At 50.2% G+C, this 70,856-nt stretch overlaps 2 protein-coding genes across 2 annotated transcripts in view; both read right to left on the bottom strand.

Moving 5' to 3' along the window:
* Nucleotides 1-8,784, bottom strand: part of LOC113909436 (chymosin-like) — an 11,420-nt gene extending 2,636 nt beyond the window's left edge. The window contains exons 1-5 of the mRNA XM_027570569.1: nt 8,723-8,784; nt 6,130-6,280; nt 5,148-5,265; nt 3,686-3,804; nt 1,352-1,551 (exon numbers count right to left, since the gene is read on the bottom strand). Of these exons, the coding sequence (XP_027426370.1) occupies nt 1,352-1,551; nt 3,686-3,804; nt 5,148-5,265; nt 6,130-6,280; nt 8,723-8,784 (650 nt within the window). The remainder of the gene's footprint in view (nt 1-1,351; nt 1,552-3,685; nt 3,805-5,147; nt 5,266-6,129; nt 6,281-8,722) is intronic.
* Nucleotides 8,785-29,235: 20,451 nt separating this feature from the next.
* PROK1 (prokineticin 1) lies at nt 29,236-70,042 on the bottom strand. The gene is made up of 4 exons (XM_027581473.1): nt 69,992-70,042; nt 69,572-69,707; nt 31,032-31,157; nt 29,236-29,479 (listed from the first exon to the last, which is right to left on the bottom strand). The coding sequence occupies exons 2-4, from the start codon at nt 69,632-69,634 to the stop codon at nt 29,360-29,362; spliced, it is 309 nt and encodes a 102-aa protein (XP_027437274.1). The 5' UTR covers nt 69,635-69,707; nt 69,992-70,042; the 3' UTR covers nt 29,236-29,359.
* Nucleotides 70,043-70,856: the final 814 nt, after the last annotated feature.

The following is a 70,856-nucleotide window of genomic DNA, read 5'->3' as shown; positions in this document are numbered from 1 at the left end:
CTCTCCAGGCCTCCCTGCTCTTCAGGGCTTTTCCCTGATAACAGCATCCTCTCTCTGAGCTCTGCAGCCCCCAGGCTGAGGCAGCACCTGCAGCCGGGGGGGTGGCGGGAAGTAACCATCACACAGTTCCCATGAGCACCAGGCTCGGATGGGGCCAACCACAGCTGTCACCCTGTGCCCACCCCCCTGTCCCCAGCCCTTTGGCTTCAAGTAGGAGAGAAGGTCTTCAACCATGTCCCACAGACTTTGGATTAAAACTGCCCCCCTCCACCCCTCTCTTCCTGCTGGGGCTTTCCTCGCGGCCAACAAGCATGGGCGCACTAGTGTCACCTGCTCCACTCCGAGGCTTTTAGTTCCTAGACCGCAGCAAGCTCTGTCTCACCCCCCGGGCTCTAGCACATGCTGTCCCCACTGCCTGAAGCATGCTGGCCTCTGTCTCACCTGGCGAGCTCCCCCTCGTGCCTCAGAGAAGCTTCCCCTGCCCAGCCTGCACACGCACTTCCAACCGACTGGGTTTTCCTCAGTGCTAAGGTTTCCCTGCACCCAGATCTGCCTGCAGTGAGTGCCCTTCTCACAACTGTAAGTGTAATTGTGTGATTGCGTGTTGTCTGCTCTGCCTCCTAGAAAGTTAACTCTCAGTTTGTCTTGTTTGCTGATGTATCCCCTTCTTCTGGCATAACCTGCACATAGTAACAGCCCATAAATATTGATGGAGTGAATGAATGCATGAACGCCCCAGTGTACCCCTTGCCGGGGTGCCCTTGACCTCAGTGGCCCAGCACCTTCTTTCTCCTGAGTGTGGTGCCTTTCTCCCCATCCTGCCACCTGCCTTTCTGTCCAGCTGAGCTGCACCAACACGGGGGCAGGAGGACAGAGGAGGGAGCACTGGACTGGGAGTCAGGAGCCCTGGGCTCCATGTGTGACTTAGCCACCAGTTCCCAGGGCGACTGTCCTGCCAGGCCTCAGTTTCCTGCATAGTGAAAGAAGGCTGGACTCCTTTGGAGCCTACTCTGGAAAGTCTGTGAATCTCAGTGGCATCAACAGATGATTATGGAGGCCTGGCCACTTTGGAAAAAAGATGTTAAACGCCCCTAGGCTGAGATGGGTCAGGCTTCATGTTTTAAATGCCAGAAAGCAATGTCAGATGTTGGTCCCGTGGATTTGGGCTGCATCAGAGGCTACACTAGGGGCTTTTGGAAAAGAGGTTAAGTAAGCCTAGAAACAAGGAGAGGGTTTGCTTGGATTCTGGCCACCACCCTGGGGTTGCAGGCTCCCAAAGGGGTAGACATTCCTCAGCCAACAGACCTTGCCAGGCCATGACAGTCTGGCTCTGGCTGGGGACAGCTCCTACCTGGACAAATAAACAGAGAACAGGTCTTGGGCCACCAGGTGCTTCTGCATCATGTTGTCGAACACTGGCACTGAGTACTCGGAGGCCAGAGAGGGGTAGGCCAGCCCCAGGATCCCATCGAACTCAGAGTAGGTAAAGACGTTGCCAGGCTCCTGGGTGCTCAGGCCCACAGTCTGCTGGGAGTCCACGATATTGGAGACCTTCAAGAGAAGCCAAGTGTCCTCCACCAGGGGCCAGAGGCGGGAAGATCCCAGGGCAGGCCGGTATTGGGATCAGCCTTGTAGGCCACCCCCCACCCTCCCTCCTCCAGGCAATGTAGTTATGTGAGCTTAAGAGTGAAAAGCCCTCATTCCCCAGCTCTGTGCTGTGTTGTGAGGAAATGATCCTGGAGGGGCCAGGGACGGAGGAAGCGAGGACCCGGTGAAGGGTGCAGACAGCAGTGCTCACAGTGCAGAAGCTGGGGGGTGAGCCCAAAGAAGGGGGTGGGGTGAGAGAGGCTCCAAGGCCCCCTGCCAGCCTGCAGCCCTATCATCGGCTACACCTGGGGCATCTGCCAGGGAACACCTGGGGCAGCACAATGGACAGAAAGAACATGCACCCACTTTGCATCTAATAGACCTAGCTGGGCATCCTTGCTCTGTTGCGTGCTGACGGTGTGACCTTGAACAAGCACCTCTCTGAGCCAACACCTGCATCTCAAGGCAACGCTTGGGCCCATATAATACGAATGCTGAACCTGTATCGAGCATTTAGGAAATGTTTGGCCATTGGACATTAATGGCACTATGCTAAGGGAGCGCTACCTCCAAATCTCCTGTTAATCTGCCCACTTCCTGGAAGGCTGCTGTGCCCACCAGCCCTTTCTGAGCTCACAGGGGCCTCCAGCTTCCAAGCTGTCCCCTTATAGCCTAACCATTGTCCACACATGCAGCCAAAGTGATCTTTGAAAATGGACGTCCAGTCATGTCACCCCTTGCAACGACCCTCCAGAAGCCCCCAGTGGCACTCGGGAGGAAGCCTTTGTCCAAGAGTCCCCTCATGTGCTGACCCTGTTTTTCACACCTCATCTCATGCCTCTGAGCCCTTGACCCACACTTCTTCGCCCACGCCAATCTTCTTTCTCCTCCTCCAATGCCCCAACTTGTCCTCATTTGCACATGACCGTGCTGAGGAGGCCCTGACCCCTGTGGCTCTCTCTCCCACCCTCTGCCCAAGGTGGGCAGGTGAAGGCCACCCAGCGCACCACGGCTGAGGCCGGCAGCCTCGGACCAGGTCCTTCGTGAAGATGTGGGTTTTCCCCCCCTGAACTCAGAACCGCAGAAAAGAAAGCAAATGACTCCAGGCCTCAGAGGAAGTAGGACCCCCGGGCAAGGGATTCGCCTTCCCGGGCCCCCTGTCTGCTGGGACCACCTCAGCCGGTGGCTCTGGGGCCTCCGCTGTCTGGCGCCGACCCCTGGGGAGGCCTGAGCTGGGTGGGCACCTGCCCTGCCAGTGGACGAGGCTGAGGCAAGGGCCATCAGCAGAGAGGAGCCGTGTCCCTTCGGGCTCAAAGCAAACGAGCCTTCAGCCACATCCAGGAAGAATTCCAGGAAGACGGAGGTGATAAGCCCCAGGGGATGCCGCTTGATTTTTAGTCTTGGACAGTGGGTGAGGAAGGAAAGCAGGAGGCTGATGTGTACTGAGCACTTCCTATGTGTCCACCACGGTGTTGAGTACTTTAGAAGCCAAAAAGCGGCAAAAGGCAGGGGAACCCTTGTCCAGAGGGCACAGATGCTCCCTGACTGAAAGGAGATGCTGCTCCATGGCGCCTGGGCAGAGGACTCGCCTTCCCGGGTGAAGGAGTGAGCGTAAGCCCAGGGCACCACTCAGAGAGTCGGGGCGTGGGTCTGACACTCAGCTCCCAGCCACCAGCTGTGTGATTCCCGCAGGGGACCAACCCCTGGGCACTTCAGTTTCCTCGTCTGCACAATGGGTTAAAGTACCTTCCTAAGAACTCAGTTCACAATGAGATCCCACAGATGACACTGGGGAGCTCGGTGCTGGCACAGGCTCGGGATTTGGAACCAACTATGGCCAGGACAGATGAAAAAGGATGGGGAAGGTGGACACGGGGCACGGAGAAGCCTCTCAGGGGGGACTCTGGGGTCTGGCATGGGAAGGAGAAGAGGGAAGGATGAGCCACAGTCCCTGTTGCCTAAGATCCCTCCTAGAATCCCTACCCACCAGGCCCCCCAGGGGCAGGACGCAGAGGGCCTCTCCGCCCCGGTTGGAGGCACGGCCCGCCAGAGCCTGGGTGTCTGCGTGGCAGCCCCACTGGCCTCAAGCCCCACTCACTGTGACGGTGTCAACGCCCAGGAAGCCCTGCATGCTGCCCGTGCCGTACTGGATGGACAGAGCCTTGTTCAGGTTCTGGAAGGTGGAGGACTTGGCCGGGTCAAAGCGGTGATGGTTTTCTGAAACACAGACCCAGGGTTGGTGAGGCCTGTAGAATCTTCTTGTCTCTGACAGTGCCCACCAGGGCTGAGACCCTCACTGGGTCTTGTGAGAATGTGGTCTACATACTAACCATTCTCACTGCAGAAAATAAGCAGCCCACTCTCTCTTGATCCCCCACAGTCTGGTAAAGAAAAATTATCTTGTGCTGCTCCACCCGCCTCTCGGAACCCCAGTGCTACCTGTGTAGCTTCCAAACAAAATAAGAAAGAAAAAAGCCATCCCTGTGGTTTCCATTGACTTGTCACTTTTACCAGCTTTGTAACCTTAGGCAAGACTCTTTTCTTCTCTGAACTTTGCTTCCTTCTCTGGTAAAGGGGGATAATAAGAGCACCAATCTCCCAGGATTGTTGGAGAAATAAATTATTAACATGTATTAAATTAAATTATTAACATGTATTAAACGTTTACTCATCACTAGTTATAGAACCTGTCACTTTATTCCCCCAGCACCCACTGGCATATCATAGCCCCATTTTATAGAAAGGAGAACTGAAGACCCCGGAGGGTCAGCAGCTTGTCTTGCTTCCTGATAAAGACTAAATAAATAAGTAAATATCAGCGCTCCTGGGTGGCTCAGTAGGTTAAGCATCTGCCTTTGGCTTAGATCACGATCCCAAGGTCCTGGGATCGAGCCCTGCATTGGGCTCCCTGCTCAGCGGGGAGTCTGTTTCTCTCTCTCTGCCTGCCGCTCCCCCAGCTTGTGCTCTCCACTCTCTCTCTCGTGCTCTCTCTCAAATAAATAAATAAAATATTTTTAAATAAATAAATAGCCTAAGCTTCCCTAATTTCCAACTGGTGCTTTATACATCAGACCCATGATTTGCACACCTTCTCAATCTGTGAGCAGTTGGAAGGGCTGAGCAAGGAGATGGGGCACAACCGGGAGGCTGGGAATGTCGAAGCAAGCTCTCCTGTACCCACGTTCTCCCCAGCACGCTGCAACTCAAGAGCGGTGGCCAGAATCTAAGCAAACCCCCTCCTTGTTTCCAAGCTGACCCAACCTCTTGTCCAAAAGCCCCCAGTGTAGCCTCTGATGCAGCCCGAATCCACGAGACCAACATCTGACATTGCTTTCTGACGTTTAAAACATGAAGCCCGACCCCATCTCTGCCTAGCGGCATTTAACATCTTTTTTTCCAAAGTGGCCAGGCCTCCATGGTCATCTGTTGATGTCACTGAGATTCACAGACTTTCAGAGTAGGCTCCAAAGGAGTCCAGCTTTCTCCTTTCACTACGCAGGGCTGACAGTGGCCCTGGGGTCTGAGCCTGGAGGGGCGGGCTGGAAAGGGGGGTCACTCACGGCAAGCATAACTCTTGCAGTAGACAGAGGGCACCCAGAGGTCCGAGGAGCCGGTGTCAAACACCACGGTGAATTCCTGGGGCGGGGTCCCGATGTAGATCTTCCCAAAGTACTGACACTGGGGACAGATAGCAGGGGGTCAGGGGTGGGGAGCGCAGCATAGGGATAAGGGTCGATGCTTGGCATGGAGAAAAGGGGAAGAGGGGGAAATGAGGATCACTGGGGAGGGTTCTCCATCTCCAGCGGCCACACTGGGCTCCCCCCTCACCCCCCACCCAGCTGTGCTGGCCTGCCCCTCCCACAAGCCCTACAACCACCGCTGGAATCAGCCCCAGAAGCAGACATGAGACCAAAACATCAGCACTTCCCGGTAGGAAGACTGGGCCCTGCCTGCCAGGGGCAGGGACATAGAGATGGGACACCAGTGAGGTACGGACCCCAGATCCCAACCGAAGCTGTCCCTGCCACCCCTCCTGGCCAGCCTCCCCATGTGTCAGAACTTAGGTCGGGGCAGGGGTGAGCATGACCTAGATAAGGCAATGAGAGCACAGGAAAGACAAGCCTGGCTCTTTATTGCCAAGAGTGACAGATGAGGGAGAGACAGGCTCCAGGAAGGAAGAGGGCACCAGGGGCGGCTATAGATGGCACCAGAGCCCCATCCCTGCTGAGTCCAGACTAAGACATAGGTCCTCTGGGCTGGGAGAAACAGGCATGGGGATGCACCTGGGAGCAAATTACGTGCCCCCGAGGGATGTTGTCTGCAGGTTGCCTGAGCTCAGACCCTTCTGGCAGTGACCTTCAGAGCCTCACCTTTGCCGGGTCTGCTGGCCCCGTGCAGAGCTGACTGAGGGGCGGGGGGGTGGCCTCCACAGCCCGTGGGGCTCCATGATTCCTAGAAGGGGGGAAATAGGCAGGGGCCGGGAGGGGGCATCCATCACACACTGTGAGAGAAGCATTATTGGAAGGGGGCAGAGCCACTTACGTCCAGGTAGTTGGTCAAGGGCTCGCTGGCCACCTTCTCCAAGTTGGAATACTTCTTGCTGATGGAATACGGGTGTGTCTTCAGAAAGTCCTCCAGGAGCCCACGCTCCTTCAGGGCCTTTCTCAGCGACTTGCCTTTGTGCAGAGGGACCCTGAGGAGACAGGGAAGAATTCATGATGCCAGTGGGCATCTCCTCAGGGCTGCCCGGCCTCGGAGAATTGCCCAGAGACTCTGGGCTCTGTAATCTCCACCCTCACATTTTTTTAATCATAACTCAAAGGTAAAATTAGATTTCTACATCAGTTCACAATTCAGTGCTTACCCTTACTAAACACGATCCGCTCTGATGTTCCCTATTCCTTTCTCTTTTCTTAATGCTGGCGGAGACTCAACGGATGTATTTTATAGCCTGCTAATAAGTTTCGCAACTCCGAGGTTTGAGAGACACAGTATCATTCGTTCAGTCTCCAAATTCTTGCTGCCTGCCTGCCAGGGGCCAAACATCGTATGGAGCCCAGGACTACAGCCTTTGCCGTCTGGGAGCAGGCTGTCTGGAGAGGAAATGATGTCCGCCACACTCTGCTAAATGCTGTAAAAATGCTCCCTCCCTTGCGACCCCTGTGATTGGCTCTCTGGGTAGCCTAAAGTGTGTGGAAATTCTTCAGAGAGTTTCAGTACAGATTGTGGTCCTCAGGGAGCTTCTGATAGAGTTTAGGAGTTGGATGATGGAAGCAAATCAACAGAAGAGCATCGAGAGGGAGAGAACAGCAGAAGGGTTCTAGACCCTACTCTGCAGGCTGTGGCCCCTGGAGTAGGCTCCCCCTGCCCCAAGGCCCTCTGAGCTTCAGCTCTGTCTCTGCAAAATGGGCGACCTCCTTCCTTTCCAGCCTCTCTCCAGCCCTGCCTTTGACCAAACCGAGTAGCTTCACCTCTCTGGTTCCTAGTTTCCCCTCCTGTAGGTTGAAGGAATACAGGCTGATGATCCTGGTGTCCCTCCAGTTCTAAGGGCCATGCGGTCCTCCTCTGCGGGGCTGATTTAAGGACAAGCGGAGACCGCGGCTATGAAAGTGCTTTGAGAGTAATAAAATGGCAGGAGTTTTAAGACCCTCAGAGAAAAGTGGGTTTTCTCGTGTTGTTCACATGCCAAACAGATCCCATATGGAACAGCCCTGTATGTGAATTATGGTCTCTCCTCTGGTGCCTCCCTCCCCCAGCCTTCAAGTGTGGCTTCAGGCAGGGCCCAACAGAAATAAAAGGTCCTCAAGATGTTTCTCAGCCTTTGTCTCTGATGCTAGAAAAGGAAGGAGGCTCCCAGGCCCAATTCTTCAGCTACCCTTTCCTGTGTCCCCCATGTCCAGGTCCCCAAAGCGTTCTGCTTGCTGGCCTCCTGCTCCCACTCAGCTCAGCACCCACTCACGGAATGCCTGGTGACCCCCACAGCAGCAGCTTCTTCTCCCCTGAGCTGCTGTGTCCAGTATGAGGCCCCAGAGATCCTCCCTCAGAGGGGCGCCGACAGCCCACTGCCCCACGCCGAGAACCGGGAGGCTCCAACCGCATGGAAACCTCCATTCCCCCAGTGCTGCCCCCAGTCCCTGCACTGAGATCACCCGATGCCTGGTTAGAAAGAACTTCACTTTCAAGACACAAGGAGCTCTGACTGGGCCCTTTTCAGGGATCCAGCTTCCCAGGGACGGATTCAGGTTACCCCAGGCTCATGGCTTGATGGAGCTCGAGCCTGGGAACCGGAGATAGTGTGATTTTGTGGCAAGAGCATAAGTCCACTTGGGACCAAGTCCTAGCCCCTCCATTATGAACCATGTGGCCTTGGGTAGCTCAGGGACCCTCCCCGAACAACAGCTTCCTCATCTGTAAAATGCAAATAATAATACCTACCTAATCCAGGAGGTTTCATGGCACCTAGCAGCAAGCAGCTCAAGAAATATCAGTTATGGGGCACCTGGCTGGCTCAGTCGGTAGAGCATGTGACTCTTGATCTTGGGGTCATGAGTTCAAGCCCCATGTTGGGTATAGAGATGACTTTTTTTAAAAATCATTTCAAACAAAAGTATCAAAAAAAGAAATATCAGTTATTAATTTTGGAGGAAAACTTGGGAATCTCACCCATAGAGGGAACTTTACTTTGTTTAAGAAATGCATACATAGCTCTTATCATGTGCCAGGCACTATTCAAAGCATTTTACAAATACCAACTCGTATATTCCTCATGACAATCCTGCAAGATGGATGCTGTCTCTTACCCTGCTTTTGCAACGGAAGAGGAAATAAGGCACAGGAAGTCAGGTTAGTGATGGAGCTGGGGATCGAACCACAGGCAGTTTGACTCCAGAAGCCAGGCCCTTAATTTCCCAGGCTGCCCATCTGACCCTGTGTTGCTGCTCACCACCCCTGCAGTGGTGGGGGCATACTTTGAGGGAAAGGTTCCAAATGAGAAGGCAAGACTATCCTGGGAACCCGAAGCAGGGCCTCTGACGATTCCATGGGGGCAAGGGGGGAAGACCCACAGGAGAGACCCACCCAGAGCAGGTGCCTGTGACACCCTACGCCCCCCCAACCCCGGGCGCCTGACACCCACCTGGAGATCCCACCGCCCTGGGAGAGGGCAAAGACTGCAAGTAGCACCACGAGACACCTCATCCTGGACTGCGGGCTGGCCACTGCTGGAGCCAGTCCCCCTTCCCACAGCCTTTATAGAGAGTGCTGGGTCCCCTCTGGCTGCAAGCCCGGGCTGCAGAGATGACCCCCTGACTTCGGGCTGCTCCACAAACACATTAAGATAGTACCCTGAGTACCCAACACCCACTGCGATAAGAGCCCCACACTCCACCACTTCGGGACTTCAAAGCCAAAGGGTACACATGCTTGATCTTTAGGCTTGGAAATATTACAGAGGCCTCCCCAACTGATTTCCCCTTCCAAACAGGACTTCTTGAGCTAACACAGATGGGGCCACCGCCAGAAACCCTTCTCGTGTTCCCCCTGGTGGTCTGTAAAGAGGTTTCTTGGCAGCAGACCCCTCTCCTGCCCTAGCTGCCTCTCCTCCCTGGGCCTGACTTCATAGGGAGCCTGCAGCCTGCCCCGTCCAGGAATCTCCAGCTCAGTGCTCCCGGGCCCACGTTCCAGGGAACACTCCGTCTACTCCAGAGGCAGAGAGTGCTCCTTCAATCCATCACCCCGGTCTAAGAGAGACAGCAGGCCCAAGACTCCTGTACCGTCTGGGCTATGTCCCCTGGTTCTATGTTATTCAGAAGGTGGGGGGTAGATGTCAGATCCCATGAGCCCCTGGGGGGGCTGTCGAGGGTGAACAGGGAAAGTGGATGTGTGTCACACACACAGAGAGGAAGGAGGATATGGCGCCATGGTCAGATTTCGGCAACAGGTGAGGCCAAGAGGCGGCACCCTAGTCCCACACAGAGGCCTAGGCCGAGCTTCTCAGAAGGATACATGCAGGGCTTTGTGATGAGTAGACGGCCCCCGAGAGAGAATTAGGGCAAAAAGGGAAACAAAGGCTCAGCCACAGAAGGGGTAGAGAAAACCACATCCCAGGGTGAGGCGAGGCTATAAACTGGAAAGTCAGGATCAAATCAGGATTCAGCAGGGCCTTTGGGGCCACAGGTGTGTGGGAGAGTGTGTCCCTGCGGGACAGATGTCTGGGGAGCAAGGGACAGAGAGGGCAGGCTGGGTAGCCAAAGAGGCGGGCATGCGGTAGGCCCCGGACACAGGGGCACGCGAAGAGGGACAGACCCAGAAGTTTCCTGTATTTGATGAGGCCCACCAACAGGGGAACTGAGAGTTTTATGGCAGGAGCTAGGAAGACAGCCAGATGGGATCCTTCCCATGGCAATGCCCCACCCAGCCAACCTCGTCCCTCCTCAGAAGGCCTGTGTGTTCCGGTCCCAGCGGCCCTGCATCTGAGTGGGCTTTCCTACCCCACACCTGTAGATGTAGATGCACACAGTAGATGCTCACTAACCATTTGGTTAAGCAAATAAGTGAATGAACGGTCTTGCCAGCACTCTGAAAGCACAGCAGGGCCCCGTCTTTATGGCGAGCTACAGATGACTAGACAGAGACTCAGAGAGGTTGATGGACTTGCCCCTGAGGAAGAAGACCTTGAACTGTCACAAGAGCCCTGGTCTGACACACTACACACAGCCCCCTGGGGCCCGGCATGCTATGAGAATCTCATGAGTTTGCAATATCAAGTCTGGGGCGGTTCTGCTTGGGACAGGCATGCTTGTGTGCAGCACCTGGGGCCGGGCCCCTCCGGGGTCAACACCACCACGTCAGAGCACTGGAGCACTCTGCTCCGCATCCCCACGGGCCCAGCCTGACCCAGCAGCAAACACTCCTGAACAATGAGCCTGGCAAGTCAGGCTCAGCCATCCCTCCCGCTGGAAGGTGACCCTCGAAGCCAAAAACTAAAGATCCCTTAGCACTGGTTGCTCTGGGTTTACTCAGGGGATTGGGATCCTTCTAACAGCATTCAAGTGCGCGCTATCAGGAATGCTGTCCAGGCTGCTCAGAGCATCAGAACTGCTTATCCACGGGGGCAAGGCATGAACTGCCAAAAGCTTTTAGAAAAACCGTGATAAGATTTCATCACCGGCTACCCAGCACCAGGTGGGGACGACTCCCCTTGGTCTAGGTTCTTTGTGCCTGGGGACTGACCCACAAAAGTGGCTAAACCAAATCAGGGCCTGGGGATGACCTGTTCTGGGTTACCCACGCCCACCATGATCTCCACTCAGACATAAGCAGCCTCAAAGCTGGTTCGATGCAGGATCTTCAATGTGCTCACGAGGGCCACAGAGATATGGAGCTGGTGTCATTTCCACGCCTGGAGAGCCCACAGCTGGGTGGGGACAGATAAGACCCCATATGTGTGACCCTGCTGTGATAAGCAGTATGGGGGGATCCAAAGGGACAAACATCTTCCACGGCAAGGAGCCAGCTGACAGGGGAGCGTGGCTTCTGGAAAGGGCATGACTGTCTTGGGTTTCAATCCTGGGTCTGTCTGCCACGTGGTGGTGTGGCCTTGAGCAAGTCCCTTTACCTCTTGGTGCCTCAGTTTCCTTTTCTGACACTGAGAAGCTCATGGGAGGATCAAAGAGAGGACAGTCCAGTGCTGCCGTGTGTTAGGGCTTCTACAAATCTGAGTCATAAATGACTGCCATTGTGTGACTTTGAATGTTTCAAGGCACCACCCCCCGAAGCCTCAAAATGTGGGATTCACAAGCTCCTGGAGCTGGTCTGAAGCTCAGGTATGTACAGACCATCGGTTCTTTTCCTGTTCTAGAAATCAACTGAATTTCTGTGTCGTCCCTGCAGGTTGGGGGCAAATTAATCTTAGCCATTTTTACATAGTGCCCCACAGATATGCTTTGGCACCCATGACTCTCCAGCCTGCTGAGTTTGGGGCAAGGGGGGGCAGTGCTCAGTAGTCTTTCTTCGCCCCTGTCTGGGCCCCTGTTGCCTCCATGCCTCGCCTGGGCCAACCCAGCCTTCTGGAAGCTGCCTTGGTCACACTCCCCAAGATGGACCACACATTCCCTCCTCTCTGGTCTTGCCACCCCGCTGGACCACCACCAGGAAGCAGACTCCAGGTCCCTACCACTCAGGACCTGCCTGTCTCCCTACCCCCCACCTCTTCCTTCTACACCCTCCGAGGAACCCTGAGTTCCCCTCTGGCTTAGGCTTCAGGCCACAACATCCTGAGCTGGAGGTCCTGCAATTCACCTCTGGTTTCTGCCCTGCCCACATCTTCCCACAGCATTGGCTTTTCCTTTCCTGAGGAAAAGAGAAAGGAGAAAATGAGAGGATTTTTTAAAAATCATAAATCAGTATCTCCAAATATTGCCCAGCCATACTACCATAAACAGGTATCGTGCGCTTACCTAGTGCCAGACCCTGTGCATCAGCCCTTTAAAATACCTCCAAGATACAGACAAGTGAGCCGGAGTTTGGAAAGCTCGACGGATCTTCCAAGTCACTCAGCTAACAGCAAATGGATTTGGAATGCAAACTTGGGTCTGTTTGGTCCTGGACGGCACATGCTCTCAGTTGGACCACGTGACTCTCACAGCACCAAAGTTCTGCACGTCAGCAAAGAGGGCCACACTGGGTCCACACTTGACGAGTCTCAGGCTGAAGATGAAGAGGTCCTGGGGTCTTTAATGCAGGACCCAGGAAGAGCATAGTCTCAACTGGGAGAGACCTTGAGAGGGAAGAGACCTGGAAAATGCATCAGAAGGCTGCCCTGCACACCACCCTTCTCCCTTCCTGCCCCCTAGTGATCTCTGTGAGTGATATACTGGCCTGTCTACCATCCACGGTCAGCAGAACTTTGTGGGGAGAATAGCTCCCAGCCTCCAAAAATGTACTTCTACTTGTTCTACAGTAAGCACCCTAGCCCTGGAAAAATCTGTCCAATGCATCATGGAATTGCCAGGTCCTCTTGGGAGAAAGGTAGGGTGGGGGTCCCACCCTGCACACGGGAAAGCATGTTATTAGTTATGGGAAACTGCAATGGGGAAGCCCATCCAGCTTCCTGAAAGGGACGGGAAGAAGTAGGAAGGAGTCAAGGCTGTCCCCACATGCGGATGCAGGACTCTGGGCACTCAGCCAGATCCGGTCTCTAGATCATTGTGTCACGCATCTTCAGACCATGTTTTGCTTTATAAATATAGTTCTAAGGAATCACTAGATAGTTGGGGGAGAAGGCTTGGTCAAAATTTTAAGTAATAGTGTTGTATTGATGTCAATTTCCCAGCTTTGATATTTGTACTGATTCTTATTTTAGAAAATGTCCTTGATTTGGGGGACACACCAAAGTAAAGGAATATTGTGTCTGTAAGTTCTAACAGAGTTTCTCACAGATCAGAAAATTTACAGGGAGAGAAAAGAGAAAAAAGCAAACGTGGTAAGGTGTCAACATTTGTGATGTCTGGGGAAGGTATACAGGAATTCTTTGTCCTGTTTCTGTACATTGGAAATTATTGATAAATAAAAGGATTTTAAAAATTGAAATAACTCAAACACCTCTCCAAAGAAATTCCATATTTACCAGTTTGACCCATGGCATCCAGCACTTCTAGAAGGAGGAGGTTGGAAACCAAACCACATCAGAGCAGCCCAGGACCCTGCTCCAGAGAAAGCCCTCCAGCTGAGGCTGCAGGGAAGGGGGCGCACAGCTGGCCCTAAATCCCATTCTGGACAGTTTTTCAGGTGGGGAGGTGAAAAGAGGAAGAAAATAGAATGAGGGAGGGGAAGAATGGGATGGAAAAGTTCTCTGGTGGAAATCAGGCCTCTCCCAATGGTGCCTGCACCTCTCCATGGTGCCTACGCCTCATGACCGAGCAAGGCAGTGCTCAAATGGGACGCTGAAGGTGGACCTGGGGAACTCGAGGCCATTGCAGAACAATGAAAGAGAATCACAGTGTCACGCATCTTGAGATCATGAAAGCTTTATAAATACAGTTTTAAGGAATCATTAAATAGTTGGAGAAGAGGACCTGGTCCAAAATTTCAGCTTCAAAAATTTTGTGACACTGGACTCGGCAATGATTGCTTGTATATGACACCAAAAGCATAAACAAAAAAAGAAAGAAAATAGATATATTAGACTACACCATAACGAAAGACTTGTGCTTCAAAGGACACTCCCGGCAGAGTGATAATGCAACTCACAGGATGGAAGAAAATATTTGCAAATCAAGTATCTGATAAGGAGTTAATAGCCAGAATATATCAAGAGTTCCTACAACTGAACAACAGACAAAAAACAAGTAACTCGATTACAAAAGGGGCAAAGGACTTAAAGAGACATTTCTTCCAAGAAGATGTACCAATGGCCAACAAGCACATGAAAAGATGCTCAACATCGCTCATCACTAGGGAAATGCAGATCAAACCACGACGAGATATCAGCTCACACTCATTAGGATGGCTGCTATCAAAACAAACAAACAAACAAAAAAACAGAAAATAACAAATGTTGGCAACAATGTGGAGAAATTGCAACTGTTGTATATTATGGCTGAGAATGTAAAGCCTTGCAGTCATGATGGAAAACAGTGTGGCAGTTCCTCAAAAAAATTAAACAGAATTACCATATGATCCAGCAATTCTACTTCTGGATGTATACCCAGAAGCACAGAAATTAAAATCTCAAAAAAGATACTCGTACACCCATGTTGATGGCAGCATTATATACTAGCCAAAAGGTGGAAGCAACCCAAGCCTCCATCCACAGCTGGATGACTGGATAAACAAACTGTGGTGTACACATACAACAGAATATTATTCAGCCTTAAAAAGGAAAGAAATTCTGACACATGCTACAATATGGATGAACCTTAAGAATTATACCAGGTGAGGGGCGCCTACGTGCCTCAGTCGGTTGAGCGTCCAACTCTTGATTTTGGCTCAGATCATAATCTCAGGATCGTGGGACTGAACGCCACCCCCCTTCCCCCCCACCCCCCGTGGCTCAGTGCTGGAGATTCTCCCTTTCCCTCAGCCCCTCCCCCTGCTCATGCTCTCTCTCTCTCTCACTCTCTCTCTCTCTCTCAAATAAATAAGTAAATCTAAAAAAAAAAAAAAGAACAATATACCAAGTGAAAGAAGCCAACCTCAAAAGCACAAATACTGTATGATTCCCCTTATATGGAGTACTTAGAGTAGTCACATTCAAAGAGACACAACGTGGAATGGTGGTTGCCAGGGGCTGGCAGGGAGGGGGAAATGGAGACTTCCTGTTTAATGGGTGTAGAGTTTCAGTTTTGCAAGATGAAAAGAGTTCTGGAGGTAGATGGTGGTGATGGTTGCATAACAATGTGAACGGACTTCATGCCGTAGAACTGTACACTTAAAAATAGCTTAAAGCGGGTGGGGGGGAATCGGAGGGGGAGATGAACCATGAGAGACTATGGACTCTGAGAAACAAACTGAGGGTTCTAGAGGAGAGGGGGGTGGGGTGATGGGTTAGCCTGGTGATGGGTATTAAAGAGGGCACTTATTGAATGGAGCACTGGGTGTTATACGCAAACAATGAATCGTGGAACACTACATCAAAAACTAATGATGTCATGTATGGTGATTAACATAACATAATAAAATTTTTAAAAAGTAAAAAAAATGGCTTAAATGGGTAACTTTTCTGTTGCATATATTTGACCATAAAAAAACTGAAGTTTACTTGTAAACAAAAAGAAATACCCTCTTGTGAACCAAATAGAAAATGTAATACACATCTCTTTACAACTCACCATCTGAGAGATGGATGACTTCACATGTCACATCCTTTCTTTGAACGTCTGGAAAACCTGCCCCTTCCTGGTATGCTTGGCCCAAGGACTTGCATCCTTGTAGAAAGGGAAGGACCTGGGGTCTGAGTCATGGGGTTTTCAAAACTGGAGAACTTGGCCATGTCTACTACATGGCATTCAGTCCCTGCGCCTCCCTATACCCTTCGTTAGGTGATCGCCAGTCTCATGATCCTCACTCGTAAACATCTTCCACCTCGTAGGGTTTTTGTGATGATCAATGAGACCATGTAAAGTACATGGTAGACAGCCGGCACTCAGTAATCACCAGCTCCTATTATTATGCTCTTCTCCAATCATCCCCAAAACTATTCAGAGTAGGTATTATTACCTATATTCTACAAATGAGGGAAATGAAGCGGAAAGAGGTTAAGTCACTTACCCCATTCCCAGATCAGAATGTGGTGGTGCCAGGCTTTTAATCCAGGACCCATGAGCTTTCTACTCCACCCTTCTCGAGCTTCATTTAACAGAGGAGAGACCTAAGGCTCAGCGACATTGGCAAGGGGAAAAACTCAGAGGCTGACTGGCCGGGCGGGTAACACAGAAGAGTCTGGTAAGCAGTGTGAGAAAAATCATCTGCCAAGATTCTACCAAAATAGTCTTTGTTTTCACTCCACCGTGGGTTAGGCATATAACATAATAGGAGCCTCCATGATACTGATAATTGTGTTTCCGATTCTGATTTTTAAAATAAATACCAAAAAATAGAAATTTTCAATTCACTTAATTCTCTTCCAAAAAAAAATTTTTTTTCAGGGCACCTTGGGTGGCGCAGTTGGTTAAGCGACTGCCTTTGGCTCAGGTCATGATCCTGGAGTCCCGGGATCGAGTCCCGCATCGGGCTCCCTGCTCAGCGAGGAGCCTGCTTCTCCCTCTGACCCTCCCCCCCCTCTCATGTACTCTCTCTCTCTCATTCTCGCTCTCTCAAATAAATAAATAAATCTTTAAAAAATAAAAAAATAAAAAATAAATAAAAAATTTTCAGCACGATGCATGCCAACGGTGTGCGGACCCAACACATTATCTGCAGGTCCGATGCAAACCCCAGAGGCAGGTGTGGTGGAGGCCCCCACGAGTGCTGGGTTCAGGGAATGTCTACACTCCCACCAATGAATGGCTACCCCAACCACCAGTGCCTTCATGCCACCATGGGAACCCAATGCAGGGATGCCAGAACTTTCCATTCTCCAAGAGATGCAGAAAATGCGGCCTCTGGGGGAAATGTACCAACTTCCAAATAAAGGTGACCCTTTATTTTGATACCATGCAGACAAAATAAGGCAGGCGTGCAGGCAAGCCCTTCAGTGTTGGGCTCCAGTAGGAAGTCGCGTGGTTTATTGGCAGAACTCAGACAAAAGAGAAGCTCTGGCTTCGAAGACTCCAATGAAGCCCGCCAGTGGTTTTCCCCAGCCCAAGAGCAAGAGGCACAGCAGAGAGGATGGACAGAGGGAAGGAAGTGCAGGATGCCCAAACCTGACAGTCTCAGCCTACAGAGTCAGGACGACAAGCAAATCTTTGTAGGGTTCACTTATATTCAGCGTTCACTAATTTTCCTCAGTCAGATCTTTGCCTGAAGCTACATCCAAAGATTTTCTGCAACCCCTCCTCCTGGATGGGACGATGCACACCATCCAGCCACATTAATTAAAGAGGACTTTTTTCCTCTGAGGTGAATGAGTGTTAAAAATATCAAATATTAATCACTGGCAACATTAATTTATAATAATGCTTGTCTCCCTCTCAACTTCCACAGCGACATCTGGCCTGACTGCTTTGAAACTGACACCTACTCCATCGCGGGAATTATAAATAGCCTGAGTTCAAATCTTCACCTTGAACCAAACAGACGGGCTCCATGGGGTGGTTTACAGAACGAAGACGGCTGCAGTGTGCGGTGAAGTCCTGGGTGGGTCTGTTTGGGATGGTGGCATTTATTGCTTTTTTTTTTTAAAGGTTTTACTTATTTATTTGACAGAGAGAGACACAGCGAGAGAGGCGACGCAAGCAAGGGGAGTGGGAGAGGGAGAAGCAGGCTTCCAGCTGAGCAGGGAGCCCGATGCGGGGCTCGATCCCAGGACCCTGGGACCATGACCTGAGCAGAAGGCAGACCCTTAACGACTGAGCCACCCAGGTGCCCCTAAAATTGTTTTTTAAAGACAGAGATTGTGGAGTGGGAGGCAGGGCACTGGAGGGGCAGGGGCAGGGAGGGGCTCTGGGCTGTTTCCTCGCTGTTGGCGGGGGCCAGCCTCACTCCCCCACCTCCCCCCACCAGCCCATTTCATGATCTGTCAGAGGCAGGCCTGGGCATAGCTGTTTTTTCCACCTTAAGTTCTCGGTCCAGCTTCCAGACTTGCCCTTGGGGATTGATCGGTGCATACACCATCCTCTGTTGAAGGGGGGCAGCACCTACTTTATGTAAACCGAATAGAAGTTCATCGCAGCCAATAGAGCACTATTGCAGGCTTGTGCAATAACCAGAGTTCACACTTCCTGTGCATTTGCCCAGGCTGGCACCACCTCATCCGGTCTCTGCAGCAATCCTGTAAAGTAAGTCCTAGTGGGAAGGCTGCTTCGCCCAGGAGGGAATGGAGGTTAGAGGAGCTGCTTTCCTGAGGTCATCCAGCTAGCAAGTAGTGGGCAGAGAGTCAGGATTCAAACCAAGTTGTAGGTCTCAGGGGTCTCCTTGCTTACTCCCTTTCCAGGGTTTCTCGAGCTGCAAAAACTCGAGCTTCCCAGGCCCCCTCTCCAGCAATTCGCATCCAGAGGCTCTAGGATGGGGCACGGGATTCTGGGGGTACCTAACAGATGATGGCCACCACCAGGGAAGTTACTCCTCATGACAACCCTGGGAGGCAGCAGGAATGACTGTCCTCATGCCTCAGATGTGGAAACGGACGCTGGGAGCTGCCTGACCCCTCAGACAGCTGAGCAGAGAATCTGAAGCTTTGGTCCCAGTGCCACCAGGTGGGATTGGACAACCAGATAGAAAGGCAGGGAGAGACAGAGCACCTCGTGGAAGGGAGAAGGCAGGTAGGAGTAGGGAGGGCAGTGTCCAGGAAGGAGGGCAGGAGATGCTGGGGGCCCCATTTTTTATTGTCTCCAGCTCCCCAGTGGCTCAGGGCATCCCTGGGGCCAGCCACCAAAGCCCCTCCTGGCCCACAAGCTTTGCGATGAGGCGGTCTCCACAGGGCTCCACCGGCCCAGGGCTTCTGGGAGGGTGCAGGCTGTCCTGGGGTGTGGTGGCCATCGGTGGGCTTCCCCATGATCCCAGGCACCCATGGAGCTTAAGGGGAGGAAGGAAATGGATATCCCAAGAGCAGACCACTGATAGTATACCTCTTAGTCATTTCACAGCTGTCCCTTGCGGTTTGGGCCCTGGGAGATCCTCCTGTCCACACAGAACTGCAGCAGGGAGCAAGAACATTCTCTCCCATCTTTCTCCAGCTGCGGCCTGGCCACCAGGCTGGACCCCATCGTCCCCAGTGTTTAGTCCCCCTGAGAACATTCCCAGGTCTTCCCTCTGAACCCACCTCACTGGGCATGCACCGGGGCCTCCTCTCTGTGTCCCTCCTTGGAGACTAAGGCGACCAGGTAGGCACACCTGACAGAGGAGGTGTATGGTCCCTTCCTGTCACCTGGGAGCAGGTGTGGCTGCTACTTACCAAGATACCTGCCCCCAGCAGGCCCCAGAGTGGGGGACCCCAGCAGAGGTCTGGGACCCATTTTTCTGTTGCCCGACTCCCTAACACTCCCACAGACACCGAGCATCCCATTTGGTCAGTCAGATCCCCGTCGCTCCCTTTTGCAGCTGGCCCCCAGCTGGGGACTGGGGAGCACCTGCGGGACACACGCAGGACATGTGTTTGCCTCCTGGCTGGGGCCCCGGGCCATCCAGCATGCCTCCTCACCTGCAGGCTTTGCAGCATCCAGGTGTGGGCCCAGCTGCTGGCCTTCAAGCACTTGGAAATTACAGCCCCTTAGAGGAGCCTCCTCTCTCTGTTCCGCTGTCACCCCTCTCCGTATTCCTCTTCCTGCTTTGCCACTCTGATGATGGAGGTTTCCTCAGGGACATTTATGCCCCCTTGGAAACCTAATTCTGGATGGATGCAGACCCAGGCATACCCACACACACACCCACTCCCCTCCCCACCTCCTGTCTTGCTAGTCCTTGTTTTAACATGAAGATCAGCTCTAGATGGATGGAACTTTTTCTTAATGGAAGCTAACCTCTCCGTCCCCCTTGAAAAGACAATTGGAATTTTCATCATAGGCCTAATTGATTTCCTCCAAAGGTTAGGGTGATCAGGTAGGACAGTGGCTCCCTGGGGGTGGAGGTGCAGGGAGGACCTGGAGCCCCTCACTGGAGAAGAGCTTGTTAGAGGCCCCTCGAATCGAGTCTCTAGGACTCAGCATTTTGGCATCTTCCTTTGCTGCTTCTATGCACATTGAAGCTTGGGAACTGCAAGTTTAGGGGGCAAATGACATTTCCTAGGACCGCCTGCTCCTGGGCGGGGGGTGGTCACCAGCCACAGTGACACCTGTCTCAGGGGACATACATGCTTTGGCTGGTTTAATTTGAACCCAATTTGAGAAGAGCCGGGATAGAATTCAGAGCCCACTCTCCTTATGCTTTTTCTAGGAAAAAAAAAATTGCATAGCGCAGTATTAAGATCACGGCCCATATTGAGCAAACATTACTTTAAAACAGTGACTCATATGTTTAAGTAAGGTATTAAGAGGCACTTAGATAAGATTTGTGTATCTATGTTCCCAAACAGGGCTGTTATTGAGCTTTGCCTACATAAACCTCTGCTTCTAAACTTCATAATATTAATAGAACCTGATCTGGACAAACTGTAATTTCTTCCTACCACATTCCAATCCTGGGAACCTGAAGCACATCCAGGAGACGCCTCCATGTAACATGGGCTTGGTGAGCCGGTTCCAGGAGGTGCAGGCTCTGGGCAGAGAGATCCCAGGGCAGGCTGTCCACGATGTTTTCATAAATAAACAAAAACGCATAAAGCATGCCCAGTATGCTTCCTCGTGCACAGCCTGTGCTAAGCACTTTGTCTCGTCAGAACTGTGCCCACAGCTTCTTACTCATCAGTGTTTCTCTCCGTGTAGACCCACTTCCTCCTCTTCATGAATCTTCGGCCCCCAAGTAAAGGTTCCCCTGTCCTCGGTAGGCCAGGGGAGGGGCTCAGGGGGCTCTGATCCCTTCTGAGAACAACACCCAGGTTTTTCTTCCAAGGTGCACTCATATTTAAATGAAACAAATGTCCCTACGATCCATGGGCCAGAGGGCCTATTGGAAAATAGGCAGAAGGGAAGATAAGAAAGAATCTTCTGGACAGAGGGCCATAAGCTGTGTCCCTCCTGTGGCCTGGGCCACGTGGTCTTCTTGAGGCCCGGGCACTGCGCTCTCAGGCCGGTAGCTGGCTGTAGGCTCCACCAGGGAACTTTGAAAGGTAGTCGAAAGGGGCCTCAGGAGAGCTGAGGGGGAAACCATGAAAATGAATAAAAGAAAGTGCCTTCAAAATGGAGTCGGGGGGGGGGGCGCGCCTAGGTGGCTCAGTCGTTAAGCATCTGCCTTCGGCTCAGGTCATGATCCCAGGGTCCTGGGATCGAGCCCTGCATCGGGCTCCCTGCTCTACGGGAAGCCTGCTTCTCCCTCTCCCACTCCCGCTGCTTATGTTCCCTCTCTTGCTCTGTCTCTCTCTGTCAAATAAATAAATAAAATCTTAAAAAAAGAAAATGGAGTTGGGAAGCCAGGAAGGGAGAGGTGTCAGGAACATCATCGAAGCTTGCCTCGCCCAGCAGGAAGAAGGAAGATTTCCTCAGCCTGGCAACAGCAAGCGGCCCTGCCTGCAGGCAATGAGTAGCTGCCACCGCTTCAAATCTCATTTTCCTCCAGCGAATTTCGAATTTCATTTAAAATGACCCCTCCCAACTTCCCTCCTTTCCTCTATAAAAGGAGGCTCTCCTGCTGTGTTCTCCAGACTTGCCTATGCTTCACCAAAGTTGGCTTGTCCTGAATTGCAATTCCTCTGCTGTTCCTGAATACACTCATTTGCTGCAGGAGAAACTTTGTTGTTTCATTTTTAAGGAGGACACCACCTACAAGTTATTCTCCCCGTGACTCTGTGGCTTTGGGCTTCTGAGGCTAGGTGTGGCCCCGACCAGGACTAGAACAGGGAATGGGTCATACTGCAATCTTATTCCCACCCAGGGTCAGCTGTCCAGGGTATGGTTCCTTTTTTTTTTAAGATTTTATTTATTTATTTGAGAGAGAGAGCGAGCGAGAAGCAGGCTTCCCGCTGAGCAGAGAGTCTGATGCGGGGCTCAGTCCCAGGATCCTGAGATCATGACCTGAGCTAAAGGCAGACGCTTAACCCACTGAGCCACCCAGGCGCCCCAGGGTATGGTTCTTAAAGAGGCACAAACATCCCTGCAAGAAAGAGAAGACTCAGTGCCAGTTAACTCAGCTGCTACATAGGAACTTCTTTGCTCCCGCCAAGGTGTGCAGTGCCCAACAGTGGTAAAAGAAAAACCTTTGCAGGAGACATCCTGCCTCCAAGTAACATCTTTGCAGCAGCCTCGTGGAGGACCGAAAGGCGGCTCCAGGCCAGTGTCATTCCCCAAGCTCCACCAGCTCCCAGCTCCAGGTGCAGTGAGCTGCCACTCATTTTAAGATGCAGGCACCAGGAACCTGAAAGCCCAAGCTGCACAGTGCACCATATAGTGCTTTTGTCCTGCTAATGGGGGATTTCTTTTATTATCCAAATTGTAAAAACAGTTGAGTGTACCATTCGAAGAGCTGTTGGGTATAGAAAACCTCTCATTACAAATGCCTTATTGGGTGCATCTTTCTCCCCGGCCCACAAGATAAATGTCAAACGAACATTAAGAGATGCCAAATCGTTCACCAGCCTGGAATATTCCAGTCCTGCTGTGCCCGAGACCCTGAGGACCTCCCAGGTGCCTGCAAGGCCGCAAACCTCAGAAGCTGAAGGCTGGTTTCATGAAACAAGGGCCATTTTGTGCAGCCTCGGGCAGTGCTGAGACAGGGCCTGGCCTCATTCTCTTCAGCCTGAGCACATTGGCCAGACCCCCTGCCAACAAGCTGGAAAGCTTTTTTTTTTTTTTTTTTTACTTTATGGATTTTAATATTGATTTTTTTAAACAGCTTCATTGAGACATAATTCACATTCCATGTGAATTCATCCATTTAACATCTAGAATTCCATATTCCTTAGATATTCACAGTTATGCAACCACCGCTACAACCTAATTTTAGAACATTCTTGCCACCCCAAAAAGAAACCCTGTACCCACCAACAGTCACTCTCTATTTTCCTACACTCGGCTCCAGGCAATGACCAAACTGCTGTCTGTCTCTGGAGATTTACCCATTGTGGGCATTTTGCATAAAGAGAATCATACAAAATGTGGTCTTTTGTGTCTGGCTTCTTTCTTTCTTTCTTTCTTTTTTTTAAGATTCATTTATTTTAGAGAGAGCGCAAGAGTGGGGGGGGGGGGAGTGGCAGAGAAAGTCCCAAGCACTGAGCACAGAGCAGCACACGGGGCTCGATCTCACGACCCTGAGATCACAGCCTGAGCCGGACAGCACCGCCCAGGTGCCCCTGGCTTCTGTCATGTAGCATAGCGTTCTTGAGGTCCGCCCTTGTTGTGGTAATAGCAGTACTAGGTTCCAGTTTACGACTCAGTGACATTCCACTGTATGGGCACAGCATCTTTTATTCATTCCCCAGTTGATGGAGGCAAGTTTTTTTGTGTAAAGATGGTCCTTCACTTTTCTTTCTGATTCCCCACTGGAAAGGGTGTCACTGGAGAAACCCCTATGCAGAGTGGGCCCCAGACCACCTAGTGCTTCCCTCCTCATCTGGTGGGATCCGAGGTTTTGGTACACTCCAGGAAAATTCTCCAAGTTGACTCTTGAGCTGGTCTCAGATCAGACACAGGGCAAATTTTCAAGTAGCAATTCTTCAATCCCAGGGTTTATCACTGTCAAAGCTCCGAAAGAGTAAGAATGCCAAGTGTTGCCCTTGTGCGGGCCTTGGTCCCAGCTCAACCTGCCCCCAACCCAAACCACGCTGGGTAAATACACAAAGTAAAACAGTGTGTTTGCTGTGCAAACTTGGCTCTGAGGCGAGTGCCCAGTCCCGGAGCCTCCCCTGAGCTGACCTTTCTCTCTGGCTGAGGGGGGAGGCTTCCTGCTTCCTCCTTGGGTCTTCCCTCTGCTCAATGCCCCCGGAGCCTGGTGGCCAGAGTCTGTGAGATGGGAGAAGTGCCGGGGAGAGACACTGAGCAACACGCACTCGTGTGCTTGCTTGGTGCGGCCAGTTGGAATCCTACCCGATACACTATCTCGAATTCATCCTTCCGTATTCAGGGGGAGCGGGGCTTAGCGGCAGACTTCCATTGAATCCCCTAGCATTTTAGGCCCTTGCGAGAGTTCCAGGCAGATGCTTGGCTCTGCTCAACCACTCAGTGTTTGGCCCCTGGTCCTCCATGAGGAGCACCCACGAACTCACCTACCCCCACCCCCCGTGCTAGCACACCCGCTAACTCAGGCCCTCCCCTTGCTCAGCTCAGTTCCAGCCCCCGACTGGTGACATCTCCCCTAGCTGGTGCCAGCAGCTGGGTCCCCTCCCTCTGCCCTACCTTCCGCTAGCATTCTCTTCGAGGGGACGGTCCTTTTTTGTCTTTGTGTCCATAACGGCAAAGTCCATCCAACAAAAGTAAATGGAATTTGTATACCTTAAGACGTTCTCACTCACAGATCCTGTACTTTCCCACTCCTGATCTGCACCCCGAGGCCCGTCCTGGTCTCTCAGGGCTATCGTGGGCTTTGTATATGGCTCGTCCAATCTCCAGGACCTCAGAGGGCCTCCCTCTGCTGAGCCAGAAACTGCAAGGGGGCCGGGAGGTGAGCACTGGGGTGTGGGGACTCTGGGGGGAGAAGGTCTGTGACAGGGGGCAGCTATAGAACCCCACATACCAGAAGCCCCTGAGACCCTCGCCAGCCTATCTCCTCCTAGGAAATGCCCCTGCTGTTTCATTCATTCATTCGTTCGTTCGTTCGTTCATTTGTTCATTCAGTAGATGTCTGTTGAGCCCAGCTCTAAGCCAGGCACCAGACACAGGAGAAAACCATGGTCTCCGTCCTCAGGCAGCAAATGGTCCTCTGTTAACCATGCAATAAAGGGACCCCTTAGCTCATAAACTAGTAATAAACTAATTAATTAATACATGAATTAACTGGGGGCAACACTTTAGATGACCAGAAATTTCTCAGTCCTCTCTGGGCCCTCCCTTCAGATCTACCAAGGTGTCCTACCCTCCTCCCCAACCATGGCGTGTACCCAGATCCTGAAAGCCAGCACCCTGCCACGTCCCACGTCTCCACTCCAAAGATTGTGGGGAGGAGTCTGGGCCAGGCCGGCCAGCCCAGAACACCCCTGCTTCCTCCCCCCCAGCTCCCTTCGGCCTGCAGTGACAGACCACAGTGCAGACAGCAGGAGGGCACCGCCTGTGTAGCTTGGGGTCTAGAGAAGGACTGCCACAGATGGCAGGCAGCCCACCAACATCTTCTGTCAAGTACTCAGTACGCCTGGTACTTGGACTTGGTACACCTGATACTGGGCTTGGTCTGTGATGAGAAGAATCCTGGCCCCCACACCCTGAAGCCAACCCTGGCAGAGGGCAGCCTCTGGCCTCAGTAAATGAAGGGCTCTGTGGCTGAGAGGGTGGTGCAGGCACTTGGCAAGGAGCTGGGCCCAGAAGCCCCTCCTGCTCCCCTCTCCATCCCCCACCTCCACCACAGGCCTGGGTGTTCTCAGTCCCTCGGCCTCATGCCCCTGGAGATGCAGTTTGCTGTGTACTGGGCACAGGAGGGGAATCCAGGTCCTGGGAAGTCAGGCCACCAAGAGGATAGGCTGGGCGTGGATCTGCCCCCAGGTGAGTCTCCGTCCTCTGGCTATGCAGCTGCTCCAGCCCTGGCCCCCACTATTCAACCCGGGGACACAGGCAGGACGCAGACACTGCCCTTCCTTCTCTCAAGGGGTGGGGGGGTGCTATCTAAGAGCAGGTGCCAACTCGGGGCCTGAGATGCATCCCAGGTGTTTCTGTGTTGATGGATGCGGATGGGGCAGGGGGGTGCATTTGAGTGGCTCCTGAAGGAGGTGTTGAAGTCCCCAGACAACAGAAGAGAAGCAGAGCATTCCCCGCAGAAGAACAGCTCAGGCAAAGACACATGTAGCCGCTTCCACAGACCGTAGGCAGTCCCGAGGCCGAGAAGCCTGGTGGGGAGCATGGGAGAGGCAGAGAAAGGGTGGGCAGGGGCTTGTTGCTCCCTACCAAGGGCTGGGCTTTCTCCTTTGGAGCTGAAAAGGGCCATCGGGGAGCACAAACCAGGTAAATGTGCCTCCTAGAAAGATGCTGGTGGACAGGCCAGGGTGGATTTTAAGGGGAAAACTGGAGGCAGAGAGAATAGGTCGGAAGCCGTTGCCATAGGCCATGCTGGGCAGGATGACTGCTTAGACTTGGCCATGGCTGCTGTGAGAAGGGACGGTAGAAGAGAGAAGAAATCTAGACTGCTCTTGAGCTTCTGGCTTGGATTCTGGGGGTGATGGTAGCACTGACCCAGATGACTGGCAAAGAAGATGGAGATTCAGGGGCACAGGTAGGGGGAAGGGGCATCCCATCTCCCTCATCTGGCCCCGCCCATCTCCACGGTCCCACTCCGGGAGAAGCTGGAGCGTGTCTCACCGGAAGATGACAGTAGCTTCTAGGAAAGAAGTATCTAGGAGGGATGGGACCCAAAAGGGCAATTAAATATTTCTCCTGTGCTCCTTAGGGTGACAGTTTTCTTTCCACAGGTGGAAGCACTGTCCCTCTAAGCCTCTGGTTGAATCTTGGGGACATCTGGGGAATGGTCCCCATCTGCTTTGAGAAGGGTGCATCTTTGACTCTTCCATGCCATCCCCAGGTTGGTCACTAGATGGCAGAAGACTCCACCTGTAGGGTAGGAAGGGGCTTGGACTAAGGGGAGGTAAGGCAGTCACTGAAGGGGCCCGCATCCTGAAGGGGTGTCCTTTTCACCTAACCCTGATTTAATTTAATTCTTTGGGAATACATTCTTATCTTGGATCTATTATTCTTATAAGTAGATTCTTCTTATAATTGTATTTCTGAAGAGTATAATCCTGAATATAAAGAATTCTCACAAATACACTTTTCTTACCCCCCCCACCGCCCCCCACCCATCTCCCCGTCTCTCCTCTTAGGGCTTCAGAAAAAAAGCAGCTAGAAACTGGGACAGAGGTCAATTATACATTCCTTGGCATTCTGGTATAAAAAATGAGAATTTTTCCCGTTAAACTAAATAAGGTCGGCAGACTGGCCAGCTCCCAGATGGGGACAAAGATGGGGGGCTGCAGGTGGCAAGTCAGTGTGCACCACGTCATGGGCACCCCTCTGCCAACACCCTGTCTCTGCTGTGCTGAAGCCATGGCCATTGTCTCACCCAGGAGGCTCTGCCTGCCGAGGACACAGCTTGACTGGGGAGGGCCCCCCACACCAGCATGACGTGGTGGCCATCAGCAGTACCTAGAGACCCCAGAGGACAAGGATGGGCAGACTGGAACCCTAGAATGGACAGTAGCTCTATGTCCCGCACCTGAGCCTAAGTGCTGAGGGTAGAGATTTATGCATGGGCTGCAAGAAGGGCCAAGAGTCAGCAAAGCAAGCAGTGATGTCTATCAAAGGAGATGAAAACAAAGAGAAGGAGCCCTGAGTAGAGCTAAGGTCTGGCCTGAGTGGGTCCTGCAGTAAAGCCTGTTCTGAGCACCCCTGAGCAAGGCTCTGGCAGATCCAGGGCAAATAGGGGAGGGCAGGAGCCCCCAGGGCCTTGTTAATCACAATGTGCTTGGAGGCTTCTGAGAAACACGGGATACAATGTCCTTTCATCTTACATTTTGCATTTTTCTAGGCTAGGAATTGGGGTGAGGAGGGGCTGTGGGGACACTAGCCTGGCACTTAGGGGATGCTCCCAGCCCCTGGGTTCGGACACAGGCTCAGGGCCATCCTGATATAGACTTCCTCACCCCACACATGGTGGTCTGGGGGCATCAGGTCCTAGACACTAAGCAAAAGAGACTAAATTGCAGAAATGGGAGTTGCAACCCATCCAGATCTGACCAGTGGAGTCCCCACTCAGCCGCCAGCTCAGGGCTCCCTTCCTGTCTCCAACCCACCAATGCGCCTGAGTCACACACCTGAGCAGCACCCTCCGGGCCCAGAGCTCAGTGCCTGTCACCTTTCATTCAAAGAAACCCTGAATCCACTTTCGCAGAAAAAATTGCCCAAAATCAAAGGAGGACATCATAACCGTTCCTGTTCACCCTCCGTTGAGGAAACCTCAATAGTTTAGTGTCTGGGTGAGTCACAGGGCAGAGACGGTGTCTGTCCTGTCCACTGCTGCATCCCTAGCACCCCCGAGCGTTGAGCACATCATAGCTGAGCTATAAGTGATATTCAGTCCACCAACGTGTGCACGTGCATGTACGCGTGTGTCGGCGAGAGCACCTGGCTCTCATCCTGGATGACCAATGTCATCCCTCCCCCACCTGGAAAAGGCCCCATCCTGCCCTCCCCACCCCGTGTCCCCATACCAGCAGGAACAACACGGCCACTGGTCCCTTGTTCATGCTTTTATTCTGTAGGGGGCAGGTCAGGGAGCACAGCTTCCAGGGCACCAGGCCGTCCTGGGTGAGCAGAGGACAGGGTCCAAGTGGGAGGAGCTTGGTGGGGCTGGGTGTTGTAGAGGCCAGTGGAGACCAGTGACACAACTCCCAGAGAGCTTTGAGCTCCAGGAAGCCTTGCTATCTAGAGAAGTTGCCTTCTCTGGGTGTGAGGTCTGTGCAGCCTGGTCCCTGGGGGGTCATTGCCTCCCCCCAAGTCCAAAATCAATGTGCTCGCCTGCTGTCTCTCCCCTCCCACCTCCCCACCTCCCCCAGCTGGGCAGAAGCCACGTCCTCAAGGTCACAGACATGCTCCCGCGGGCTGATCCTCGGAAAGGAGCTGTTTGAGGTTACTCCCTAATTGCCTCCTAAAATGTCAATGGCTGATTAGATTAAACTGCCCCCACTTGCATTCTATAGGGAGGCTGTGAGAACTGGGGGTTTCACTGGTGAACTGGTCAAGTGCGCGGGGATGGGTCTTGGAGGCAATGCGGTTCTGGCCTAGTGGGCGGGCTCCCTGCACCTGCCATGAGATCACTGTCTACTGCACCCCGCCTCCCCGCACCCCGGGAAGGGCTGACCTTGGGTGCATGGCCCAAAACTGAGGACTTAGTCAATCAGAGGAAGAGATACAACTCCCGGTCGCTCCTCACAGGCCTCATGGAAAGGGCCTGAGGCTCAGTCCAGGACCTGCCACTCTGAGCAATATACCCAGGGGTCTGTGCTGGGGAATGTGGGATTCGGGCAGAAGGGCGCATGCAGGAAGGCAGAGAGACGGACCCAGGGAGGACAAGCCACCTCTGAGGAGCAGACGGGTGAGTGAGGCAGAGGCTAAGGGAGAAGAAGCCCCTTCCTGTTACTTACAACGCCTCAGGCAGCCGGAACAGGGAAGAGAACCAGTCAGGCCCCCTCTTGGACCACAGCCCGAAGCGGGGACCCTGCGTGCTGTGCGTCAGCAGGCATGCACACGGCTGTGCTAGGGAGGAGGCACCGAGGAGGACAGTTCGGGGACGGGGCGGTGGGGGAGCTGGGCCACGGGGCAGATAGGGCCTAAGAGGCGAGCCCAGGCTGGGCTCATGCAGGGGCGCGATGTGTATCCTGACTACAGACAGGCTCCTAGAAGCTGATGTTCTTCAGGTCCGTGGAGCAGCGGTACCTGCCATCCAGGCACCTGGAGCACAGCAGGCTGGGCAGGCAGGGGCAGGTATGGTGCTGGCGTTTTCTGAGGAAGGGGACCTGGGAAAAGAGAAGAAGAAGGAGGACTCCTTCACCATAAGGGAAGTGGGCCTCCTGGCAGGAGCCTCTGGCCAGCCCAGCCCTGGCCGGTGTCTCACCCCTCCGACCAGCCCGACAGTAAGTTATGACAGAGGGAGAAACTGAGGCACAGTGGCTGAGCGACATGCCAAGCTCACACAGCTAATTTGTGTAGGAGCCAGGATTTGAACCCAGGCCATCCGGTTCTCGGGACAGTGTAATCAGCCACAACCCTGTGCTGTCCACTCCAGCCTTAAAACTCCACAAACCCCCGCGCTGCCTAGCCAGGTGCTCTCGCCGACACACACGTACATGCACGCACACACGTTGGTGGACTGAATATCACTTACAGCTCAGCTATGATGTGCTCAACGCTCGGGGGTGCTAGGGATGCAGCAGTGGACAGGACAGACACCGTCTCTGCCCTGTGACTCACCCAGAGACTAAACTATTGAGGTTTCCTCAACGGAGGGTGAACAGGAACGGTTATGATCGTAGGTAGGGTCAGACTGCCCGGGTTCAAATCCTAAGTCTGCCACTTCCCAGCTGTGTGACAACTGGCAAGTTCTTTAGTCTCTCTGTCTCAACTTTATTATCTGCAAAATGGGTTAATAATAGCACCTACCACATATGGCTATAAAGAGGTTTAAACTATACAAACTGCAAAAGCACTTAGCCTGAAAAGTGGCCCATAGTGAGCACTCAGCATTAGCTTTTACTGCCACTGGTGTCCCCTTTGGGAATATAGATCCGCAGCTGAACCACCTCACACACCCCGAGGCGGCAACGACTGCCTTGCCATCCCACCTCCCCATCTGCCAAGAGGTCCGGATCAGGGGGGTGACCACAGGAGGATGCTCTGAGCCCAGAAGAAACCGGTCTCCTAGGTGCAGGTGTCGTTCCCTGAGGAGCATGACAGACTCCTGAACTGCAGGGAGCCCGGGGGAGGGGGCTGGCACACGGGGTCCCCATGCACACTTGTCGTTGCTCCTGTACCCGGCCCTTCTATGCCCCCTGGGCTGGGAGCTGCCTGTCAGTGGATGGGAGCAGGGCGCGTAGGGCCCATAAGAGTTACAAGTCCCTCCTTGAAGCATATGCCCTGGGCCCGTGGCTTGCCTCACCCTAACCAGACCCATCCCTTGGATGGGAGGCCATTTTGTGAGTCTTATTTCATGTTCTTGAGGGAAAGTTCCTATGGGTAGAGAGCATTCAGGCCCCCTTGAGAACCTGAGCTCATCAGATCTGAAAGAGACTTCGGGGGCGATCGGTCTCTTCCCCTCATATACACGAGGCGACTGAGGCCCAGAGCAGTCATGCTAATTGCCCAAGGCCACTCAGCAAGTGAGCAGCTGGGGTTCCGGCCCCCAGGTCTAACAGCTGTGTGATTAGTAGCCCCCCCACTCCACCCCAGGCTGCCTCCAAGGAGCAAGGAGGCGGTGCCCAACCCCGTGAGATGTTACTAGAGTCAGAGTCAGAAAATCGGGGTCCAGTCCCAGCCGTCTGGCTCTGGGCCCTGAGCAGGTCTGTGCCGTACCTTATGGCTGCCGGGGTGACACTCCTCTCCTTCCCGCCCCAGCGGGGTGCACATCCGAAGCCCACGTAGCCACAGGCTGATGGCACAGCACGTGCCCGCCCCACACTGGACATCCCGCTCACAGGCCTGCGAGGGGAGACAAAGCGGCCATTTGTGCCCATTAGTGCCCCCCAAGAGAAAGCGGAAGGGAGAGGTACATCCAAAACCCTCACGGCAGCCTCGCACCCCAGGCCGCACATCCGTGCTCCTGCCGGGATGCTCAGGGCTCTGCGGGGCATCAGCACTGCATCTGGGGACCCCTCCAAGCTCCTCGGAGGCCACGCAGTAGAGAGGCAACACTCCTCTCCGGACCAATGCTGAGGTCAAGAGACACAGTTCTTCCAGCCCCAGGACATGCTCCAAGGATGCTGGTGAAATGGGACTGATCTGAGTTCCTAGAGGTGGGAGGGGCATTGATGGGCCAAGCCCCTAGGGGCTCAGTCCTTGGTCAGTCCAAGCTCCTCCCATCAGGACCCTGCCCCCGGCTCACCCAGGATGGCACGGTGACCCGGAAACAAGTTCCCAACCTTGACCCCAAACCCGGGGATGGTGCCTCACTTCCCTGTGCTGGCCCCCACCTCGGCCCTCCCCTTGGTCCTCACCAGCAGGTGCCAGCACCCCAGAGAACAAGGGGCTCCCCTGGGGCTTCTCTGCTGGCCTCCTCGATCCCCAGATAGGGATGGACCCCTCTGGGTTGGGCTCCAGAACAGGAGCTGAGCAGCCTTGGCTGGTTTCTGGAAGTTGCCATTTGTTAAACAAGCCGACACAAGCCTGCTTTAAACAAAAGCCTGTAGGGGGGGGGGGGGGGCGGAGGGGGCGGGGAAGGGGGGAAGAGACCTCTGAACTGCTCCAGCCTCAAGGAGGGCCACGATGGAGAATCTTGGCACTCCCAGAGAAGCTTGGTGGCTTTTCTGAGCTGAGATTCACAGCTGCGGAGCACCCTCTGGCTACCTGGGTGGGACCTGGCAGAAACTGGAAGCAGCCAACTTGCTCAGCCCCAGGAGGGAAAGTGGGGGTGCGGGGTCTGCTTGCCACCCAGAGGAAGTGCAAGTGACAGTCACCTGGTCGTGCAGGTCTCCAGCCCAGCGAGGGCACATCTCACACACCCACCAGGGCCAAGCAGACCTTCCCTGACTCTTCTACAGAGCTGGAGCATCATTGTCCCACTCTGGCAGGAGGAACCATCCAAGCCTGAATCCGGGATGGTCACAGTCCAGGGAGCAGGGGCGTGCGGTGGTGTCCGCCCAGCCTCTTCCTGGGAGTCAGTCTTGGGGCCGCAGCGAGGCATGGAGAGTGGAAGAAGACCCTCACCCCCTGAGCACTGGGTCCCACCCTCTCCTTGTCCTGTCTGTCATGCATGTTGGAGCTGGCCCTGTGAGGTCACCTGGGCATCAAGGTCAACCCGCAGCTCCCATCCCTTTTGGTGGCTTCTCTCCTTTGTTCTTAGCCTCCCGCATCATCAGGCTACACAATAGGAGGATTCAGAGGCTGATTCATTAGGTATAATTTTCCCTTAACAATGTTATTCATGCTCTGGGTCTCAAAAGCATTGACTTGCTTTAATATGTGTTCATCTTTGAAACTCAAGTCTTTTTCCTTTAAAAAGGAGAAGAAAGAAGTTTTCCTTTCTGTGACCATGAAAACTAATGCAATTCCAAGAAACATTTGGCATTTTTCTACATTTCCATTCTCTATGTGAAATGTTGAAGGATGCTGGGGGAAAAAAATAAATTTCCCTCTCTCTCTCTCTCTCTCTCTTTTTTTTCCTAGTGGCTTTGATCTGAAAGCTCTCAGGTATTACTTTCCGTTTTAGTAAGAATGGTCCCACCACCATCACACATTTGAGGGGGTCCCGGGGAAAGCCCCAGTGTGAAGGCAGGCAAGCGCCCCTGTGTGGAAAACCTCCACTGGGAGGCTAGATTTCCACTTGTTATCCAATGCCTGCTTTTGGGCACACCCAGCCAAATGCTCTGATCAGAACCGGGCACAGTTAAAATACACAAATAATAAAGGAAGGAAAGAATTTCAAGACAATCTTTCTTAAAAGTAGAAAAAGCAGAGGTTAAACATCCCCCATTAAAGCTAATAAGGTCACTGCCTTAAATTAAGTCAACATGTGTATAAATTACACTGGGCATGTGGACCAAATTGTATAAAAAACAAAATTTACACAAAAGATAAATTATGGGGTGCTAATCAACTTTATGAAAGAATTCCTTGTTACACAATTAGGAATCTTCATGTTCCCCAAGGTCTAAACTTCAAAATGTTCGATGTTCTCCTAATGCAATTGAAAATTTTAGATTGGATTTACACACAGCCTCTCCAAAGTAGATCCCGTCGTGGAGGGGGGTAAGGTCCAACTAATCAAAAAGCATGTGGAATGCCTCTCTGAAATGCTGGCTGACCGCTGACTCCCCAGTTTTTTTGGTTTGCCCCCTGCGTGGTTGCTGGCTCCCATCCGTGCAGACCCTGACACCCTCCCAAAACCCAGGGCAGAGAGGGAGTTGGACACCTTACCCCCGTGATCACGGCACAGTCCGACACAGTCACCAGAAGAAACATGATTGAGGCTCGCATGGCACCTCTCATGGTCACTTGGGGTGAAGGCACAACGCTGCCCGTTCCACGGCCTCTCGCTTGCTCCTGCTCAGCCTCCTGTGCCGGCTGGGAAACCCAGGCTGTCTGGCCCCCTCCCTCCTCCCAGATTTATGCAGTCCGATCTAGGCTGCCTGTGGATGCCTCGCTCTGCTTTTCCCTTCCACGTCACCAGTGCTATTCAGATGATCTCAGGGACGAACATGAGACCTGAATCTCTGATGACATCAAATCACCATCAAAACCAATAAAAATGAGCACATCGGGGGCGTTGACAGTGGCTCGAACTCTCCGAGGAGCGCAGAGATGCAGTCAGTTACATACATTTCACTACATGGTCTTCTGCGCCTGTGGGACATCCTATTCTGCTTGGGGCTGGGGGTGGGGGGCGGCTCTGGTAATGAATTAAGGGATTTACAACATCACCATTAATCCTTTCCTGCTCCAAACCATGCAACATACAGGATCATCAGTTCCCTCACAGTCAAGTCAACAAGAATTATCTGGGCATTTACCATTTGTTCAGTGCCGAGTTGGTGGCCCAGAGGACATGGATGGGTAAGGCAGCATCCCTGGTTCTCTAAAAGGTTAAAAGTCCAATAGGGAGATGTAAGACAGTGAGAAAACAAGGCCATGCCGGTGGGGTTGATGTCTCTGAGAGGCACAGATGAAAAGTAGCTCTCTAAGAGGCTCAGGAGTCACTTGGTACAGGACTCAGTGTCACTTGGTACAGGAACCAGAGGGCAGAAGATGAGCACAGGTCTCTGCTTGGGCGCGACTGCAGCTAAAGGGCACCAGGAGCCTCCCCACTGTCTTCTTGGATTTGGAGTGAGCATGAGAGTGGGCGAACAAACTCGGTGGGCTCAGGTGCCAGTCTGGTAGGAGGTTGACTTGGGGCATGGTCTCTCCTGCTGGGTGAGGAAACCCCCAGTCCCAGACTTCCCAGGCCAGCCAACCCAGAGAGAGCTCCCGGAATCCTGTATCAGACAATCTGCTTCCCTCCACAAGGATAAAAAGCTATTATTTCCAAGGCATGCTTTGCCATATGTTAATAGATGTTACACACACCAATGAATAAATAAAAGATGTCTACAGTGAACACTTAGGGAAACACTGATTATACAAGTTCAACTAGGATTTTTTACTGCAGGACTTTTCAGAGCCTTTCATAAGCTACCGAGCAGGAAATGCAATTTGTAGTATCTCCCAAACTGAATCATCCATCAAGTGCTTTTTTCTTGGAATGTCTCAGGGAAATAGGGTTCCTACATAGAAACACTGGCAGGCATTTACGAGTGCAAAGAGAAATGAACTAGCACAGTAGCTAAGAGCTAGACCCCAGAGGCAAGACATCTTGACTTCTGATCCCAGATGGCTCATTCGTTTTATGACTCCAAGAATGCTGTCAATCTCTCTAAACCTCAGTCTTCTCATCTATAACTTGGGGGTGATAGTACCACTTACATTACAGGATTTTGTGAGTATTCATCCATTTATTTTTTCATTGACTATGTATTTATTTATAACTACTCCATTGAAGGCACTGTCCTCCGTGGTGGAAATAAAGCAGTGAACAAAACAAGGTTCCTGCTCTCATGTATCTTCTCTTCTAGTGAGGAGAGAGGTAATAGACAACCAAATAGATTTATAATAAAATGGCTAGGTGTGCTCTGTTCTTTTTTTTCTTTTCTTTTCTTTTAAGATTTTATTTATTTGACAGAGAGAGACACAGTGAGAGAGGGAACACAAGCAGGGGGAGTGGGAGAGGGAGAGGCAGGCTTCCCGAGGAGCAGGGACCCCGATGCGGGGCTCATTCCCAGGACCCTGGGACCATGATCTGAGCCGAAGGCAGACGCCTAATGACTGAGCCACCCAGGCGCCCTAGGTGTGCTGAGTTCTATCAGAAACAGAAAACAACAGAGCTTAACAACAGGTGATATTTTGGATGGGGTGAGTGTCTTTCTGAAGAGACACTAGAGAAGGCCTAATAAAATGAAGGAATGATCTGGGCAGCACCCGGGGAGGCGAACCAGAGCAAAGGCCCTGTGGCAGGGCCTTCTTGGTCAGTTCCAGGAGCAGCAAGGAGGGTGGCGAGCAGGGGAAATGAGGGGTTACAGTTGGAGGAGGAGCAGGGCCATGCCCTGCCAGCCTTGCAGGACACGATAGGGGCCTGACTGCAAATGTGCCAGAGATCTTGGACGGTTTGGGGCAGGGGAAGGGTGGCGGGAATGTCATTTTTATCTTGAAAGGCTCTCTCTGGCTGCACATAGAGAATTACCTGAGCTAATGCGTGTGACATGCTTATCACCATGCCCGGTATAGAGCAGTGGTTTGCTATTAGCAATTTGTATCACAAAAAAAAAAAAAAAAAAAGATGGGCCTATCTGCCTTAATATATGTCCTGTGAGGTGGGCATCAAAATAATGAACCTGTTCAGGCCACCTGTACACTGAGCACTGAGGAGGTGCACAGCCAGAGAACCGAGAGACCGCCTGGCCTGTTAGACGCTTACCTGGAGGAAGAAAGCAGGGTCACACTGGGTGCTGGAGGAGCTCCCAAAGCAGTCCTGTGGGCTCTGGGTGTCCCCACAGATGCCACCTCCCACAGGCTGCCTTCCAGGAGACAAGAGTAGATGATGGCTGATCACCCTCAGTCCTCCCCCTGCCTCCCACTCTCACCTCTTCCTTCAACACAAAACTAATTATCCCACACACCTGGTGAAGAATGATAGTGAGAAATACCGTTGCAAACAAAGCCAATAACATTGATTGAAAGCCTTGTACTCACCTTGAACGCCGGCACTTCAGGAAAAGCCAGCTTAATTAGAGGAAGGTAAGGGATAGCTGGTGATTTTGGTGGAAATCCCAGAAAAGGTTTTTGGGGAGCTTTCAGGGTTCTTGACCTGATAACTTGATGAAGCAAACATTCACTGAATGCCTTCCACATGTGTGTGGGGCCAGACGGGGTGATGCAGGTGGACGGGGACAGCCTACTGCTGAGTGATTGTACGAGAGGGCTCCATGTCACGCACCTTGTGACTGGGACCTGGCCCTACTTCTCACTCTAGCTGATGCCAGTGTCACCATTTTCCAGACTATACAGCTGTGTGTGTGTGTGCCTCTGTGTGTGTGTGTGTGTGTGTGTGTGTGTGTTTTCATGTGCATGCATGTGTGGCAAGCAAGGGCCACTCTCTGGGCCCAGGTCAGAGCTGACCTCGCATCCTCCCCTAAGATGGTTAACGTTCATCCACAGAATAAATTTGACTCTGAGGGCATTGGCATTCCCTTCCAGCTCCACCATGAGGTCCTTGTTCTGCAAGCTACAAAGCAGTGCATGTCCAGGAGCCAACCAGCCCCTGCCTGAGTGTGACAGAAAGTGATCACTACCATTGGTTCCTTGCCAATGATTAAATGTGAATTGACTCTGGCTCATTTAAGAATGATACAAAGAGGGGCACCTGGGTGGCTCAGTCGTTGGGCGCCTGCCTTCGGGTCAGGTCATGATCCCAGGGTCCTGGGATTGAGCCCTGCATCGGGCTCCCTGCCCAGCGGGAAGCCTGCTTCTCCCTCTCCCACTCCCCCTGCTTGTGCTCCCTCTCTCGCTGTCTTTCTCTGTCAAATAAATAAATAAAATCTTTAAAAAAAAAAAAAGAATGATACGAAGAGGGGTGCCTGGGTGGTTCAGTTGGTTAGGCATTTGACTCTTGATTTTGGCTTAGGTCATGATCTCCGGGTCATGGGATCGATCCCCTCGTGGGGCTCCACATTCAGCTCGGAGTCTGCTTGAGATTCTCTCTCTCCCTCTCTCTTTCCTCTGTGCCTCCCCCTGCTCATGCTTTCTCTCTAAATAAATAAAATCTTAAAAAAAAAAAAAGAACGCTATGAAGAAAGAAATCAACAAACAATGGAAACCAAAGCATTGAGACCAGGAGTTCTAAACCTGGGGTCACAGACTCCCAAGGAGCTCATGAGCAGAATTTGGAGGACCCATGCATTTGGCTAGAGAAAAGAATTGTGTCTTCATCCTCACTAAGGTCTAACCAAATTTGAACATTTTCTTCGATTCTAACCAAAAGCCACAAACACAAAGGTATCAGTAAAACCTAGATCATTGTCACCAAAAGAAGTTGCAGATGTTTTCATATCCTATCACTGTTGTTGCAAACAGGTCAAAAGATTTCAGCTCATCACTATATTAAAGTCATGGGAGTTACTGGGCCCACTGCTGGACTGTGCTACTTGAGGTGTTAATAAAGAAGCACATCTATTACCATGTCAGAAATGTGTTCTTAAGATGTTTGATAACTAAGTTTTAACATATTGATTTCCTTTGTAATCTTGCATACTTTATTCTATACATTTAAAAACATTATTCTGGGAGGAAGAGTTAAGATGACAGAGGAGTAGGGGGAATCCTAGGCTTGCCTCCTCCCTTGAACACAGCTAAATAAATACCAAATCATTGTGAACACCCAAGAAATCCAACCGAGAATTGAGAGAACAAACTGCACATCTAGAGGTAGAAAAATAGACACACCCTGGCAGATAGGAGCTACAGAGGGGTGATTTGGGGGAGAAAAGAATCATGGGTGCTGTGGAGGGGAGGGAGCTCTGATAACAGAGGGAGGAGTGAGAGAAAGAGAGACTGACAGAGACTGAAAACAACATAGAGGGGATTGCACAAGAAAAACCCTTCCCCAAAACCATTGACTGGGAAAAGAATAGGGGCTGATTACTGCAAGTTTTTATAAGCAGCAGAGATCAAAGTCTGAAGTTTTTGAAGTCCACACCATTTCCAGGGCTGTGCCTGGCAGACTTAGCAGTACTTCTGTGGTGACGGAGGGCAGAGGCCTTGGAGCAGACAGCAGGGTCTGAAGATCCCCTGTGTCACATGGGTAGAAACAGTTCCCCTACTTGGAGTGCTTTTGGGAAATGTGGCACAGCCTCTCCAGGGACAAAAAAGCTGGTGGGAGCCAATGTGCTGCCCTGTTTATTAGCATAGGAACAGAGAGACACCTGTTGAGGGCAGCAAACCTTGGTGCTGACTTTTTGCTGCACTTTATCATAAACTCTGAACAACTGTGCAGTCGTGCAAGTGCTCCTCTGACAAACCAGCACTGGCCACAGTGAGGCAAGACCCTCCCCCAAGAGATCAGCACGGGATCACACCATGCAGATCCCTAAAATTTGGAGTTTTGAAACCCAGCCACGCCCCAAGATAAATCCAGCCACACAGGAGTACTATGCCACCTGGCAGGCAGACAGCTTGGACACAGACAGGATGAAGGCAGGGATCTGATGGAAGCTGGGGACACAAGAGAAAAGATTGTTTGCTCTTCTGTGAGGGCTCCCTGAAGAGTGGTGGGTGCAAACTCCCAGCTCCGGGATAAGAGAGTAGGGCGATGCCATTACCCCCCCACCCCTGCCCATCAGCATAGACCAATTTCAGTGAGCAACATGAGCCACTGACACCGATCCCCACACCCTGTGCCCTGAAAGTGCATCTTTATTAGGGCAAGTCCCCCTGAGAACCAGCGCAACAGGGCCCTCCTCCAGAAGACCAGGTCTACTGATCATAGAGCACTGCAGAGCTTCAGCTTTAGGGGAAATAGGATCTAGCATCTTTTAACAAGCAGACCAAAACACACCTCATTAAAACTTGCCACCAGTTGACAAGGTCCAAACACCCCCCACTGCAGGCAAGGAGAAACTCTGCAGAGGACTGACCTGAGGAAAGGAGCAGCCAAAACACAGCAGCAGAGTGCACACTCTGAAACACTTCCTGAAGCACTAGGCCCAAGACAGCATGGGACTTCTTCTTAATATAGCCATTACTCTCGGGAGCAGGAATACAACAGGCCTTCCTAACACATACACACACAAACAGCGACCTAGACAAAATGACAAGACGGAGAAATTCACCCCAAGAAAAAGAACAGGAAGAAGTCACAGTCAGGGATTTAATCAAAACAGATATAAGATGTCTGAACCAGAATTTAAAACAACAATCATAAGGATACTAGCTGGGCTCAAGAAAAGCATAGAAGACACTAAAGAATCCCTTACTGCAGAGATAAAAGAACTAAAAACTAGTCCCGCCAAAACAAAAATGTTATAACTGAGATGCAAAACTGACTAAATGCAATGACAACGAGGAGGATGAAACAGAGGAACAAATCAGTAATATAGAAGGTAGAACTCTCGAAAATGATGTAGCTGAAAAGAAGAGGGAAAGAAAGGCATTGGATCATGAATGTAGACTTAGTGAACTCAGCAACTCATTAAGGCATAATAACATTCGTATCATAGGGGTCGCAGAAGAAGAAGAGAGGGAGAAGGGGGCAGAAGGTTTATTTGAGCAAATTATAGCTGAAAACTTCCCTAATCTGGGGAAAGAAACAGACATTGAAATCCAGGAGGCATAGAGAACTCTCAACAAATTCAAAAATAGCTGGCCGACACCAAAACATATCATAGTCAAATTCACAAAATGCACAAAGAAAGAATCCTGAAAGCAGCAAGGGAAAAATAGTCCTTAACTTACAAGGTAAGACAACTCAGGTTCACAGCAGATCTGTCCACAGAAACTTGGCAGGTCAGAAGAAAATGGCATGATATATTCAACACGCTGAATGGGAAAAATATACAGGCAAGAATACCTTATTCAGCAAATCTGTCATTCAGAATAGAAGGAGGGATAAAGAGTTTCCCAGACAAACAAAAACTAAAAGAGTTGGTGACCACTAAACCAACCCTGCAAGAAATGTTAAAGGGGACTCTTTGAGTGGGAAAGAAAGACCAAAAGCAACAAAAGCTAGACAGGAACAGAGAACATCACCAGAAACACCAACTTTACAGGTAACACAATGGCACTAAATTCCTATCTAGCAATAATCTTTCTGAATGTAAATGGACCAAATGTTCCATTCAAAAGACATAGGGTATCAGAATGGATAAAGAAAACAAGCCCCATCTGTATGCAGCCTACAAGAGACTCAGTTTAGACCTAAAGACATCTGGAGATTGGAAGTGAGGGGATGGAGAACCATCTATCATGCTAACGGACATCAAAAGAAACCTGGAGTAGCCATACTTACATCAGACAAACTAGATTTTAAACCAAAGACTGTAACAAGAGATGAAGAAGGGCATTCTGTCATAATTAAGGGGTATATCCGTCAAGAAGATCTAACAATTGTAAATACTTATGCCCCCAACTTGGGAGCACCCAAATATGTAAATCAATTAATAACAAATAACAAAACTCATTGATGATTATACTAGAATAGTAGGGGACTTTAACACCCCATTACAGCAATGGACAGATCATCTAAGCAGAAAATCAACAAGGAAACAATGGCTTTGAATGACTCACTGGACCAGGTGGACTTAACAGATATATTCAGAACATTTCATCCTAAAGCAACAGAGTACACATTCTTCTCAAGTGCACATGAAACATTCTCCAAATAGATTACTTACTGGGTCACAAATCAGCCCTTCACAAGTACAAAAAGATTGAGATCATACCATGAATATTTTCAGACTACAATGTAATGAAACTTGAAGTCAACCACAACAAAAAATTTGGAAAGACCACAAAGATTTGGAGGTTAAAGAACATCCTTCTAAAGAATAAATGGGTTAACCAGGAAATCAAAGAAGAAATAAAAAAATACATGGAAGCAAATGAAAATGAAAATATGACAGTCTAAAACCTCTGGGATGCAGCAAACATGATCCTAAGAGGGAAGTATATTGCAATACAGACCTACCTCAAGAAACAAGGAAAGTCTCAAATACACAACCTAACCTTACACCTAAAAAAGCTAGAAAAGGAATAGCAAATAAAGCCTAAAGGCAGCAGCAGATTAGAGCAGAAATAAACAAACAAACAAACAAAAAAAAAAAAAAAACCCAGTAGAACAGATCAACAAAATTAAGAGCTGGTTTTTTGAAAGAATTAATAAAATTGATAAACACCTAGCCCGACTTATCAAAAAGAAAAGAGAAAAGACCCAAATAAATAAAATCATGATGAAAGCGGAGAGATCACAACCAACACCACAGAAATAAAAACAATCAAAGAGAATATTATGAAAAATTATATGCCAATAAACGGGGCAATCTGGAAGAGATGAACAAATTCCTAGAAACATACAAACTACCAAAACTGAAACAGGAAACAATAGAAAATTTGAACAGACTCCTAACTGGCAAAGAAATTGAATCAGTAATAAAAAAATCTCCTCACAAACAAAAGTGCAGGGCCAGATGGCTTCCCAGGGGAATTCTACAAGACTTTTTTTTAAGATTTTATTTATTATTTGACAGAGAGAAACAGCTAGAGAGGAAACACGAGCAGGGGGAGTGGGAGAGGAAGAAGCAGGCTCCTGGCTGAGCAGAGAGCCTGATACGAGGCTCAATCCCAGGACCCTGGCATCATGACCTGAGCCGAAGGCAGAACTTCAGTCGACTGCGCCACCCAGGTGCCCCTCTATAAGACATTTAAAGAAGAGTTAATACCTATTCTTCTCAAACTGTTCCAAAACATACAAATGGAAGGATAACTTCCAAACTCATTGTATGAGGCCAGCATTACCTTGATTCCAGAACCAGACAAAGATCCCACTAAAAAGGAGAGTTACAGGCCAATATCCCTGATGAACATGGATTTAAAATTCTCAACAAGATACCAGTAAATCGAAGCCAACAGCACATTAAAAGAATTATCCACCACGATCAAGTGGAATTTATTCCTTGGCTTCAGAGGTGGTTCAATATTTGCAAATCAATCAACATGATACACCTCATTAATAAAAGAAAGGATAAGAACCATATGATTCTCTCAATAGATGCAGAAAAAGTATTTGACAAAATACAGCATCCATTCTTGATAAAAACCATCAACAAAATAGGTATAGATGGAACACATCTCAACATCATAAAGGCCATATATGAAAGACCAATAGCTAATATCATCAATGGGAAAAACTGAGAGCTTTTCCTCTACAGTCAGGAACAAGACAGGGATGTCCATTCTCACCACTGTTATTTAACACAGTACTGGAAATCTTAGACTCAGCAATCAGACGACAAAAAGAAATAAAAGTTATCCAAATCGACAAGGAAGAAGTCAAATTTCACTATTTGCAGATGACATAATACTCTATGTAGAAAACCCGAAAGACTCCACCAAAAAAATTGCTAAAAGTAATACATGAATTCATCCAAGTCGAAGGATATAAAATCACCATAGAATAATCTGCTGCATTTCCTTACACCAATAATGAAAGAAATCAAGGAATTACACCGTAAAAAGAAATCAAGGAATTGATCCTATTTACAATTGCACCAAAAACAATAAGACACCTAGGAATAAACCTAACCAAAGAGGTAAAAGCTCTGTACTCTGAAAACTATAGAACACTTTTGAAAGAAATTGAAGAGGACACAAAGAAATGGAAAGATATTCCATGCTCATGGATTGGAAGAACAAACATTGTTAAGATGTGTATACTACCCAAAGCAATCTACACATTTAATGCAATCCCCATCAAAATACCACCAGCATTTTTCACAGAGCTAGAACAAACAGTCCTAAAATTTGTATGGAACCACAAAAGACTCTGAATAGCCAAAGCAATCCTGAAAAAGAAAAGCAAAGCTGGAGGTATCATGATTCTGGACTTCAAGTTCTATTACAAAGCTGTAGTCACCAAGACAGTATGGTACTGGCATAAAAACAAACATATAGATCAGTGGAACAGAATAGAAAACCCAGAAAAACCCACAGTTATATGGTCAACTAATCTTCAACAAAGCACAGAAGAATATCCAATGGGGGGGGAAAAAAGTCTCTTCAACAAATGGTGTTGAGAAAACTGGACAGCCACATGCAGAAGAATGAAACTGGACCACTTTCTTATACCATACACAAAAATAAATTCAAAATGGATGAAAGATATAAATGAGAGACAGGAAACCATCAAAATCCTAGAGGAGAACATAGGCAACAACCTCTTTAACCTCGCCCATAGCAAATTCTTACCAGATGTGTCATCAGAGTCAAGGGAAACAAAAGCAAAAATGAACCTTTGGGTTGTCAGCAAGGTAAAAAGAAACTTCTGCACAGTGAAGGAAACAATCAACAAAACTAAAAGGCAGCCTACGGCATGGGAGAAGATATTTGCAAATGACGTATCTGGTAAAGGGTTAGTATCCAAAATCTATAAAGAACCTATCAAAAAAAGAATGAAATCTTGCTGTTTGCAATGACGTGTTTGGAGCTAGAGTGTATTATGCTAAACGAGTAAGTCAGAGAAAGAAATACCACATGATTCCACTCATATGTGGAAGTTAAGAAACAAAACATACGAACATAGGGAAGGGGAAAAAGAGAGAGAGAGGGTGAAGCAAAGCATAAGAGACTCTTAACAATGGAAAACAAACTGAGGGTTGATGGAGGGAGGTTGTGAGGAGGATGAGCTACATGGATGATGGGCATTAAAGAGGGCACTTGTTATGATGAGCACTGGGTGTTATATGTAAGGGATGAGTCACTAAATTCTACTCCTGAAACCAATTCTATGCTATATGTTAACTGACTAGAATTTAAATAAAAATCTGAAAAAAATATAAAACTTCATTCTGAGCAGGATTTATGGACTTCAAAGGAGTCCATGGTAGAAAAATAGTTAAGAACCCCTGAGGCAGAGTGAGGAGACAGAGAAAAGAGAGAAGACCCAGTTGAGTGAGGTGGAAGGTCATAGCCCAAAGAGAGAACCTTAAACTGGACACATTTGAGAAAAAAATTGTCAAGGAGGAGGAGAGGCACAGGGAGGGGAAGAAGCTACAGCAGTAAGCGTGAACAGGCTGACAGTGCGGTCTCTGGGGTCAGACAGAGCAGCGGGACCAAAACGGTCGGGCTACCTCCACACTGAGGGGTCACAGGAAGAACTGGCTCTTAATCTGGATCCAGGTGGACTCCATCCCTGGTTCCAATGTCTCCCTAACCCATAAACAACTTATATCCCCATCTACCTCATCTTCAGAACCCTTTGGATTTAAAAAAACAAACAGACAAAAATGATAAAAACAAGGACCAGGTTCCCATCAGTCCTTAAAACTTCAGTCTATATTCAAGTTACCTTGATGCCAACTGTCCAACTGGGTTTCCAATGAGGGCAAGACTTCTCCGTTCTACAAGTTGAAGGCGTAGTTAAAAAAAGAAGACACCAGGGGATGCCTGGGTGCCTCAGTCGGTTAAGCATCTGCCTTCGGCTCAGGTCGTGATCCCAGAGTCCTGGGATCAAGCCCTTCATCAGGCTCCCTGCTCAGTGGGGAGCCTGCTTCTCCCTCTGCCTGCCGCTTCCCCTGCTTGTGCTCGCTCTCTCTTTCTCTCTCCTTCTCTCTCTCCTTCTCAAATAAATAAAATCTTAAAGAGAGAGAGAGAGAGAGAAGACGCTATTGCAATAGTGCCAGAGACTATCAAGTACCTAAGAACACACGCCCTGACAACCAGGATCCATTACCCCGTGCTTATCCTGACAGTGGCCACACTGCAGGCTCCGCTCACAGCAGCCCCTTGCACCCGGCCTGGAATGTGGCCCCGCTTCTCTCCTTTAGCTGCACCTGTTCCTCTCCTTCCCTCCACGATAACACCCTAGAAGGATAGACTACCTTCCTCTTCGCCTATCGCCTCCTCAACCCGTTCCAGTCTCGCTTCTGTTCCCGATGACCAGTGACCCTGGCCTTCTAAATTGCCAAGTACCAAGTGTCATTTTCAACCCTTGTCTTACATGAATTTTTGCAGCTTTTGGCTTCCTTTAAATTCTTCTCTCTTACTTTTCTTGACGTCATCTTCTCTATCGTCCCCACCCTCCACCTTCAGAGGTTCCTCAGCTCTTTCCAACCTTTAAACTGTTCCCTGGGGTTACATTCAATAGTCTCCTATCCCTCCACACCCACACCATGCACATCACTGAAGTGATTAGGATCCCAACCTGTGTCCCCACCCTGGGCCCCCCAGGCTCCAGGCCCATACAGCCAATAGCCCCAAGGCTGTCACACAGTGATACCCACTGGCACCCCACACTCACCGGCCTCTGTCCACAGGTGTGTTGAGAAACAGGTGTCCAAGAACAAGTCCCGGAGCCACAAGGCAGAACTCCCTAACAAGGGAGCGTGCCTCCCAAAGCCAGATCTGCGGTGACCTCCAGGCCCCATGTGGAGCGTCTTTCTTCGCGTTGCTTCGTTCCTGAGTTCCAGCTGCAGAACCCGGGTCTCACCCTGCACCTCCCACGGGAGCACATACAGGGAAGTAGCTGACTCATCACTGAAGACACGGAAAGTGTTTAAAGCTCTCAGGGAGCTACAAAGCACGGTCTCCTGCTGCCCCATTCTTCCTCCTGTGTTCCCTGCTCAGCTAATGGCACTGCGACGCGCAGTCCGTAGCCCCACCTGGGAGTGTCCTGGTTTCCGGAAAGTCTCTGCTTTCATTAGTTGTTGCATCCTGTCACTTGTACCTCCCCTGGAACTCACAAGCACCCCTCCCTTCCATCCTCACCACCACCGCCCATGAACATCTTCCCCGCTGGCCGCCTCCAGGCTCACCCCTCTCCAACCCAGCTTCCGCACAGGTTTCCGGAAAGTCTCTGCTTTCATTAGTTGTTGCATCCTGTCACTTGTACCTCCCCTGGAACTCACAAGCACCCCTCCCTTCCATCCTCACCACCACCGCCCATGAACATCTTCCCCGCTGGCCGCCTCCAGGCTCACCCCTCTCCAACCCAGCTTCCGCACAACCCAGACATCCACTCTGCACCTCTTGGAGATCAACAGTTCCCCAAGGACTCCTCACCATCCTCCAGATCAAGCCCAAACCCTCAGCCTGTCGTCCAAGGGTGGAATGACCCGCCCCACCCTCCTTTCAGCTTTGCCTCCCATCACCCCCACTCGCACACAGTCACTTTTCCAGCGACACACAACCCCTCACGGCTCCTCCCCCGGCCGGTCTGTGTCATCCCCCCACACCTTCCATGTGCCGCTCCCCTTCCCTCTGGCCTGGGTGGCAAAGCCCCAGGTCCCCATCCTAGTCCAGCCACTTACTGATGGTACAAACTTGGACAAGTTACCACACCTCTCTGAACCTCAGTGTTCTCTTCTGGAAAAAGAGACTAATATCCTACTCCCAGGTGCTTTGTGAGAAGTACACAACATAACTCTGCAGAGTGTTTAAGCGTTATAATGGGCTCAACGGTGGCCCCCCAAAAGATATGTCCCCATCCCATTCCAACCTGTGAATGTTACCTTTGCAGATGGGACTAAGTGAAGCATCTTGACCCGAGCTCAGCCTGGATTAGTGGTGGGAGCCAAACCCAGTGGCGAGTGTCCTTACAAGGGAGAGACCAGGGAGGGCTGTGGGAAGTCGGAGACAGAGAGGAGAGCCACACCACCACAAGCCCAGGAGTGCCAGGAGCTGCCAGAAGCTGAAAAGGGCGAGGAAAGATTCTCCCCCAGAGCCTTTGAGGGAGCATGGCCCTGCCAACACCTTGATTTCCGACTTCCAGCCTCCGGAGCTGTGAGAGCGTACATTTCTGTTGTTTCAAGCCACCGAGTTTGTGGCAGCTTGCGGGCAGCCACGAGAACTAGCACAGACCCACCAAGGCCATCTCTCCACCTGCCCTTCTGTCCTCATGGGCCCCCTTCCAGCTGGGGCCCCACCAGGGATGCTACTGGCCTGGGGACCATGGAGGCCAGGCCCCGGCCAGCCAGCAACACGTCAAAACCGCTTTAAAAACAAGCACCACCGGGGCTCCTGGGTGGCACAGTCTGTTAAACATCCGACTTTTGGTTTCAGCTCAGGTCATGATCTCAGGTTGTGGGATCAAGCCCCATGTTGGGCTCTGTGCTCAGTGGGGAGTCTGCTTGAGATTCTCTTTCTCCCTCTCCCTCCACCCTTCCCCCTACTTGCCCGTGCATGCTCTCTCTCTCTCTAAAAAATAAATAAAATCTTTAAAAACAATCCCCACGGAGAATATCTCTCTGAAGAGTAATGTTGGACTACAGACATTGCACCACCCTCACCCCAGAGGGTGCAGAGCTAGTAAACCCAGGGGACCAGCTTCACTACTCAAGGGCAGGGCAGGGGGATGAGTTCCCATTTATCTTCGCTTCTCGAAAACTCCCCAGAAATTTACAGCTTATGTTCATTTGTTTATTTCTCTTTTTTTAACTTCATTTATTTTTTTTTTTTTAGTACTCTCTACATCCAACGTGGGGCTCAAACTCACGACCCCGAGATCAAGAATGGTAGGCTCTTCTGACTGAGCCAGCCAGGCACCGCTCTTTGTTTGTTTCTGAACGTCTTCTAAGAAATGCTTGGACACTCTTTTCCCTGTGGACATCTGTGGGGCCCGTGGCATCTGGTCATTTTGACTGAGCTTTTCCATCCTGCTTCCTAAGGGTCCAGTTAGGGAACTTAAAGTCCCAGGCATCGTAAGGACATTTGTGTCACTGTCCAGGGTGATCGGCCTGGGCTGGCCAAGGGGAGGCTGCAGGAAGCTGGCCATTGGTGGGACGGGGCTTGCTTTCTTTCCACAGCCCTCTGGCCTCCACTACCAGTAGACAACTTCGCATCTTCACGCTCCAGTTTTAGTCCCACGGCAGCTTGGTCCCTCCCTATTCACTCACTCCTCAGAGAAGTAGCTGAGCCCAGAAAGGTTATGGAATTGCCTGGGTGACACAACTCGACAGTGGGGGAGCCCACAGTCCGCCCAGCCTTAACAGAGGAGGCAGAGAACGAGGCATATGATGAAGAAGGCTGATTATTTTATAATTTTTTTCAAAGATTTTGTTTATTTATTTGAGAGACAGCGAGAGAGAGAGAGAGAGAGCGAGCATGAGGGGGGGAGGGTCAGAGGAAGAAGCAGACTCCCCCTGAGCAGGAAGCCCGATGTGGGACTCGATCCCGGGACTCCAGGATCATGACCCGAGCCAAAGGCAGTCGCCCAACCAAAGAAGGCTGATTTTTATTGTTATGTTAATCACCATACATTACATCATTAGTTCTTGATGTAGTGTTCCATGCTTCATTGTTTGTGCATAACACCCAGTGCTCCACGCAGAACATGCCCTCTTTAATACCCATCACCAGGCTAACCCATCCCCCCACCCCCCTCCCCTCTAGAACCCTCAGTTTGTTTTTCAGAGTCCATCGTCTCTCATGGTTCGTCTCCCCCTCCGACTTACTCCCCTTCATTCTTCCCCTCCTGCTATCTTCTTCTTCTTTTTTTTTTCTTGACATATAATGTATTATTTGTTTCAGAAGTACAGATCTGTGATTCAACAGTCTTGCACAATTCACAGCGCTCACCATAGCACATACCCTCCCCAATGTCTGTCACCCAGCCACCCCGTCCCTCCCACCCCCCACCACTTCAGCAACCCTCAGTTTGTTTCCTGAGATTAAGAATTCCTCATATCAGTGAGGTCATATGATACATGTCTTTCTCTGATTGACTTATTTCACTCAGCATAACCCCCTCCAGTTCCATCCACATCGTTGCAAATGGCAAGATCTCATTCCTTTTGATGGCTGCATAATATTCCATTGTGTATATATACCTCATAGAAGGCTGACTTTTAATCCTGGCTCAGCCACCTAACTCAGCTGGCTTCCCCTCCCGTGTTCTGGGGAAGACCCACAGAGAGGCGGGGTGCCAACACACTCTGTGAGCTGGGGTGCTTTCACAGAAGTGGGACATGGGTCCTCAGCCCCGTGGAAGCCCTCATGATTTAGCTCTAAAGTGGAAAAGGAAAGTAACAGAATCATCTGAGGTCCTGGGAGTGGGACTCTTGCCGAAGGTAATTTGTGGTGATCTAGCAGGGCACTGAAAGGAGACCCAGCTAGTCCAGACCTCCTCATGAGCCGTGTTTGCGCCTCCTCAGTGTCTGGCTGGCATCAGGCACAGGATGGGGCTCACTCAGGAACCGTCAGGCTGGCTGAGCAGGCAATAAGGACGGAAGAAGGGGCACAGAGGGTATTATTAACTCCACTTCCTTCCCCCGCAGCTTCCCCCACCCCTCCCCTGTCTCACTCCGGGGCATCTCCCACCCGCCCCCAAAGCCAGGCTGTTACTGCTCTCCAGTCCAGCCCCCGTACCTGCCCCTGGGTAGGGACCTCCAAAGAGGGAATCTGGGGCACAGGAGGGAAAAGGCAGACAGGGGCCTCGAGCCCAGAGGCATGCTGCACAGTCTAGACCTGGTGGAGCTTTTCGAATACAGCCCAGCCCCAGAAAAAGCCTGGGCTCCCCTCCCTCTTGGTCTGCATTCCCAACCTGGGGTGGGGGGAGGCCAAGGGTGAGTTGGGGGTTAGTTTGGAAAATCAACAGACCAATTTCCTGCCCACCTGACTCCCCACTCCTCAGGTCCCACCCTGACGGCCAGCCTGCTAATCTGACTACCGTCTTCCCCAGACAGTCCCCGTCTGTCCTCTCTCCCATCATGCCGTCACCCATCAGCTTCCAGACCCTCCAGCCCCCGATGGCAGTGTCCCAGAGCCTTCATTGTCCCCCTGCCTCAGCACAGGCTCATTTTCAGCAGAGAGCAGGCAGGCTGTCTTAGGGCAGGTCTGGAAATGACACCCTAGCACGTGAAGGCGAGCTGGAGGGGCTCAGCCTGGAGAAGCAGGTACGAGGGCTCTCTTCAGTTGTAAGGATCATTACACTGCAGCCCTCATGCACCCCTGGCTTCATTCTTACAACAGTCCCAGGGAGATATCAGCACCCCATCTTACCGATGAGGAAAGGGAGGCTCCGTAAGTAGCCAAGGCCAAACGGATGGGAAGTACAGGGCTCGAATCCGATCCCAGATCTGACTTTAGCACCCACTCCGAACCACCATGCTATACTGCCTCTTACGTGTGAGAACGGCCGCTGGGAGGAAGGTGGGGCAAGCTTGCTCCGGGCTGCTTTAAAGTGTGGAAGTTACAGGAAATGAGATTTAACCCAGTGCAAGGAGACTATCCCGGCAGGGAAGGGAAGGGGCTGCCAGGGAGGCAGCGAGCTTGTTGTTGCTAGATGCTTCGTGGCTTGCCGTCCAGCAGCAAAGCCATAGAGGAGATTCTTGTCTCGGGTGGCTTTTAAGGTCCTAAGACACTAAGTATATAAATGGACCATGACCATACCATATATAAAAATAGAATTCTGCCCCATAATCTGCAGCAACCAGACCAGGAAACCAGCCCCTTTCCTTAGGTGACCGGCCCAGGAAGCCAGCCTGCTTGAAGTCAGACCTGTAAGAAGTCAGACTGCTACCTCTAGCAACAATCCAGGAAGCCAAACAGTAACTCCTATAAACAACCAGCCCCAGATAGCCAGGACTTGCCTAATACCTGACAGCTCCCCTCATTTTTTGTCCCCACATACAACTAAGACCAACCAGAAAAAGTTAAGGACACACCCCTAACCCATCACATAGGACGCCCACTTCTAGTTAGTTCGCCCACAGCCTCCCCATGCAGCAGCCTCCAGCCAGGGCACAACAAAGCCTCCCTTCTCCCCATGAGAGAGCTGGCCCACTCCTCGGCCTGCCTTTGAGTCTCTGCCAAAACGATGGTGGCCGACTCTCCTGCTATAGCAAACTCTGAAAATAGCTGTTGCTTTTCTCATTTGGTCTTCATTTCCACAATCCATTCAAATGCTGAGTAAAATGAATGTGTGTGTGTGTGAGAGAGAGAGAGAGAATGTGTCTGAGATTTTATGCCTGTGTCAGATTATGTACATTCACACAAATGTGTATAACCTCCTATGTTATTCTTTTTTTTTAAAGATTTTATTCATTTATTTATTTGAGAGAGAGAGAGAGTGGGTGTGCACACAAGTGGGGGAAGAGACAGAGGGGGAAGGAGAGACTCTCGAGCAGACTCTTCGCTGAGCTCCGAGCCCGACACAGGGCTCGATCCCACGACGCCAAGATCACAACCCGAGCCAAACCAAGAGTCGGACGCCCAACCAACTGAGCCACTCAGGTGCCTCTCTCCTATGTTATTCTTGGTTGTAGAGCCCTGGGCTCCTAGGCCCCAACTCATTATCTTCCTGGACCTTGGATAAGTCCCTTGTAGAAGGCTCCACTGCGGTACCATGATGACACATCCCCTGGACCTATCACTGATTTCAGGAGCAAATGAGGTGGAGAGCTCCACACGAGCTCAGATTTACCTGTGCTGACAAGGTCTACATACAGAAGGCCACTTCTTCCCTCCTGAGGCCCCAGGGTCTTCTCTGCATGGCAAGAGCTCAGCCTGTAAGTACAGGGAGTAGATCCCCACCCTACCCTGGGGGACCTGTCGACCAGGGACCAGGAGCCAGTGGAAAGATGCTCCAACCTGGAAGAGCCTGGAAGAATCTAGCCCTCTACCTCAAAAACACATTCTTTATTGGCATTCCCTCTCTCCTGTCTTCCTCTCCCCATTCCTCCCTCCTATTTCCTGAAATCACCTCCCAAAGTAAACACCAACAACCAAGACTTTGCCTTGGGCTCTGCTTCCTGGGGAGCCCAAGCCAAGGTTTCACTCATCATCTTAGGTCTTCCCACTTCCCTCCTCTACAAAATAAGAGGTTTTTAGAAGACACTGAGCCTCAGGGACTGTCTTGGGAGGAAGGGGACCTCCCTCGGCCAGTGAGGTCCAGCAAAGAACCTCCCACTCTGTCTAACAGAGCAACCCCGTCTTCAGCTGTCTTATCTGTTGGGGTTCCACGTGAGTTCACTTTTTCAAAGGACTTGTGCTTTGACTTGTTAGAAGACCACTGGTCTTGAACGTTCCAGCCCCAGAGGCAGTTCCAGAAAAGAGAGCCCCCCCCCCCCCCCCCCCGCTGAGGTAGCATTACTCAGGTGTCCTCTCCAAGGACACACACAGAGCCTGCTGCCTATCTCATCACGGGGTCACACCAAAACAAAGCACGGGGCTTAGGATGTGCCCTCAGCTGGACATTTCCAATAAATTTCTGGACATTCCTATCTGGGATGGGTTTCTTCTTCCCATAAGAAGATCCTCCAGGCACCAGAAACCTCTCTGGCTCATTAGCTTCTTGGTTCCCCTGTAAATGTCAGAGCCACCCTGTCTATGGGAGCACAGCGATGTCTTTGAAGTGGCAGTGGCCATAATCAGCCCTGCTGCAGCCTTGCACATGGCAGGGCTGGGAGGACTCAGAGACAGTTGGACAACGTCAGGCTCCCTGCACACTAATTACTCCCAGCTCCGCGGGAGGATGCCCCAGAGGGGGAGAGCAAAGAGGGCAATTGCTAAAAGTCAGAGGTCCTGAAACCAGGAAGCTTGTGGTGAGCAGGACCCCCTTCCCTGAACAACTGGCAGAGATTTCTTCACCTCCGTGCTTGTCAGAGCACGGTTCCCAGGAGAGGAGAACCCACGGGTCAGTATTCCCCACTAGTTCCCATCTGGTCCAGTTTACACAGGCTTCTTTCTAGGTGTAGCTGGACCTTGAGCCAAAGGACGTGGTATGATGTCATCTCGTGCAACTGCCCCAACAGCCCCACCAGCTGGGTTTAGTTTTATGCCCATTTTACGGAGGAGCAAACCAAAACCCAGAGCTTTAGCCCAAGAACGCAAAATTAGGGAGTGGGAGTCAGGGATTCAAATCTGGGTCTGGGGGACTCCGAAGCTCTTGCTCTTCAAGGCCACTCAAGCTGCTGCTGGAATGTGTCTCCCAGGTCAAAAGAAGGGCTTGGCTCTGGCAAGGGTCTCCAGGGCAATTGTCCAGCGTCTGACTCCATCAACATCCTGAGATAATGCAAGTGGGAAGATTCTGGAATTTATAAACCTGCCATAAAATACAGTCCCTGGAAGCCTGGGTGGCTCAGTTGGTTAAGCGTCTGCCTTTGGCTCAGGTCATGATCCCAGGGTCCTGGGATCGAGCCCCGCATCGGGCTCCCTGCTCAGCGGGAAGCCTGCTTCTCCCTCTCCCACTCCCCCTGCTTGTGTTCCCTCTCTCGCTGTCTCTCTCTCTCTCTCTCTCTGTCAAATAAATAAATAAAATCTTTAAAAAAAAAGCATCTCTGTCATAATGGCCAAAATAATGTTGTAATTTAGACAAATGGGGTGTTTACTCGTGACACGGTGAGGGGCACCTCCACAGAGAACTGAGGCTGTGGAACACCTACGGGGCCATTTGTAGCCTGTCCTTCCAACTCCATCAGCTCATGGGGTTTTCACAGCAACCCTGTAAGTGGGCAGGAGCCAGGAGGCCCTTCTTTCTTTCTTTCTTCCTTCCTTCCTTTCTTTCTTTATCTTTAAAGTGTATCTTTTTTTCCCCATAATCTCTGCACCCAATGCAGGGCTTGAACTCGTGACCCTGAGTTCAAGAGTCGCATGCGCCACCAACTGAGCCAGCCAGGCGCCCCCCCATGAGGCCCATTTTAGAGATGAGGAAACTGAGGCCTTGGGGGATAACACTATGTGCCCAAGGTCAGTGACCAGACCAAACTTAAATCCCAAGGCCAGTCTCAATGGCCTGGAGATCATCAATGCAATTTGAATTCTTAGCCAACATTTAAAAACCAAGAGATTTTACAGCGAAATCCTGTTTCTGGCTTCTGTGAAAAATCAGACAGTCTGGCTTCACTGGTCTACAGCCCACATGGCCACAGTTGGCTGGAGCCGAGCGGTGGCTGTCTCTTCAGACAGAACACGTGAGCGCTAGGGCTAACTTGCTACCACCTTGCATCATACAATTGTGTTACTCTCCCGGCCCCTGTAGGGCTCAAGTTTCCCTCCCAGCTCTATCCCCACCTCTCTGTGTGCTCTGGAATAAGTTACTTCTATTCCCTGGGCCACAGCTACCCCTTCCATAAAATGAGGGGGTGAGACTCAGTGGTTTTGGAGGCCCCTTCCAGCCCCAGGAGTCCATGCTTAGTGCCAGACTCCAGGCGGAGGAGGGGCGAGCTATGGAAGCATGAGATTCTGCTCCTGGAGAGTGTCTCAGTTGTCTTTTGCTGTAAAACAAATCATGCAGGTAAGATTTCCAAAGAAAGTAAGAATATAGCCAATACAGCCAGATGGGGCCAGTAGCTAAGTAAGACTGCCGGGGGGCAAGCTCCCTCTTCCTGCCCCTAATGGACAGCACCTCCTCAGCATGCTGATGCAATCTCTCTCTCCCCCTCTCTCTCTCTCACCAGAAGTGCTGCCCATCATTAACATTTTAATTTTCCAACCTGACCTGCCAAGCCTCCTGACAGCCCAGTATCCAATCTTTGCTGATGGAGTTTCATCTCTAACTAAAACCTCAACAATTTGTGGGGCGCCTGGGTGGCTCAGATGGTTAAGCGTCTGCCTTCGGCTCAGGTCATGGTCTCAGAGTCCTGGGGTCGAGCCCCGCATCGGGGTCCCTGCTCCGCGGAGAGCCTGCTTCTCTCCCTCCCTCTAGTGTTCCCCCTGCTTTTGCTCTCTCACTCTCTCTGTCAAATAAATAAAACCTTAAAAAAAAAAAGAACTTCAACAATTTGTAACCTCCAGAAACACATTCTAGGTGAGGGAGACAGAGAATCAGAGGGACTAGGAAAGACACAGAAAATAGGAAATGAGGTGGGGGGACTTCCAGCCCAGTTACTCATCCATAACAGTGTTTATCGAGTGACTACAGTGTGCCGGGCACTCTCCGCAATAACTCCATGAAGCAGATATTCTTTTGGAGAGAAGGGTACAGGGTGGTGGAACGGTCATAAGTTTACAAATCAGCTCTTCTATTCAACTCCTGCTCTGCCATACGTCAGCTGGGGAGGTGGGCCTTGTGTCCCCTTGATGGATACTTACTAGGGGACACCATGTGATGGGCATTGGGCTCAAGACGAGAGCCTCAGTCTCTACGCTGGGAATCAGCCACAGGACAAGTGTGACAGTTCCCAGTTCCTCCATAGAGGAGCTGTCCACATGGCCTCCATGAGCACAGTCCCATGCTAATGGGTGTGGGGTTAGGTAAGCTGAGAGACTGGAGGATTTGAAAAGCATCCTGGGAATGGGCAGAGCCTGATTTTCTTTTGGAGGGATGTGCAGAGATGAAGCCGGCTCTGTGTTTAGAGCAAACATTTAATGCAAAAAGGAGTGAGAGGGTCAGTAAGCAGGCAGGAGCTCATGGAGGACCTGAGCACCCACATTTGGACTATTAACCAAGTCCAAGGCCATGGGGACCCCTGAAGGGTTTCGCGCAGAAGAAGAGCATAGTCAGGTGTGCTTTGGAGTGGTCTACCACCGAGGAATAGTTAGTGTGCCTCATCAGGATGGGCATTAGAGTCATATACATAATTATCCTTAGAATTATTAGAATGAGAATTATGATTATTCTGTGAAAAGCATCTTTGAGTACAGCTTTTGTACTTGCAAATGGGAGCAAGGTCCCAGCCCACCAAACTGCGGAGCACGGCCCAGGTCCCTGGTGAGGGCGGGGAGGTCCCTGTGTGTGCTAACCTCTGAAAAATCGCCCAGCCCCCTTCATCTCTGGGAAATACGTGGCCAGTTCCTCTTCTCTTTCTAGGACTTGGTCCACCTGGAAAGCTCAGAGAAGAGCCCTCCTGCTCCCTCTGTGTTCTGCTGCTACAAACCCAAAGGATTAACGGGGGCAGGAACTGTGGTCTGTGAGTTACCGTGAGAAGGCAAATGGTTGTTGGCCAGTGCCTGGAAAGAAGAGTAAAGCTGCGGAGCTCCACAATCCCTTAACCAGATGAGCCTTGTAGACGCTCGGGGGGGAGAAAACTCAGGATGTTCTGAACACGACGTTGATGGAGCATCAAAGCTGACAGCCGCAAGGTGGCTGCCCACGCGGCAGGTCAGGACCTGCAGCCAGGGCCTCACAGACAGGAAGGGAGTGTTATACCTAACCAGTGTTGATTGAACAGGGCAATCAACAGAAGCTCTATGGGAACAGTCAGCTGAAGCTTCATATGGGGTGATAAATCTGAGTTGGCCAATTCCGCACTAAAGTAAGTTAGCCGCATCCTCCTGGAGAGCCCTGTCCTCTCATTAAAAAATAATCCTTCAATTTCTGAAGCTTCCGAGAGAGTATGTGGGTGATTGTTTTAATACCATTCTTTAACCCAGGCTCTTTTATGCCTTTGAAACATTTCATTAAAATAAATATAAAAGCAATTAAAAACAATTCTTTTGGTGGCAGACTGGGACCTTTGTCAGCAAAGGGATATTTGCAACTTCCCTCTCTTTCTCTCCCACATAAGATTCAGCAGCTGAACATGCCCTTTCTTGAGGAACAAGAACAGCAGGGTATGGAGAGGCACAGCTGGGTTCCTCAAAGTAGGAGGGTCTCAGGAAGCAGGGCCTGCTCGGGGTCACTGCATCCGATAAGCCGCTGCATGGCACAGGGACAGGGCTCTGCCCCTTGCCTGCCTTTGGGAAGAAGGGCTCCTCACCCCCCGCTTCAAGCTGTCCTGCCTAGAGGTGGGAAGAGTCCCAAGAATGGATTAGGAACAGGCAGGAGCAGGGCTGCTTGTGGCAACGTGAGCAGAGACACACCTAGTCTTCTATCAGAAAATGCTAAGGCTGGGGAACAAACTCCTGGGCCATCTTTAGCTCCATTTCCTCCATCCACCTCCACCCCTCCCAGCTACCTCCTGTCCTATTCTTGCAGGGACAAGAGACAAACTAGAGGCCCTTCTAAGTATTCTATCCAATGGGAGGTTGGCCTACGACTCCTGACTATGATGAGAAACTAATTCAGGAAAGACAGAGGCCGGTGCTGGTTGGTCGGAATGGCTGCCAAGAGAATCGTACTGAGGCTGACCTTGAAGCCACCTTGGGGCTCCGTGGGAAAGGGTGCCAGCATTGATTGGTGATGTCTGCCATGGGTACAGGTTGGGAAAATACTGGCACTAGTGCCATGTATCTTCTAACCAGGGGACGCTACTCAGAAAGAATCCTTTTGTACTAGAAAATACCCACGAGATAACAACCCCAGGCTCAGGGTCAAGGGGCTTTCAACTCCCTGGTTATGCTTTTGCCTCTGATTACAGAAATCAATTCCAGCAATGCCTTCCTTCGGCCTCTGGCTCAAGTCAATCCAGTCGGAACCAGAGTTCTTCCTTTGAGAGCTATGTGTTGTTGGTGCTGGAATGGGGTTATGATTCATCAGTGGGTTCCCCTTTTCTAGTGGTTTAGGGAGTAAACTGCTTTATTTTTTTTTCCTACCTTTTTGGTAAAGAGACCAGGGCTGAACCCTAGAAACTCTGCTTCCTGGGATACCAGTCCTTTCTAGGGAGACCCCCCGCCCTGGCCATCCTGGGCAGAGGCTATGTGATGCATACACATGGGCCAAGATGATTTCTACAGGCTCAGATTTCCCCCAAACAATGAGACACTCTTTACTTTTCCTCAGTTAATGTTTACCCTCTCAAAATGGTTCTTTTCAGCTCTGAGAAAAATAAGACCTAGCACCTTCAGGCCTCAAAGTCTCAAGGTCAGTGGTTCCTGCCAAGCCTATGCAAGTTCACTTTGAGAATTGTTTTCCAAAGGTCAGTAACTGACTTTTGTAACAAACTTTCCCTTTGGGAAACAGGGACTGGAGTGGCTGCAAAGGGTCAGCCATCCTAACAGGGATGTGCCTTATCCTCTGCATACAGACCTCTGGTTCTATATCAATTGCAGAGGACGAGGGGGTCACACTGCCTTTGGGAACATCCTTCTGGAAGGGTACAATATCATGGATGAGCGGTGTATCTCTCTCTCTCTCTCTCACTTTCTCTCTCTCAGATGATCTTTGAACAAGTTAATCAGTCCACCCTGAATAGTTTGGTAGATTCACAAAGCAGGTATGTGTCACTTGCAAAGCAAGTCCCTTGGGTACAAACCAGCTCAATCTGGAAAGAGGTTCAGTGTCCCCCTAGGGTACAGCCCAGAAAGGAGAAGTGTAACTGGACCCAGAAAACAAAGTTGGGCAGGATGTGCCTTGGATAGAAGTTAATGAACATGGGGCCGAAGATCATGACTGATGTGGGGAAATTAATATTATGTTGCTAAGTGAAAAAAGCTGGAAACAAAAAAGAATGTTCAATGTAATTCCATTTTTCACATGTTGGGGAGGTGAGGGCTGTGTGTGCACACACATAGACACAAAGAAAAAGAAGGTTGGAAAAAAAGGAATTAAAATGTGAGCATTTCATCCTGACAAGCAAGAATTGCTAATGACATTGAGCTTGGTTTTATTCATTTGTTGGTCTTGGTGGCTCTTCTGTCTTCATACATTTCCACGCTTTCTAAATTCTTGGTTGGAGCATGTGTTCCTTTTGTAATAGAACATGAAGTAAATGTTTCTTTAAAATAATTATAAAGGGCGGAAAAGGGAAAATATAAAATAACAGGAGTATTGGGATAATTTAGAGCTCTGCTCGGATCCTCATCAGCCCACTTAGCTGATGCCCTTGGAGAAATGATTTCTCTTCCCTGGGCCCCTGATTCCTCTCCCCAACTCACCCCTGCGTGGTACATACTTAGAGAAGGCAAGGCTGTTGTTTTCATGATGCTTTGTCATTGTGTGCAGAGCAAGGGTGCTTAGCAGGCAATGAAGGATGGTATGGCACTAGGAAGGGATTTTGGGGTCTCCTCTACTGAGACTGAGGTCTAGAGAGGGCAGATGGGAGGAAGCCTGGGGGAACCCCAGAAGTGGTCCTGCTGGGAGGCACCCACACTTGCTATCAAGCGCCCAGCAGCGCCTCCAACCCAGACACAGGGAGTGCAGAACAGCAGTGACCTTCTGGACTCCAGGAAGTGAGACTCCAGCCCCATCTATGGCCATGACTCATGTGAGCTGACGCTGAAGAGTCCAGGACACAGTCTCCAAACAGAATGTTCTTTCTGAAACAGCGTGTGTGCGCGCGTATGTGGTGTGTGTGTGTGTGTGTGTGTGTGTGTGTGTGTGTGTGTGTGTGTGTGTGTGTGTGTGTTGGCAAGTGGGGGGCCAAGCCAGACTGGGAGGGGCAGATAGATGAATGTGCCTGCAGGTTGGTGAGACCCACAGCCAAGAAAAGTGGCTGAGCCACCACGGCAGTGGCACGTGGGACCCAGGGGGAAGCCAGGGCGGGGCTGAGCATGGCTCCAAAGGCCTCTGGGGACATCGCTCACCACGGGAAAGATAGCAACAACACCCAGCAGTGTGGCCCAGCAGCACTGGCCAAAAGCAGCAATCCCGGCTCCCTTCTGCCATGTAAAACTTATGCCAAAGCGCTCAAGTTAATTTCAGCAAGAGGTCCCCAGAGCTCCCAACTGGGCACATAATTTCACCTTCTTAATGGCTCACCCAGCATCTTCCTCCTGTCCTAAGAAAAACAAGAAGAGGAACTGCCAGAATTTCTCAAGAAATTAATCAAAAACAGCATTAAGTGTCCATGAATACATAATAAGACAGTAATTTGCTACTTTCTCAAAGGCAGACTTGGAGGCTGGGTACTTTCCCTCCCGGGCCTGCTCACCCAGGGGCCCTGGCTTCTGGGAGGAGGCGTTCCTGCCACCAGCGAACAGCAGCTGTTCCCTCTCTAGCAAAACTGCGAAACAGCACATTCCTCGCCTGCCTCCCAGCCGCGGAGCCTGGGCCACAGACCTCACGCACATCATGGGTGGCTCCTCCAAGAAAAACAAGAAGAAAATGCTTCCGTGTATCACAGACACCCGAATACATCTTTCATGTATTCATTCTATGTTTCGTTTTCATGTTTGCATCCGTAACTACTTTCTTGGATGGATGACAGACCAAACTAGAATCCAAGCATCTTAGAGCTGGGAGGAAAGCCAGAGAGGAGACAGCATCCCCAGTGCCCAGCACAGTGCCCAACACTTCACATGCAGTCATTTGGTGGGTGAGAACATCAACGCCCCGGGAAAATCACAGGACCCGTCACTGTCACAGACACAATGAAAACACAGGTCCGCTGCTCCCAACTCATTCCACCACGTTGCTTTCTTCAGTTCTGTTCAATAAACCAGAGCAAAATGAGTAAGACAGAGCCCCTGCCCTCAAGGGACTGGTGGGAAAGGCGAGGATATAAATGACTGTGATGTTAAATAATAATAAAACCTATAAATAAGGCCATGAGAGGACACTATGCCCTCCAAACATCATTTGGTCATTGTTACACAAGCCCACCCAAGGATTACTTAATTACCTAGGGGAGAGATTTCTGTTTGACTTGGTTATTTACCATTAAGGGCTCAGACTCTGTCAAGTTACATATTAACTTGTAGATTGTGTCCAGTAAAGATGTTAATAATTTCAGGGCGCCTGGCTGGCTCAGTTGGGAGAGCATGCAACACTTGATCTTGGGGTCATAAGTTCAAGCCCCACGTTGAGTGTAGAGATTACTAAAAAAACAGATAAATAGGGGCACCTGGGTGGCTCAGTTGGTTAATCGTCTGCCTTCAACTTGGGTCATGATCCCAGGGTCCTGGGATTGAGTCCCGCACTGGGCGCAGCGGAGAGTCTGCTCCTCCCTCTGCCTCCCGCCCCCGCAACTCATTCTCTCAATCTCCCTCTCTCTCAAATAAATGAATAAAAATCTTTAAAAAGTAAACAAACTTTAAAATATATATACAAATAATTTCTATCAAATAGAAAAGATAATTTTCTTTTTCAAAGACTGATTTTATAATTGCCCTATAGGACATCAACCAGTTTTGTTTTATTTTTTAATTGTGATAAAACACACCTAACATAATATGTTACCATTTTAACCACGCTAAAGGGTACAGCTCTATGGCATGAAGTATATTCATATTGTGGTGCAACCTTCACCACAATCCATCTCCAGAACTTTTCATCCTGCAAAACTCAGTTCCCATTAAACAATACCTCCCCATTCCTCCCTCCCCTAGGACCTGGCAACCACATTCCACTTTCTGTCTCCATGAATTTGACTACTCTAGCCCTTCATATATGTGGAATCATATGGATTTGTCTTCTTGTGAGTGGTTTATTTTGTCTACAAGCTTCATCCATGTTGTAGCTGTATTGGAATGTCTTTCTTTTTTAAAGCTGAATAATATTCCATTATATGTACAACCCACAATTTGCTTATCCATCCACCTGTCAATGGATACTTGGGTTGCTTTCACATTTTGGTTATCATAACTAATGCTGTGAATATGAGTGTGCAAATATCTCTTCAAGATCCTGCTTTCAGTGCTTATGGATATATACGCAGAAGTGGAATTGTTGGATCATGTAATAATTCTATGTTTAATCTTTGAGGAACCACCACACTGTTTTCCACAGGGGCTGTACCATTTTACAATCCCACCAACAGTGCACAAGGGTTCCAATTTCTCCAGATCCTTGCCAATACTTGTTACTTCTTGGTTTTATTTTGGGGGTTGTTTTTGGTCCTAATGGGTGTGAGGTAGTATCTCATTGTGGTTTTGATCTGCATTTCCCTAACGATTAGTGATGTTGAGCATCTTTTCACATGTTTGTTGGCCATCGGTACACCCTCCTTGGAGAAATGTCTATTCAAGTTCTTAGCTCATTTTTAAAATCAGGTTATATGGTTTGTTGTCGTTGACTTGTAGGAGTTCTTTACATATTCTGGGTATTAACCCCTTATCAGATACATGATTTGCAAATGTTTTCTCCCATCCTATGGGCTGTCTTTTCACTCTGTTGATAGTGTCCTTTAATGCACAAGTTTTTGGCTGTTGTTGGTGGTTTTTTTTTTTTCAGATTGATTAATTGATTTGAGAGAGAGAGAGAGAGTGCAAGCCAGGGGAGGGGCAGAGGGAGAGGGAGAGAGAGAGAATCCTCAAGCAGACTCCCCGTTGATCGTGGAGCCCAACTCGGGGCTCCATCCCAGGACCCTGAGATGAGGACCAGAGCCAAAATCAAGAGTTGGATGCCCAACCTACTGAGCCACCCAGGTGCCCTGCAAAAGTTTTTAATTTTGATATAATTCAATTTATCTTTTGTTTCCTGTGCTAATAGTGTCATATCCAAGAAATCATTGCCAAATGAAATGTCATGAAGCTTTTCCCTTATGTTTTCCTCTAAGAGTCTTTAGTTTTAGCTTTTACATTCAGGTCTTTGACCCATTTGAGTTCATTTTTTTATACTGTGTAAGGTGAGACTCCGACTTCATTCTTTTGCATGTTGATATTCAGTTTTCTCAATTCCATTTGTTGAAAAGATTGTGGAATGGTTTTGGACCGCTTGTCAAAAATCATTTGTCAAAAATACATATAAATACACATATCATTTGGCCACATACGTAAGTTTTGTTTTTAACCTAGGAATTTACTCAAACATTTCCTTCTAAGTGCTTATAAATACTCAGCTCCTCCAAATGCTCTCCGAACCAGCTTTGCCACCGTACGGGTTCCCTCACTCACAAGTTCCTCATGTTTGACACATGCCCATTCCATGTTTTATGAAAGCGATGTTTTTAAATGTTTGAACATTAGGCTTTGATGGTAACATACAAAGGGCTACATCTGTCTTGGTGAAGATCACCTCTGGTTGGGGGATTCAAAAACCTTTTCACCTCTGAGATCAGCCTTCTGATTAACAGGTAGACTTTTGGCAGGTAGAAATGGAGATCTGTGGCAGACATCAAAGACCCCAGGAACAGCAGGAAAGGTGTTCTCCTTCCTGTTGGCTTCCTTTCTTATGTGTCCTAGCCGTAAAATCTAAGGGCCAACGCAGATGTGATACTTGCACACCAGAAAGCCTAGGAAAAAAGCCCTTCCCAAGGGGTCCCTATTACAGCTCCGGGATCGTGTGGCCCTTCCCAAGCCCCCACCTCCAATTGTCCCCCTTCCCCTACCCCTCAAGAGGCTAGAAAGGTCCTGGGCCTTTCCTTCAACACTTCGGATTCATCTTCAACGCTGCTTTACCTGGGGAATCACATTTCCTGGCGTCTCAATCCCCCAACGTGGCGCATCCGTGAAATATCTCCCTGACAGACTCTAAATGTTACCAGCATTAATCACAGGGATAAACAGCAAACAAGCCCAAGACAGGGCAGCCATCTCTGTCGGACCCAAAGTGGTATTAATCAGAAAACTTACTTCTGGCCACAGAGCACGAGCCCCGCAGCCCTCGAATGACCTTTGCTTTGGCAGCAAAAAGCAAGGCCCGAGAACTTGCTGCTCATTTCCCTAGACATTCTCCAGGGAAGTCTCCAGGGAAGACTGTTGCCGAAGCCCCTCTCTCGGGGCTCTTCACTCTGGAGTGTGCTTCTGCCCCTGGTTGAAGGGAAGGGTCAAAATTTCATGCTGAGACTTGTGTTTTCTGAAGATCTCAGGTATGCATGTTCCTTCTCGAGCTTTTGAGATCACACTGCTGTGGGCCCCAGGCCTTCCTAATGCAGACTTCCTAACCCCTGGTTGTGGCGTCTTCTTGGGCTCTCGGTGGTCACAGCAGCCCGCACTGGCCCGACACTCTGGATGTCCCAGCTTCTGACTAGCCAAGAGACCGTCACTGGCCTCTCCTCTCCTCCCCTCCCTGGAAATTCATGCCCGGCGGGAAGCATGAGGAGCCTCGGCAGAGCCTGAGTCCCGTGTGCTGCTGGGCCCCTCGGCCCCCACTTGCCGTCTCCTCCACCTATCCCTGAGCCTCAGCTGCCCAGATGCCCTGACTGAGGCCTCCGGATGGTCCAGCCCCTCAGCCTTTGTGGGGCCACTACAACTAGCAAAGGCCATCCCCCCCTTGGGGTCAGCAGGGCTACCTAAGGGACTAACCGAGGACGGAGTGAGTGGGGTGGACAGAAACACAGCAGTCTGGAAGCTGTCCAGGGTTGTCTGGACTCCTTTCAGTCTCAGTAACCTGCACACACTGGGTGGGGATTGAGGGCAGGCGCAGGGGCAGCCAGGCTGCACCTGATTCACCTTCACTAAGTAACCTTGGGCGAGTCACTCCACCTGTCTAAGCGGCAGTTTCCAAATCTGTAAGATGGTGCTGATGATAACATCTCATAAAGCTGCTGGAGAGTGAGAATAAAACACTTAGTACAGCACCGGGCAATGATCAGTCCCCAGCAAATGTTAACTATTTTTGGGGAGTCAAGGGTGGATTTTGTCCTGTTTGTGTGGTTGTGTGGATATAAGAAATAGAAAGTCTCAGGGAAAGGACAAGGAAAAAGGCCAGAGAACTTGCTGCTGGTTTCCCTAGACATTCTCTTTGCTGATCGATGTTTCCACCAACTCGTAAAGGAGGTTAGTCCTAATTTCATATTCGCTTGTCCAGAGAGTGATAAACTGTTATCCCCTTAAAGTAATCCACACTGCTTTCAGATCAGCCCTTCTCCGTCTTGACAGATGGGATTATATTCATCTCGCTTCCCCTTTAGCAATTGAAAAGATCAATGAGACATTAGTCTCCTTGCTTCTGACTTTCTCCTGGGGGAAAATGCTGATGGTCCAGAATTAATGTGGCAATTGATTTACTGTGTGGTGGCTAAAGGCAGGCGGACAAGCTCTCCCACCGTGGGAGGAGACGTGGGGGAAGGCAGCCGTGGGCCACTGTATGGGACTGGCTCAGGGGACTGTGTTGTCTAAACTGGGGGAGAAAATAGTTTGCAGAGCAGCCAACTGATCTGGGACCTACATCCTAGTGACTGGCTGCCCCTAGCCTTGGAGTGCCCAAAGCCAGGGACACTTTCAAGTTCTACGTCCTTGACAAGTTATTGACCTCTCCTCTCCTTCATCCATAGAGTGGGGATACAGATTCCCCATCACAGGATGATTGTGGGATCAAAATGAGGTAATGTGAACAGGTGTGCTTTGTAGATGTCAGTTTTTCATTTTCAGGTGCAAGAGTAAAGGCAATGCTCTTGAATGAGAAACGGACCAAGTTTACAGACGTTAAAACCGAGGCCTAGAAAGAGGAAATCCGTAACAGTCAGTAAGTTAGGAAGACCATCCACCATCTTCACTGCTATTGACACCTGAGATCACCATTGTTTCTACTGGTTCCTTGGGGCAGAGAAATGCACAGATGAAGGGGCGGAGAGGGTCAGTTTCCTGGGATCTCCAGAAGGGATTCCTTCTCTAACAGAACAAACATTTACTGAACACCTGCTGTGGGCCAGATGCTTTTCTAGGGACCATGGAGAGTGAGGACCACACACTCAAGTCTGAAAAGGCCTCGGCTGCGAGAGTTCGGTGTTTCTCTCTTGGTCCTCTTGCCCCCCCACCCCATCTTCTCCTTCCCAGAAGCAGCTCTGTCTGTCCCTGACAGGCCTGGGGAGGGACAGATGCTCCCCCCCACTCCAAGTCCTCTCCTGAGAACCTGGTGCCTGGAAATGGCAGTGTTGACCCCAAGCTCCAGGCGGGGCCAGACATGCAGGCTGTCATGGGTGATCATCATTGGTCTGAAAAGTTTCTCTTTCTCGAAATAAAATGTGGGGCTTTTTTTACACTATCTACCTTATTTGCTGTGTAGAACACAAGCTCCTTTCCTAGGGAAGCTCTGCTTGATTTACTAGTGCTCCCAGCATAGAGTTTGGCGAACCAGGACTGTGAAATTCATAAGGAAATGGAACTGTAGACCAACAGTGAGACCACAGCATGAAGTTGGTAGTCACGTGGCCTCTGAGATGGCTCGGGATGCCCTTATTTCTGGGAGCACAAAGCAAAATGACCAATGCTCTAAAATGATGTTGGGAAACTGGTGGGACTGGGGAGCCCGAAAGTTCAGTCTCAGAGTCCAGCGACAAAGCTCGGAACCCCACAGGTGGAAAACGCCACCACCAGCCCTGCCCCTGGCCTGTCACAGCACCCTGCCACCTCTGTGTCAGGAACCTATCCCTACAACCACCCCCTAGACCCCTCACCCCCCAGCCACCCCTCTAAGGCCGCCCTTGCCAGCAAAGTGCAGTTTTCCCAGAGCCTCTGAGGTCTCGTGTAGGTGAGCGTAAGCAGTGAGGCATGGATCACCTGCCTGGCTTTAGTGCAAGGGAGGCCGAGGAGGAAATGTTCGGCATTCTCGATCTGATATAAAGGTGCCCTGAACATAGTAGAGGCATTCATAGGGGGCTGGGCAGCAAGACAGCATTTCAAGTGTCTCTTACAGAGGGCTTCTTGCTTTGCAGAGGGGGATCTTGCTTTGCAGGAGGAGCGCCACCCCCCAACCCCTCTGCAGCTAGGCAACCTTCTGCTCCCTGGCAAAGGGGAGGGGAGTGCTCTCTGCTCTTTCTTCTGCATGAGCCCTGTCTGTAAAACTTCCTTTCCTGGGGCACCTGGGTAGCTCCGTCAGTTTAGGGACCAACTCTAGGTTTCAGCTCAGGTCATGATCGTCGTGAGATCGAGCCCCACGTCAGGTTTGTGCTCAGCGCAGAGTCTGCTCAAGATTCTTGCCTTCAGGGCACCTGGGTGGCTCAGTCGGTTAAGCGTCTGCCTTCAGCTCAGGTCATGATCCCAGGGTCCTGGGATCGAGCCCCGCGTTGGACTCCCCGCTCAGTGGGGGAGCCCTGATTCTCCCTCTCCCTCTGCCTCCCCTGGCCCCACTCATGCACTCTCTCTCTCTCTCTCGCTCACTCTGCACTTTCTCTCCAATAAATAAATTCTCCAAAAAAAAGAAAAAACTTAAAAAATAAAAGATTCTTTCTCTCCCCTCTCCCGCTCCCCCTACCCCCCCACATGGTCTCTCTCTCTCCTTCTCAAATAAATAAATAAATCCTTAAAAAAAGAATAAATTAAAACACCGCTTCCTTTCCTACTCCATAAGTCAGCTCCAACTGCTGGTAACTATAAGCCCTGAATGACAGTTGAGTTCAAATGTGCCCCAGCTGTCATTTCTTATGGTCCCAGCAACGACAAGGGCTTCCCTTTGTTCAGGGCTGGCGCTGGTGCTGGGGACCGTGCTCCCGGCTCCACGTTAATTGTCCGCCAGAATCCTCATACTGCCATGCCGAGGCAGGCGCTCTTCTTATCTTCACGGATTGTGGGGAAGAGTGGGGACATCAAGGCATGAGAAGACTCGTCCAAGGTCTTCCAAAAGGGTAATTAAATGCCGAGACAGTAGCTAAGCGCTGGAAGCCACATGAGGATGCGACAGCCGGTGGCGGCCATCCCAGAGGAAGCTTCCCCCTCTGCTCTCCCGGGTGGGACAGGGCAGGTCATCTCCTCTTCACAACATTCTCTTCTCTGAAATAAGGACCCAGCACACACCTCACCAGGTTCGCGGATGGGGAAGTAAAGACACTGTCCAAGAAAGGATTTTTCCACAACGGTGGGTTTTTTCGCAAGATTACTGACCATGGGACGTACCATTCGCCCACAAGCATGTTCTCTGAAACCCACCTGGGGTGACGGGGATGCACGTCAGGTAGACAGTGATATGTAGCCGAAGAAGCTAGAGGCCGGCGTTGGGCTAAAAGCCTCAGCGCACAGGCCTGCACTGCAAATACATTTCAATACAGGTAATTTCTTTTCCGTTCGTTTTCGAGTTCTTATTTCATTTACACTATTCCAAGGCCGATCAATCTTGACATTAAGGCTGATTTGATGTGTGGTACAGACGGTCGAATTAAGGATAAGATATTTTATCAGCTCCTCTAAATTTTCTTTTCTCTGGTCGACGATTTTTTATACTGCGTTGATCTTTTTTTTATTCATAAGGGCTTCATTCCCATTTGTCATGGCAGCATTAACTGGGCATCTAATGAAGGCTTGGATATGGAAGTCTGCATCTCATTTATCCTCAATAGCAAAATTAATTATTAGCAAAATTTATCCTCAATAGCAAAAGCATCAGGAAAATAGTTTCCTAAGCTGGAACTTCTCTAGCCCACCCTGAGTCATCTAAAATATATTTTGCTTGTGTCTTCCAGGATTGGGACTCGGCTGGACACTTTGGGAGACAGTGCCCCATTTCAACTTCTGTCAACTGACAGTCCATGCCCTACCCCCTGCCCAACTCGTTGTTTGGAGAGGCTTGGGTTAGAATGGCCAGGAGCCTATTCTCGTGCTCATTCCCTCTACACACACTTACTGAGCACCTTCTATAGGCCAAGCTCAGGGATATAAAACAGACTCAAGAAGGTCATAGCCAAGGGAGTCATGCCACCATTATTGGCCAATGTCCAATTCAAAACCAAGGGGGTCATGCCACCACTGTTGGCCAATGTCCAATGTAAGGAAAACAGTTAGCCAAGTATCAAAATTGGGAGCAAGATGGAAAGATTATCTGCTCTATCCTTTTGCCTCTGGTAAGGCGATCTTCTCAACCAGTGTTTCCATTAAGGGCTGCCAAATGTCTGCTATCACAGACATTGATTTTGACTTACAGACTTTCTGGATGTACGAGTATAGTGGTTTCCCAGGGCTGTCATAACAAAGTACCACAAACTGAGTGGCTTAAACAACAGAAATTTATTCTCACAGTTCTGGTGAGCAGCTGTCCAAAATCAAAGCATCAGCGGGGTTGGTTCCTTTTGACTGCTGTGAGGAAGAGATCTGTTCCAGGCCCCTCTTTTGGCTTGCAGATGGCGGTCTTCTCCCTGTATTTCCCTGTATCACTGTCCCTTCTGGGGGACAGTGTCCAAATCCCCTCTTTTTAAGACACCCGTCATATGGGATTAGGGCCCACTGTAATGAACTGATTTGAAGGACTATCATTGAAAAGGCCCTATTTCCAATAAGGTCACATTCTGAAGTACTGGGAGCTAGGACTTAACCACATGAATTTTAGGGAGACACAATTCAACCTGTAACAGTGAATGTCTCTGAGGTTGTTTTAAAGAGAGGTCTAAAACAGCCTCCAGCAGCACAATATAGTTAGAGCCCTGGGTGGAAGGTGAAGAGTATGAAGTTCAAGTTCTAAATTAGCCACCTCCCCTCTCTGAGCCTCAGATCTCTTCTCCAAAGAGCAGGAGATCTGGATGGGGTCTCCAAAGCCCTGTTACCTTTCCAGGATCGTATCGCTGATGAAGTGAGAGAAGTTGAGGCCATGTAGTAGGGAAGTCCATGGTGAGGCTCCACTACTTACAACTAGGGTGATCCTGAGCAAGCGTTGACCTTCTGAGCCTCAGGGGGTTTTAACTGCGAAATGGGGAGAGTGATAGGAGCTACTTCAAAAAGTTGTGAGGACTGTACAATGGAAAATCATTCAGCCACAAAAAGAAGGAAATCTTGCCATTTGCAAGGATGTGGATGGAGCCAGAGTATTATGCTAAGCAAAATAAGTCAGAGAAAGACAAGTACCATATGATTTCATTCATAGGCAGAATTGAAGAAACATAACAAGCAAAGGGGAAAAAAAATAAGAGAGAGACAAAGAGAAACCAAGAAAGAGACCTAATTATAGAGAACAATCTGATGCTTACCAGAGGGGAGCTGGGTGGAGGGATGGGTTAAATAGGTGATGGGGATTGAAGAGGGCTCTTGTTGTGATGAGCACCGGGTGCTGTACGGAAGTGTTGAATCGCTATAGTGTACACCTGAAACTAATATTATACTGTGTATTAACTATACTGGAATTAAAAAAAAACTTTAAAAAATACAGAACATAAATATTCTACTAAAAACAAAATAAAACAAAAAACAAAAAAGGCTGTGAGAATTAATAAGGCCCGTGAATTGCCCAAAACACAGTTGTCACTCATGCACATGAACCGTGAATGGTATTATTACTGCTCTTAGTAGTGGCGGTCAGGCTTTGGATCTCGGACTCAGCTCTCTGGTAGCGTCCGCTGTCAGAAGGCAGGGACCCAGTGTCCCATCCAGTGGCTCCCATGGAGTGAGATGCTTTAGCGCCAAAATTCTGGTGACCCTTGTGATATGCCTTTTCCCAGCTCCACCTTACCCAAATCCTATCCCATTCTATTTAGCTCATTCACATTCGTGTCATTCTGGTTAGGGCTGGGATTTCAGGTGATGTTTCCTCTCACTGTATTTTATAATTTTTATACCATACAAAAGTGTAATAAACCATATTCAGGGGCACCTGGGTGGCTCAGTCGGTTAAGCATCTGCCTTCGGCTCAGGTCATGATCCCGGGGTCCTGGGATCGAGCCCCACGTCGGGCTCCCTGCTCAGTGAGGAGGAGCCTGCTTCTCCCTCTCCCTCTGCCTGCAACTCCCCATGCATGTGCTCTCGCTCTCTAGCTCTGTCAAATAAATAAAAATCTTAAAAAAAACATATTTAATTAGGGCATTTAACATAGCTCTGCGGAGTAGCTGTGTAAATCCA

Source organism: Zalophus californianus, chromosome 4 (genome assembly GCF_009762305.2).
Source record: "Zalophus californianus isolate mZalCal1 chromosome 4, mZalCal1.pri.v2, whole genome shotgun sequence".
Taxonomy (NCBI): domain Eukaryota; kingdom Metazoa; phylum Chordata; class Mammalia; order Carnivora; family Otariidae; genus Zalophus; species Zalophus californianus.
This window is presented reverse-complemented; position numbering and strand designations above follow the sequence as displayed.

Bases quoted from the DNA above. Each gene is read 5' to 3' on its own strand.
- PROK1 (XM_027581473.1), bottom strand. From the start codon at position 69,634: ATGGACTTCCCTACTACATGGCCTCAACTTCTCTCACTTCATCAGCGA. The intron at 31,158-69,571 runs GTAACAGGGCTT...CTCCCCTCGCAG, and splicing joins AGCGATACGATCCTGGAAAG to GCCTGTGAGCGGGATGTCCA. The intron at 29,480-31,031 runs GTACGGCACAGA...CTCTTTTCCCAG, and splicing joins GTCACCCCGGCAGCCATAAG to GTCCCCTTCCTCAGAAAACG.